The following is a 60,948-nucleotide window of genomic DNA, read 5'->3' as shown; positions in this document are numbered from 1 at the left end:
ACGGACAAAGTCTGCAAACGGACAAAGTGTGCTTCCTTTGAAAGTTTGTCATGTTCCCTGTGTCCAATCGTGTCAGACTTTCATTAGGGCACAATGAGAGGATGAGGGGGGAAGTAGGAGAAGAAAGAAGGGAGCGGGAGGATGAGGCTTTGAATTAAGTGTTCATCTCCTGAAAGATCCAATCCGTGGTTTTCTGAGTAATACGGTCCTACTGAGTCCTATTAATAGTCCCTGGCTAATGTGACTCATCATCCTACCATCCTGCAAGGTGCTTCTTATTTAAAACAAGCTGCAGTAACCTCTGCACAGCACACAACTTTGCCCCACGCCCAAGACAGTTCCAGGACTAGACACTTGCCCTTTTTGAAGAGTCACCAAAACCTTGCATACACAAGCTGGTCACTAGACCCTCTCTGCTGTTCCCCTTTCAAAGTTGACCATGGAGAAATAGTGAGGATATGTGGCTCAAAACGGACACAGAATCTTTTTTTTTTTTTTAAGTAGTCAATTGGTGGCCCTCATTGGTCAAACCCAAGTTCCATTGGTTCAAAATGGAGTCAAAATAAGCCTTTGCATAATGCCCGTCTTTCTGGCTAGGGTCAAAGGTCGGTCTTGGTGCATCATGACGTTGTCATCGTCCACCATAGTGATCTGAGCCACTGTGGAGATCTTCTTCACGGCCTTCTGGAGGAGCCGCTTGAAGTCCTTGTTGATCTCCTGGGCAGACCTGAAAGACAAGAGAAGAGTTTTACATAAATGTTCCCAACACAAGAACAGAGTCTAGTAAGAGTGCTTTTAGTTTGCTGCTCCATCATCTTGGAACGTTTTGTAGAAGGACCTGAAATAATAAATAATGCTATGCAACTGAATGTCTAGAATTAGAACAAGATTCAACATTCTACAACTTCTAAATAACTCTAGAAATACATGGCTCTACTAGGGGCTATTCAAATCTAAGCCTGGAGGTCTGACTGGCAGCAACACTGCTGCTGGTTTTCATTCAGGGATGGAACTTAACCTCTCTTGGGTAGGGGGCAGTATTATTTTCACGTCCGGATGAAAAGCGTGCCCAAAGTAAACTGCCTGTTACTCAGGCCCAGAAGCTAGGATATGTAGATTGGTAGATTTGGATAGAAAACACTCTAACGTTTCTAAAAACTGTTAAAATGATGTCTGAGTATAACAGAACTGATATGGCAGGCGAAACCCAGAGGACAAACCATCCAAAATAATAATAATTTTCAGCCTCCCACTGTTTCCGATGGCTTTCATGTTTATTATGAGGCGAAGTCCTCCCAGATTGCAGTTCCTAGGGCTTCCACTAGATGTCAACAGTCTTTAGAAAGAGTATCAGGCTGGTTTTTGGAAAAATGAGCTAGAAGTTGTAGTTTTTCTCAGTGGCTCCCATTTTGGCTGTAGTGTTTCCATGCATGTGGGTGAAGGCGCGTTCTTTGTTATTTATCTCCGGTAATGAACATACTATTCTCCGTCTTAAATTGTATCGTTTATTTACGTATTAGGGTACCTGAGGTTTGATTATAAACATTGTTTGACTTGTTTGGATAAGTTTATTGGTAGCGTTTGGGATTCATTTTGTATGCATTTTGAAGGAGGGAAACCGGTGGATTATTGAATGAAGCGCACCACCAAACCTTAGTTTTTATCGATATAAAGGACTTTATCGAACAAAAGGACCATTTGTGATGTAACTGGGACCTTTTGGAGTGCCAACAGAAGAAGATCTTCAAAGGTAAGGCATTTATTATATTGCTATTTCTGACTTTTGTGTCGCACCTGCCTGGTTGAAAAATGTTTTTCATGTTTTTGTATGCAGGGCGCTGTCCTCAGATAATCGCATGGTGTGCTTTCGCCGTAAAGCCTTTTTGAAATCTGACACAGAGGCTGGATTAACAAGAAGTTAAGCTTTATTTTGATGTATAATACTTGTATTTTCATGAATGTTAAATATTTATATTTCTGTAATTTGAAATTCGCGCTCTGCAATTTCTCCGGATGTTGGGCAGGTGGGACGGTAAGAAGTTAAGGATTTTGGGCACTGCTCAGTCGGACTTATAGACCACAAGTTTTACAAGTCCGGGTCCTAAATCTGTGCCCTGCGATATTTGAAAAGACAATTTTCTACTAGCCTCGGGCTAGTGGGGTAGCTTAATTTCCATCCCTGTCTTCATCCTTCCCCAACCAGGGGAGTGGACACAATGGTCAATCCATGACAATTAATCAACGAACTACCAGGGAGAATCAACTCTGCTGAAGAGACATGGTATTGGCAGCAAGACAAAGGAGCTGATCGTGAACTACAGTGAAAGGCGGGCCGAACAGGCCCCCATTCTCATCGACGGGGCTGTAGTGGAGCAGTTCGAGAGTTTCAAGTTCCTTGGTGTCCACATCACCAACAAACTATCATGGTCCAAACATACCAAGACAGTCTTGAAGAGGGCACGACAAAACCTTTTCCCCCTCAGGAGACGGAAAATATTTGGCATGGCCCCCCATTTTCTCAAAAGGTTCTACAGCTGCACCATCGAGAGCATCCTGACCGGTTGCATCACCGCCTGTTATGGCAACTGCTCGGCATCTGACCGTAAGGCGCTTCAGAGGGTAGTACGAATGGCCCAGTACATCACTGGGGCCAAGCTTCCTGCCATCCAGGACCTATATAATAGGTGGTGTCAAAGGAAAGCCCATAAAATTGTCAGAGACTCCAGTCACCCAGGTTATAGACTTTTCTCTGCTACCGCACAGCAAGCGGAACCAGAACGCCAAGTCTAGGACCTAAAGGCTCCTCAACAGCTTCTACCCCCAAGCCATTAGACTGCTGAACAATTCATAAAAATCTCCCCTAGACAATTGACATCCCCCCCTACACTGCTGCTATTCGCTGTTTGTTTGTTACCTATGCATAGTCACTTCACCCCCACCTACATGTACAGATTACCTCAACTAGCCTGTACACCCGCACACTGACATGGTACTGGTGTACAGTCGTGGCCAAAAGTTTTGAGAATGACACAAATATTAATTTTCCCAAAGTCTGCTGCCTCAGTTTGTATGATGGCAATTTGCATATACTCCAGAATGTAATGAAGAGTGATCAGATGAATTGCAATTAACTGCAAAGTCCCCCTTTGCCATGCAAATGAACTGAATCCCCCAAAAAACCTTTCCACTGCATTTCAGGCCTGCCACAAAAGGACAAGCTGACATCATGTCAGTGATTCTCTCGTTAACACAGGTGTGAGTGTTGACGAGGACAAGGCTGGAGATCACTCTGTCATGCTGATTGAGTTTGAATAACAGACTGGAAGCTTCAAAAGGAGGATGGTGCTTGGAATCATTGTTCTTCCTCTGTCAACCATGGTTACCTGCAAGGAAACACGTGCCGTCATCATTGCTTTTCACAAAAAGGGCTTCACAGGCAAGGATATTGCTGCCAGTAAGATAGCACCTAAATCAACCATTTATTGGATCATCAAGAACTTCAAGGAGAGCGGTTCAATTGTTGTGAAGAAGGCTTCAGGGCGCCCAAGAAAGTCCAGCAAGCGCCAGGACCGTCTCCTAAAGTTGATTCAGCTGCGGGATCGGGGCACCACCAGTACAGAGCTTGCTCAGGAATGGCAGCAGGCAGGTGTGAGTGCATCTGCACGCACAGTGAGGCGAAGACTTTGAGGATGGCCTGGTGTCAAGAAGGGCAGCAAAGAAGCCTCTTCTCTCCAGGAAAAACATCAGGGACAGACTGATATTCTGCAAAAGGTACATGGATTGGACTGCTGAGGACTGGGGTAAATCCCCTTTCCGATTGTTTGGGGCATCCGGAAAAAAGCTTGTCCGGAGAAGACAAGGTGAGCGCTACCATCAGTCCTGTGTCATGCCAACAGTAAAGCATCCTGAGACCATTCATGTGTGGGGTTGCTTCTCAGCCAAGGGAGAATGGTACCAACACATCCTCCGAGAGCAACTTCTCCCAACCATCCAGGAACAGTTTGGTGACGAACAATGCCTTTTCCAGCCTGATGGAGCACCTTGCTATAAGGCAAAAGTGATAACTAAGTGGCTCGGGAAACAAAACACCGATATTTTGGGTCCATGGCCAGGAAACTCCCCAGACCTTAATCCCATTGAGAACTTGTGGTCAATCCTCAAGAGGCGGGTGGACAAACAAAAACCCACAAATTCTGACAAACTCCAAACATTGATTATGCAAGAATGGGCTGCCATCAGTCAGGATGTGGCCCAGAAGTTAATTGACAGCATGCCAGGGCGGATTGCAGAGGTCTTGAAAAAGAAGGTTCAACACTGCAAATATTGACTCTTGCATCAACTTCATGTAATTGTCAATAAAAGCCTTTGACACTTATGAAATGCTTGTAATTATACTTCAGTATTCCATAGTAACATCTGACAAAAATATCTAAAGGCACTGAGGCAGCAGACTTTGTGAAAAAATTTTGGGGGTCATTCTCAAAACTTTTGGCCACGACTGTACAGTACAAACAACATATGTAGGATTCCACACATACAGTAGGGAGCATTATTGGCAGCTGATATAAAATGCTATAAGAACCTATAGTGCGTGCTTCATATTAGGGCCTGGACGATACCAGTATCGCAATATTTTTTCCATGGCAAAAATGAACACGAAGCAGATCTAACTCTTTTGTCCTTTAAAAACCTGTTCTATGTCAAATATTGTTTGCTATAGCTTGGAAAATAAATCAAATGTGACTCGGGATGACAACATCCCGAGGTCTTTTGGTAGGTCGTCATTTTGTTCTTAACTGACTTGCCTAGTTAAATAAAAGGTTACACACACACACACCACACTGACCAAAAAGTTATTTTGTTGGCATTTACTTGTGTCCCCATTACCAGTAAAACATCATCAAATCCTCTCTTTCACTTATTGCTGTGCTGTTTCGTTGTTCATTTGTTTAGTCGTTTCATTCTGAACCAGGATTTTTATGGAACACCGTTTGGGTCTTTGCGTGTCAAATAACACTATTTGACGTTTCAAATAAGTTTGTTGACCAATCAGGGCCTGAATATGACAGCACGTCACATAATAATTTAACGCGTTCATACTTTTTTTAACACATTGATTACACTATCACTCGTGTTTCATATGTCACTACGATTCATCGATACGTATGCTATGATGCTGGTAACGTTGTCTCGCGCACCTACAGTGCTGGTCATAAAAAAAGCTAGCTAGCTCATGGATGCAAACAATGCTCTTCCCCAAAAACATAGCAAAACGACATTCTGTTTCAGTAGCTATAGTTAGCTAGCTAAAAATATAGCTAGGTGTCATCATCTAAAATAACCCTAATTTATAAGACAGTTCTTATTTGATTAATGGTGGTCGGATCCATCTATATGAAGCTAGCCACAATACTGGACTTTACGGTTAGCCTTCAAATTAAAAGTATGGCATGATTCTACTATTTGTATTCATTTGCATCACTCAATGACATACTTTTATTTTGAAGGCAAACAGCAAATTCCACTATTGGGCCTAATCCTTATTGTGGCTAGCTTCACAACACAACCCGGTCTGATCGAACCTCACTAGTCAGATGAAGCTAGCTGGCTGCTTATAACGTTAGCTTTGGGCAACAGGGTTAAGTAGCTGGCTAGCTATTTATTTTCATGAACTGAAGTTCAATTTCAATAGGCAAACAATAAGTGGCTACCTAGCTAATACTTACTCACAAGGATTTCTATATCATTGCTAAGAATAATGAAAATGACTGCAGTTTCTACTGGTCATTGTTTTCAGGCTGGTTGTATTGGCGTTAGCTTGGTACCAAGCTAAAGCTAGCTACCCCAGAAGTTCCGGTCGAGCAAATTATGCTTTATCACCAACGCGGTATTGTAAACACATCGTTCGTGTCCAGGGTTTGCTTGTTTGCATACTTTTTTGTACAGCTTTGACAGTGCTACTGTATCTTTTTTGACGCGCAAAGACCCAAATGGCGTTCCACAGTATGTATGTCATGAAGCTAATAGCAGTGACGCATTTACAGTGTAATTCCGGTAGGGCAACATCTGAAAAATAGTGCACGTGGTAGTGTGTACGAGTGCTCGACCAGTCGACGAAGCCAACATCACCCACGACAGAGAACGGTTGATTGTCAAGGGCAATGAATTCCATTATCTTGGCTTTAATAGATTTCGCCTTTGAGTTGTCTCACTGAAATCCACACAGCAGACATTGTGTGGGCTAGGTTATGAATGCTGTGTTGCACGTGTAGCGCAACATTTTACGTGGCGTCATTAGGTCATGTACCTACGTTATATAGGTATGCACGGTAGCTTTGACATCGGTTTTTAACATCGGCGTTAAACTAGACATCAGCCAATACCGATGTTGCCATTTTTAGCTAATATCGTCCGATTCCGATATGTTCACCAATATATCGTGCATCCCTAGTGACTACCTCAAGCTCTAAACCCTCAGAGGTAGTAATCACACCTGTGGGGAGAGGGGCATTCTTCTTAACAAACCACATGACCTTTGTTTTGGAGGTGTTCAGAACAAGGTTAAGGTAGAGAAACCTTGTTGGACACTAAGAAGGCTTTGTTGTAGAGCATTTAACACAAAATCAGGGGAGGGGCCAGCTGAGTATAAGACTATCATCTGTATATAAATGGATGAGAGAGTTTCCTACTGCCTGAGCTTTGTTGTTGATGTAAATTGAGAGGAGCGTGGGGCCTAGGATTGAGCCTTGGGGTACTCCCTTGGCAACAGGCAGTGGCTGAGACAGCAGTTTCTGACTTTATACACGGCACTCTGAGGTAGTTAGCAAACCAGCCCAAAGACCCCTCAGGAGACACCAATTCTCCTTAGCCGGCCCACAAGAATGGAATGTCTACCATATCAAAAGCTTTGGCCAAGTCAATAAAAATAGCAGCACAACATTGCTTAGAATCAACGGCAATGGTGACATCATTGAGGACATTCAAGGTCGCAGTGACACATCCATAACCTGAGCGGAAACCTGACTGCATACCAGAGAGAATACTATAGACACCAAGAAAGTCAGTCAGTTGATTATTTTACAAGTTTTTCACACTTTTGATAAACAGGGCAAAATAGAACTGGGCCTATAACTGTTAGGATCAGCTTGATCTCCCCCTTTAAATAAAGGACGAACCAGGTCTGCCTTCCAAGCAATGGGAACCTCCCCAGAAAGGAGAGAGAGGTTAAAAAGGTTGGAGATGGGCTTGGCGATTGATAGGGGCAGCAACCTTAAAGGGTCTAAACCATCTGACTCATGTTTTTTGGGGGGTAAAGTTTAAGGAGCTTCTTTAGCACCTTGGACTCAGTGACTGCCTGAAACTTTGTAGCGGGGCAGGGGGAAAAAAGAGGGAGAAGCATCGGGGATAGTAGCATTAGAAGGGGTGGGAGATGAGGAAATGTTGGATGGGCAAGGAGGCATAGCTGAGTCAAATAGGAATCCTGACTTAATGAAGCGGTGATTGAAGAGCTCAGCCATGTGCTTCTTGTCAGTAACAAACAAATCATCAACATTAAGGTACATGAGCAGCTGTGAGGAGGGTTTATTCTCCAGGTCTTTGACTGTTTTCTAGAACTTCTTGGGGATAGATCCACAGAGAGAGAATTGCTCCTTAAAGTAACTAACTTTGGCCTTCCGGATAGCCTGAGTGCACTTATTTCTCATTTGCCTGAACGAGAGACAGTAAGCCGGAGCATGCGCGCGCCGAGCCTGAGCATGTGCACGCCGAGCCTGAGCATGCGCGAGCCGAGCCTGAGCATGTGCACGCCGAGCCTGAGCATGCGCGAGCCGAGCCTGAGCATGCGCACGCCGAGCCTTTGACCAAATGCAATTCTTGAGGTGGAGTAACTCTGCAAGATCACAGTCGAACCAGGGGCTGAACCTGTTATTAATTCTCTTTTTTTTAATGAGGGGGGTGTACCACTGAAAATATCAAAAAGAATGTCCAAGCGTCTTCAACAAAGGGGATCAAGCTGATTCTATACCATTTTACAGAGGCCAGTTCATGAAGGAAGGCGTGCTCATACTTTTTTTTTTAGCAAGCGTCTATGACAAATCAGGACAGGTCGTTTCACTAAGCAGCCATTACAAACACAGGCTGTAAAACAGTGATCACTAAAGTCATTACAGAAAACACCAGAATGATACCTTATCAGGATTATTTGCGAGGATAACATCAGGAAGAGTAGCCTTTTCTGGGTGTTTGGAGTCATACCTTGTGGGATTGGTAATAATCTGAGAAAGATTTATGGAGTCCCATTGCTTTAGGACTTGGTAAGGGGGTTTAAGCATGTCCCAGTTTAGGTCACCTAGCAGAACAAATTCAGACTTAGTGTAAGGGGCCAGGAGAGAGCTTAGGGAAGGTAGGGTACAGGCCGGTGCTGATGGAGGACGATAGCACCCAGCAACAGTCAACAAAGAGCTATTTGAAAGTTTAATACTTAAAACCAGCAAATCAAATTGTTTGGGGACAGACTTGGTGGAGACAACAGAGCACTGAAGGTGATCCTTGGTAAAGATTGCCACTCCCACCTTTGGAAGATCTGTCTTGACGAAAAAGGTTATAACCAGAAAGGTTAACATCAGTATGTGTCTGGACATTTTGTAAGTTTTATTTTCTTCTGGTTTGCTCCATCAAATTTGCAATAGTGCTTCCATACCTTTCATACTAACTTAGAATCAAATCTACACATACAGTATCATAACACTAAGTTTACAAGTGAAACTTAGGCTGAGATTCAATCAAAGGCGCATTGTCAACAACGTACCTTTGACCGAATTACGGCCTCAAACTTGTAAAGTAGAAGAACCGAGTCATCAGTGACCAACAAATTAATATAAATGGCAGTGGTGTGACGCCAAACAAAACATTTCATAAGGATCACAACTAGCCCCAAGTCCTAAACTACAGTAAGTAAAAACATAGCCAAACAAGTAATGTTATACATTTTTCATGCATAACATTACCTTATGTAAATGCAGTTATTTTTCTTTGCAAGCTGTTGCAATTGAGCAGCTTTTTTCATCTTCTATCTCGCCATCTCCTCCATCTGCAGGCCGTGAGCCATTTGCCTGTGGAAAACGAACCGTACACAGAGGCAGGATCAACAAGGAAAGACACACAGACATTAGAGGAGAGACAGGAGAGGGAAGGGAGGAGGGCGTTCCTTACCCTTTCTTGAATTCGGGAGGGACGGGGAGAGGTTTCTCAAAGTTGCCCTTCCCTATAAGCCAGTAGGTCTCCTCTGTTCCTCCTTTTCCCTGTGAAGAGGAGAGGGGGAGAGGACAGAGAGACAGAGGGCAGGGAAAGACGAGAGAGAAAGAGTTTAGTAGGGAGATCTAGGTGAGTTCTAGAGAGTTCTAGACAGTTCTATGAAGTTTTAGGGTGTTGTAGGGAGTTTGAAGTATTCTTGAACTTACTGTATGTAACATGATGGTGGTACCAAGTAGTCGGTCCTACCTGTGACTTTTACCTTGAGGCCTGTCCTGCCTCAGTTGCACCTTGTAACCTGCCTTGAGATCCAGGAGGATTTTAACTGTGCTGTTATGGATGTGGGATTCTGGACGCTGCAAATACAGGCGGCATGACACTCAAAACTCTAATTTATACACACTTTATAAAGAAGCTTCCTGGCTCAGTCAACCACGTACCCACGACAAGTCCCTCACTTTTAAGCAACGTCACATATCTATTATACATGCATATGTAATTTACGCATCCCAGTAGACTCCATACGAGAGACGGTTACCGAATAAACGGTATCTGGGCATAGTCAGTTCTACTACCCCTGCTACAAACGGACCTATTCGATAGACACAGATAGGTGAGGTAAGGTATGTCCCCCCACTCTCTCACCTGAATGTAGTCCTATGCTAATGCGTACAGGGACATCAAGCATGTGTCTCATCTTGAAGGTGCCCACAGCATTGAGGTTTTTCTTGATTTTTACTATGTTCTACATTATAGAATAATAGTGAAGACATGAAAACTATGAAATAATAAATCTAATTTATTATGAAATAATAAATCAAATCTAAATTTTAGAAAGTAGCCACCCTTTGCCTTGATGACAGCTTTGAACACTCTTGGCATTCTCTAAACCAGCTTCACCTGGAATGCTTTTCCAACAGTCTTAAAACACGTTCCCACATACACTGAGCACTAGTTGGCTGCTTTTCCTTCACTCTGCGGTCCCACTCTTCCCAAACCATCTCAATTAGGTTGAGGTCAGGTGATAGTGGAGGCCAGGTTATCTGATGCAGCCGTCCATCACTCTTCTTCTTGGTCAAATAGCCCTTACAAAGCATGGAAGTGTGTTTTGGGTCATTGTCCTGTTGAAAAACACATGATAGTCCCACTAAGCGCAAACTAGATGAGATGGTGTATCGCTGAAGAATGCTGTGGTAGCCATGCTGGTTAAGTGTGCCTTGAATTCTAAATAAAATCACAGACAGTGTCACCAACAAAGTACCCCCACACCACCACATCTCCTCCTCCATGCTTCACGGTGGGAAGCACACATGCGGAGATCCTCCGTTCACCTACTTCGCGTCACAAAGACACAAATTTGGACTCAAAAGGACAGATATCCACCGGTCTAATGTCCATTGCTTGTGTTTCTTGGCCCAAGCAAGTCTCTTATTATTATTATTGGTGTCTTTAGTAGTGATTTCATTGCAGAAATTCGAACATGAAGGCCTGATTCACGCAGTCTCCTCTGAACAGTTGATGTTGAGATGTGTCTGTTAATTGAACTGTGTGAAGCATTTATTTGGGCTGCAATTTCTGAGGTGCAGTTAACTCCAATGAAATCCCCTGCAGCAGAGGTAACTCTATCTTCCTTTCCTATGGCGGTCCTCATGAGAGCCAGTTTCATCATGACGCTTCATGGTTTTTGCGACTGCACTTGAAGAAACGTTCAAAATTCGTAATATTCTCCAGATTGACTGACCTTCATGTCTTAAAGTATTGATGGACTGTCATTTCTCTTTGCTTATTTGAGCTGTCATCAAAGCAAAGGGTGGCTATTTGAAGAATCTCAAATAGAAAATATATTTTGACCCTTGAATGAGTAGGTGTGTCCAAACTTTTGACTTGTGGGTGTACGTGTATATATACAGTATGTATATATATATATATATATATATATATATATATATATATATATATATATATATATCAGTGGATGCTGGTGACTTGAAAAATTGATGATGGGAGACCCACGGTATAAGTGCTGAACGCACGGAGATGTCAGTGTGTTTCAAAAATCGTCAAAAGAGTAACTATTTTAACCTAAAGCATTTAATAAAAGACATTTATAGTACAATATTATGGGGAATGGGAATAAGAGGGTTCCTTACAGTGTTTATCACAGCAGTGATTGAATGAGTGTGTGAGGCATGAGTTGAGGTGTTCAGAGGCTTGACTTCAGTGCAGGACAGAATGTCTGGGAAGACAAAAAAAACAATAACACAACACAGTTAGACCAAGCACGGAGCAAAATCATTGATGTGTAATAATGTGATTGTGTATGTGATTGACTCTACATAGAGTAATGAGAGAAAATGATAGGGGTACACAGGGCTTGGAGAGGAAACATTCAATGTTTGAGTTCATTGAGTTTATTTTATTTTTACAGGGACAGTGCACATTAATCAACGTTTCAGTAAAAGTGCCGGTTTTAGCCAGCCGGCTAATTTTCAACCGCAGTCCCTGGGCAGGTTATTAAAAACAATTACAATATAGACAATCATTGAGCAGTGAGCACACGCAGAGCAACATAGGACAAGCAAGACATAGCATAAAGACAGAGCAACATAGGACAAGCAAGACGTAGCATACAGACAGAGCAACATAGAACAAAAAGCAACAAGACAAAATTCATAAAAGCAACAAAGTGTTTCCACACCTCACAAGCTACAGACAACAGACACCATGGAAAGCGGCAACACACAGCTAGGGATTATATTCACAAATCTGATTGACCTTTAACCATGTCTTCATGCATTTTGTGAAAGTGTGATATGTGGTGCAGTTATGTGTGTCTGATGGCAGTGTATTCCAGACATGGGAAGCTCTCACAGAGAAAGCGGATTTACTAAAGGTGCTTTTCCTTAAGGGATCTATACAGTCACCTCTCATGGCAGACCTTGTGGATCTGCTGCCATATGTTTGGGTTTTCTGTTTAACAAAAATACTGAGTGGAGGGGGAGCCAGGCCATTTAGGATCTTGAATACAAGTCATGCGTCGGTGTATTGCACAAGATTTGCCCAACTCAGGAGCTCATGCTTTCTGAGGATGTAATAGTGATGATGGCTATTGGGCTTCCTATCAAGCACTTTGAGAGCCTGTTTGTAGACAGACTGAATAGGTTTTAATGTTGTACAGCAAGCTTGGGCCCAACTAGTCAAGCAGTATGTTAAGTGGGGGAGTATCATAGATTTGAAGTACAGTTTTGCTAGTCTCCAGTCAAACAATTTCGTATAAATTGGAAATTAGCTAGGTTTAATTTGAAAGTGGATGAGCGGGCACATGCGACATGGCTTCAGTTCATGTCAGGACAGAGTTGACAATGGTAGCAGAGTGGACTGGTCATCACCTCTTAAAATCAGGGAACAGGAGGGGACTTTGCTGGAAATACAAATAGCAGATACATTCAATTACAGCTGCGCCATCGTAGGTTTGAAGAAGCTTCTCCGTGAAGTTAAACACAGAGTTGGCATCTCGCCCACGTGACACATCCAAGTAGCCCAAGAAACGTTCCTGAATAAAGCCCTGATCATCCACATACCTGACCATAACAGACAACTGCAAGCAGACTGGTGGCACCATAGGTCCCAGAGCGGGGGGCCATTTTTACCCCCTGGGGCCCAGAGTTTTTCATGATCTGTTAACCTAACCAGGAAAACTCTGGATCCTATAAGGTATGACAGTGATTAATCAGTTGTAAAACGTTTTTATAAGGTGTCACGCCCTGACCTTAGTTTTCTATGTTTTCTGTATTATTTTGGTCAGGTCAGGTTGTGACGAGGGTGGGTATGTGTGTTTTTGTCTTGTCTAGGGTTTTTGTTTATCTATGGGGATTTTGTATGTCTAGGTCATGTAGGTCTATGGTGGCCTGAATTGGTTCCCAATCAGAGGCAGCTGTTTATCGTTGTCTCTGATTGGGGATCCTATTTAGGTTGCCATTTTCCTTTTTGGGTTTGTGGGTAGTTGTCTATGTTTAGTTGCATGTCAGCACTAGTTGTTTATAGCGTCACGTTCGTTTTGTTAGTTGGTTTAAAGTGTTCTTCGTTTATTAAAAGGAGAATGTATTCCAATCACGCTGCGCCTTGGTCTCTTCACTACGACGACCGTGACATAGGGGTTATGATGGGACCAGTTTTTCCCAATCAAGTCCAATGTTTTTAAAAACGGAAGAAAAAAAAAACTCCTGGCCCTGGGCGGATGAAAACCCTGTCAAACTGCATCAACCTTACACTTGTTCATTTGAATTATATTTATACTAGATTAGGAAGGGGATTTCCTCTATCCAGACAACAACTGGTAGACAATAGAACTCACAGGGCTGAGCTTGCTTTATGTTTACATCATGCAGTTCTATGCAACTATAGGCCTTGTAAAATATTTACTCACATTGGTCATCACTATGTTGATTGATTAATTCCAGTTAATAATTTTTGATTGAAAACGTATTGGCAGCCTAGCCAGCCCAATGTTGAATATAAACCAAATTTGATCACATTTTCTCCTGACACACAAATGGACTATAAATACATAAAGTTACCAATGAGTTTACCCTGACCAAATGGACAGCGCACATAGGCTGTATGCATCTCCATGAGGTTGAAGAAATTGTCCGTAGAGCTCAGAGACATGATTGTGTCGAGGCACTGATCTGGGGAAGGGTAACAAAAAAATTCTGCAGCATTGAAGATCCCCAGTTTGGAACCACAAACTCTTCCTAGAGCCGGCCGCCCGGCCAAACTGAGCAATCAGGCGAGAAGGGCCTTGGTCAGGGAGGTGACCAAGAACCCGATGGTCACTCTGACAGAGCTCTACAGTTCCTCTGTGAAGATGGGAGAATGTTCCAGAAGGACAACCATCTCTGCAGCACTCCACCAATCAGGCTGTAGAAACATCTCATGGATGATCTCTGGAAACAGGATGCACCTGAACTCAATTTTGAGTCTCATAGCAAAGGGTCTGAATACGTATGTAAATAAGGTGTTTCTGTTTTTAATCTTTAATAAATTTAATAAATTTGCAACCATTATAAAAACTATCTTCGCTTTGTCATTATGGGGTATTGTGTGTAGATTGCTGAGGATTTTTAAAATGTAATCTATTAGAATAAGGCTGTAACTTGTGTGTGTATTGATAGGCAGCGAGAGTCTTCCTGGATGACTCAGTATTGTCTGCCTCGAAGCGAGCATAGAATGTGTTAAGCTTGTCTGGGTGTGAGGCTTCGGTTGGCACCTAACAGCTTTGAATTCCAATCAGTATTCTCAAAAAGGTCCCGCAGTATTAGAGTCTGCCTCTTCTGTCCAGCGCCTCAATATTCTGTGTTGGCTCTCTTGAGTTGCTGCTTGTGGGCAGGGAATAGGAACTGAGAGACCTGATCTGATTGGCTGAAGTGGGGGCGGGAATGGCTTTGTATGCATCACAGATGTTTGTATATAGATGGTCCAGCACGTTGTTTCCTCTCATGGATACATGGTGATATTTTGGAAAAATGTATTTTAAACGTGCTTGGTTAAAAATCACCCGAGACAATAAAGACTGCCTCCGGGTGTTTGCTTGTGACAGTATGTAAACAGCTGTAATAACACACATGAATTCCCTCGGCAACAGCAGAGGGAGCACCCTCCTATCCACGGGACAGTAGCGGAGAAGGTGGAAAGTTTTGTTCCTCTGCGTTCACATCACGGACAAACTGAAATGGTCCACCCACACAGACAGTGTGGTGAAGGCAGTGTAACAGCGCCTCTTCAACCTCATGAGGCTGAAGAAATTTCTCTTGTCACCAAAATCACTCAAACTTTTACAGATGCACAATCGAGAGCATCCTGTCGGGCTGTATCACTGCCTGGTACCACCGCCTACAACCCACCTTTAGGGCATCCGCCACGGACCTAGGAGTGAGAGGGAGACATTACAGGTGTGTTTGTATGTGTATGTGTGTGTACCGGTGTCTTTATATGGCTTACGAAGGCAGCATCTGAGTGAGTAGTTTCTCAGGTCTTCTGTTTCTCTATATCTAGCTCCTCTGTCCTCCAGTTTAAAGGAATACTACTCCAGCATCCGCAACATAGATTCTATGATGTTGGTCTTCCTGCCCTTGTTGATTTTTCTTAAACTGGAGACAGAAAGAGTATATAGTGTGTGAATGATGAGACTGAGTGAGGGAAAGAGTGAGAGAATGAGAGCATTTAAGGAATACAGTACAGGTTCAGTCAGTGACCCTAAGTTTATGAGTGAATAACAGAGACAGACTTGAAGGTAAGAAGTTCACCCTGATAAACGTATGTCATGGAAATACCAGTAGGGTTAAATCATATTGGTCAATATCAAGCCACGGATATACAGTGGAAAGAAAAAGTATGTGAACCCTTTGGAATTACCTGGATTTATGCAGAAATTGGTCATAACATTTGATCTGCTCTTCGTCTAAGTCACACAATAGACAAACAGTCTGCTTACACTAATAACACATAAAAAGTATACATTTTCATGTCTTTGTTGAACACACTGTGTAGGCTTGGAAAAGTTTGTGAACCCTTGGATTTAATAACTGGTTGACCCTCCTTTGGCAGCAATAACCTCAACCAAATGTTTTCTGTAGTCGCGGATCAGACCTGCACAATGAGGACAGGAGGAATTTTGGACCAACCATTCCTCTTTACGAAACTGTTTCAGTTCAGCAATATTCTTGGGATGTCTGGTGTGAACCACTCTCGAGGTCATGCCACAGCATCTCAATCAGGTTGAGGTCAGGACTGACTGGGCCACTCCAGAAGGCGTATTTTCTTCTGTTGAAGCCATTCTGTTGCTGATTTACTTCTGTGTTTTGGGTTGTTGTCCTGTTGCATCACCAAACTTCTGTTGAGCTTCAATTAGCAGTCAGCCTTACATTCTCCTGCAAAATGTCTTGATGAACTTGGGAATTCCTTCTTCCGATGATGGCAAGCTGTACAGGCCCTGAGGCAGTAAAGCAGCCCCAAACTATGATGCTCCCTCCACCATACTTAACAGTTGGGATGAGGTTGATGTTGCTGTGCTGTGACTCAACCTTAGTTTCATCTGTCCACATAATATTTTGCCCTGTAGCGCTGTGGAACATCCAGGTACTCTTTTGCGAACTTCAGACGTGCGGCAATGTTTTTTCGGAAAGCAGTGGCTTCTTCCGTGGTGTCCTCCCATGAACACCATTCTTGTTTAGTGTTTTACGGATTGTAAACTCGTCAACAAAGATGTTAGCATGTTCCAGAGATTTACGTAAGTCTTTAGCTGACACTCTAGGATTCTTCTTAACCTCATTGAGCATTATGCGCTGTGCTCTTGCAGTCATCTTTGCAGGACGGCTACTCCTAGGGAGAGTAGCAACACGCTGAACTTTCTCCATTTTATAGACAATTTGTCTTACCGTGGACTGATGAACATCAAGGCTTTTAGAGATACTTTTGTAACCCTTATCAGCTTTATGCAAGTCAACAATTCTTAATCTTGGGTCTTCTGAGATCTCTTTTGTTCGAGGCATGGTTCACATCAGGCAATGCATCTTGTGAATAGCAAACTCAAATGTTGTGAGTGTTTATAGGGCAGCTGTAACTGTAATCTCCAATCTCATCTCATTGATTGGACTCCACGTTAGCTGACTTCTCACTCCAATTAGCTTTTGGAGAAGTCATTAGTCTAGGGGTTCACATACTTTTTCCAACCTACACTGTAGTGTAGTGATATATTCAATATAGACAAGAAAAATACAATAATTTGTGTGTTATTAGTTTAAGCACACTGTTTGTCTATTGTTGTGAATTAGATGAAGATCAGATCAAATTTTATGACAAATTTATGCAGAAATCCCAGTAATTCCAAAGGATTCACATACTTTTTCTTGCCACTGTACATTCATCATACAAAACATTAAGAACACCACCTTTTCCCCCCTCGGAACAGCCTCAATTCGTTGGGGCATGACACTACAAGGTGTCGAAAGCATTCCACGGGGAAGCTGGCCCATGTTGACTTCAATGCTTCCCTGGCATGTTGACTCCAATGCTTCCCACAGTTGTGTCAAGTTGGCTGGATGTCCTTTGGGTGGTGGACCATCCTTGATGCATATGGGAAACTGCATATGGGAAATCCGGCAGTGTTGTCGTTTTTGAAACAAACCGGTACGCCTAGCACATACAGCAGGTAGCCTAGTGGTTAGAGCATTGAGCCAGTAACTGGAAGGTTGCTGGATCGAATCCCCGAGCTGACAAAGTAAAAACCTGTTGTTCTGCCCCTGAGCAAGACAGTTAACCCACTGATCCCTGGGTGCTGATGTAACGGTTTTCGTCGTCTGAAGAAGAGTAGTCGGACCAAAGCGCAGCGTGGTAAGTGTTCATGTTTTTTATTTACACTGAACACTAAACAAAATAACAAGAGAATAAATGAAACCGAAACAGTCCTGTAAGGTGCAAAACACCTAACCTAACTACCTACAAAAACCATGTGGGAAAAAACTACCTAAGTATGGTTCCCAATCAGAGACAACGATAGACAGCTGTCCCTGATTGAGAACCATACCCGGCCAAAACAAAGAAAAACAAAAACATAGAAAAAAGAACATAGAATGCCCACCCAAATCACACCCTGACCAAACCAAAATAGAGACATAAAAAGCTCTCTACGGTCAGGGCGTGACAGCCGAAGACGTGGCTGTTGATTACGGCAGCCCCCCGCACCTCTGATTCAGAGGTGTTGGGTTAAATGCGGAAGACACATTTCAGTTGAATACATTCAGTTGGACAACTGACAAGGTATCCCCCGTTCAAAAGCACCTAAATCTTTTGACTTGGCCACATTGATTTGATTCACCCTCTGAATGGCACACATACACAATCCATGTCTCAATTCTCTCAAGGCTTAAAAATCCTCCTTTAACCCGTCTCATCCAGTACACTGATTGAAGTGGATTTAACAAGAGACATCAATAAGGGATCATAGCTTTTCACCTGGATTCACCTGGTCAGTCAATGTCATGGAAAGAACAATGTTGAGTTCGCTCAGTGTATAACTTGTATCGTTGCCTTATCTTGAAAACATGTTCATTTGATTCTGATTCATCTCTACATCTAATAAAGTACACATACATACCCAAGTCAAAGATCTCGTCGAAGCATGGCCATCTGTCTGGCTGTTCCTTCCGTCACTGTTTCATCAGCTGGATACACTCCATGGGGCGTAGTCAGGGTAGATCACTAGATGACACAGCGGAGGGGGCTTACGGATCTTCTGGATCAACTCTGGAGGGGCAGGGGGTAAAGATCAAAAGGACAACAGCCTGTATATTAAAGAAAAATACAGTAGCAACATGACTCTCGAGCACTGTTTCTTAATCCTGGTCCTGGGGACCTATAGGGGTGCACATTTATGTTTGTCTCAATGCCACACACCTAACTCCACTCAGACCAAGTTCCAAAGGATTGATGATGTGTTGAATATTTCAATCAGGTGTGTAGGATTAGGGCAAAAACTAAAATGTACACCTCTTCAGGGGAACACTTCCTGTTACCTGTACTGGGGTACTCTGGGTAATGTACTTTTATCTGCAGCAGACTGCTCCAGCATGCAGAAGGTCGGCCCACTTATGACCACTTCCTGTTCCTTGTACAGGTGTACTCTGCGTAATGTAGTCTCTTACCTGCAGCAGACTGCCCCATGCATGCAGAAGGGCGGGCCCCTCATAACCCCTTCCTGGATGATGATGGCGAAGCTGCAGATGTCACCATGGAGACCGCCATAGAGACCGGGGAGGGGCCATCCACAACAGGTCTAGGAGGGGCATGCACGCAGACACACACAAGCATAGAGTTAGCACACACACGTGGCGGATGGTGGGAGGAGCTATAGGAGGACGGGCTCATTGTAATGTTATCAAACATATGGAAACCACATTGACTCTTTTCCATTAACTCCATTCCAGCGATTACAATGAGCCCGTCCTCCTATAGCCCCTCCCACCAGCCTCCTCTGACACACACACACACATATGCATAGAGAAACAAACTACAAGTTACTGTATATTAACTTTTAAAAATACAGAATCAGTCCACTCTGACCAGATGGAACTTAAGGCACTCAAGGTAAAACTCTCTACACCTCTCCAGACCTACTCACCCTCTGCAGGCGGTTCTGGGTAGGGGAACCTTGCTGCCTCGTTGTATCTGTAGTCAGTGCTCTTCAGGACAAAACGTCCGTCCACCACACAGTTCCTGCTCTTCAGACGACCATGAAACAAGTTCCTGTGGTGCGGGTACTTCATACCCTGGGGGAGAACATGGAGCATAGAACTCAGAGAACATAGAATATAGAGAACACTGGTACTTAGGATGGAACCCAGGCGTGCCCTCCCACCTTCCCCTTTGCACTTTAGACTCCTGCTCCTCCCGCTTTCCTTTTGGCTGAGCCACTTTCATATCTCTTGCCCTGCCTCCATCCCCTCTTACTTCTTCCTTTCCTCCTAATGCCTCCATCCCCCCTCCCTCTCCACCTCTCCTCACCTTAATAAGGTCCAGCAGTAGAGATGACTTGAACATCCAGTCCACCCTCCCCCATCTTCTTTTCCTCCCTCCCTCCTATCTTAAGGTCTAGCAGTAGTGATGACATCCAGTCCAGTTTTACATCATTGTTGAGCAATAGGTCTTCCATGCTTCCCCTGGTGCAGAACTCTGTCACGATGGCAAACACTCCACAGTTGTGGTAAAAACCCAGAAAAAGGTTAATGTTCTCATGACATCTGGAGAGATTAGAGGTAGGTATTGTATTATGGTGTCATATTTCAACAGCATTTATGACAGTGTAAAGTACAGCTAGCCTGTTCCCAGATCTGTTTGTGCCAAACAATGACTAACAAGGAGTGGCATGGTAGCACAAAACAGACTGGCACTAGAGTACAGTGTTGGGTTCACCTTGGGGTCATGATAAGGGCTGTACCAAATGTTTGATGTATTATAATAATTGATTATGCTTATGTTGTATTAATAGAAGGGGAAGGGTTATAAGACCCCTCCCCCTTACACGTATAGGGTCCTAGACTACAGATTAACAATATGTATTTGCATTATAAGGTTTAATATTGTTCCACAGTTATTTTCTAGTCTCTGCCTCTTATAAAGAAACGGTCTGAGAGATGTGTGACTGAGAAAGAGCCTCAAAGATAAGAGATGCAGAGACACAGAACTCTGCAGGGGAGTGAAAGAGATGAGACTAGTCAGACCTTCCACTATAAATCAACTTGGGGAGTGGACAATTACTGCTGAGCCTTTAGATAACACTGAAACTCTTCTTTGTATAGCTGTGTAGGCATGGGTTTGGTCTCATGAGTAGAAGGTAATGACATAGGCAGTGACATCACTAAGATATATGACTGCAGGCATAATAAAACAACTCAGACCCTTTTCTATTATGCAGAACTTACTCGGAAACATGCGTGCTATGTTCCTGTTGTCAACTTCTGTCTGCAACTGCATTAATAAATGAATGATTGATTTACTTAAAGATACTGTCTGAATGCTAATTTCACCAATGAGCCAATGATTGACAAGGAACAAGGAACGAACCCCAACAACAGCAAGGACAGAAAACATCACTAATCACCAACTTGATGTGAAAATATACTTAGAAAACTATAGCCAAGGATATGAATAAACATTCATTTAAAAAAAATCTTAAGGAAACCCACCAGTTCAAACACGTCATAGACTGTTCTCCGGAGTGCCAAGTCTAGGTCCAAGAGACTTCTAAACAGCTTCAACCCCCAAGCCATAAGACTCCTGAACATCTAATCTAATGGCTACACAGACTATTTGCACCCCCCCCCCCCCCCCCCCACCGCTGCTACTCTCTGTTATCATTTATGTATCATTTATGCATTTATGTATAACTCTACCTACATGTACATATTACCTCAACAGGTGCCCCCGCACATTTACTCTGTACCGGTACCCCCCTGTATATAGTCTCGCTATTGTTATTTTACTGCTGCTCTTTAATTACTTGTTACTTTTATTTCTTATTCTTATACGTATTTTTTAAACTGCATTGTTGGTTAGGGGCTCGTATGTCACTGTAAGGTCTACACCTGTTGTATTCGGCGCATGTGACGAATACAATTTGATTTTGGTATTAATGCTCCTGAATGTTCCATGAGGTAGTCTCATAAGCCACGCCCAGTCTAAACCAACATTAAATTGGGCCATAAGAGTCAAGAATTTCCCCACTCAGATGTTCATCACGAACATGTTTTTAACTAACGCAGTTCATTATAACAAATCCAATCAATCATTTTAACAATCAAACAACCATTCTGCTCTTTCTTACCTCATAGAGGACGCAGTTATTGTAGGTGGCAGGTGATTGTCCAGAGAAGGGGACATGAAGCATGCGCTGTGACAGGCTCCTCAGAGAGACTCCACTGGTCTTACTCTTACTGTCGTCTATACTCAGCTTCTGGAGCACAGCAGAAATAGGTTCAATCATGACTGCTAATACACCAGGGTCTTTCCACAAAAAGAATGCAATTTGATATTTTAAGTAGAAATTGTACACCAATATTGAATTTTTAAAAGCCTGTTATATTAAATGAAGTGCCCTTTAATATAGATGTAACGGATGTGAAATGGCTAGCTAGTTAGCGGGTACGCGCTACTAGCATTTCAATCAGTTACGTCACTTGCTCTGAGACTTAAGTAGGGTTTCCCCTTGCTCTGCAAGGGCCGTGGCCTTTGTGGAGCGATGGGTAACGACGCTTCGTGGGCGACCGTTGTTGATGTGTGCAGAGGGTCCCTGGTTCGCGCCCGTGTCGGGGCGAGGGGACGACGTAAAGTTATACTGTTACATTGATGCTGTTGACCCGGATCACTGGTTGCTGCGGAAAAGGAGGAGGTTGAAAGGGGGGTGAGTGTAACGGATGTGAAATGGCTAGCTAGTTAGCGGGTACGCGCTACTAGCATTTCAATCAGTTACGTCACTTGCTCTGAGACTTAAGTAGGGTTTCCCCTTGCTCTGCAAGGGCCGTGGCCTTTGTGGAGCGATGGGTAACGACGCTTCGTGGGCGACCGTTGTTGATGTGTGCAGAGGGTCCCTGGTTCGCGCCCGTGTCGGGGCGAGGGGACGACGTAAAGTTATACTGTTACATAGACCACATGGAGAATTCAATAAATCTGATTTATAGATTTTTTAAAATGTAAATGAAGGCTTGCTAAAGTGCAAAGATTCTGCATTTTGACATGTCCATCCATCAACCCTGTGTCACTTCTAGGAAGACCCAATTAATCCAAAAATTTCTCCAAGTTTCACCATCATTGTAAAGCCATAGTTACTTTGTTGCTTTGACAAACTCATTTTGGAAGATCATTGTTTTACGTAGTTAGTGATAAATGTAGGTCTGTTCCTCATTTTTAAGTCAACCCTGTTACGTGAACTGATTTCTGGTTTTATATTGTGAAACAAGTCCTTTTTAAATAGATTTCCAAAAGAAGATTTGAATATATAATATTCAAATCATAGCGCAAAAGCCGGTGAGCTGGCTCTACTATTTTTGGCCATTTTCTGGTGTTTTGTGGTAGAAAACTGAGCTGGTTGAGCATAACACGTCAACCCTCAGACATCCTAGAAATGTTTGAGCAATTACATATTGTTGTTGCTTGCATTCAATTACCACTTCCTGTTGCACACAACAAGCTTCCATTCGCTCTGTCACAAGGGGTTGTATTGCTGATTTAAGATGAAATCGTCAACCCTGTAATTTTATTTGTCACTTAATAGGCGCTTACTATAGTAATTATTTAATTTAACCTGTTGAGATGGGAAAATGTGTTTATGAAGTTGAACATATGCTCTTTGACAGAATGTTAAAATGAAGTGAAATCAAAAGTTTGTCGACCAAGATACACTTCACAAAAAGGCACTGAATCGGTGGAACGATCCACCAGTATTCATCATTTCCCAACCGTGAGTGAATCGTCATAGACGCCCAGTAAAATAAGCCTATATGTTGTTTATGAGAGCATTTCACAATACTTTTTGGTTTGAGTTGGAGTCGAGTTGCTTGGCTGACCTTGTTGGTAAGCGACAGTTTGATGAAAGTGATGTCGTTGAGGGTGACCAGGATCTTGTTGGGACCCCGAAACAACCGGATATGGTTAATGCGTCGCCTAAGAAACAAGAGACCTGGAACGTGTTCGTAGTTCGTAAATTCAATCTGGAGTGCCAGAGTGTGCTCAGAGTGCGCTCTGGGCATTTGTAAATTCAGAGCGTTGTCAGATTGTCCCTTCGTAAATTCACAGCGCACACTAGACGCTCTGGCCAAGGAGTTCGGTTGATCCGAGCGTTCTGACCTCCGACCTACCTTGCAGTGGTGGGAAAAGTACCCAACTGTCAAAAGTAAAGATACCTTCATAGAAAATGACTCAAGTTAAAGTGAAAGTCCCCCAGAAAATACTAAGGTTACTTGAGTAAGTCTAAAACTATTTGGTTTTAAATATACTTAAGTGTCAAAAGTATAAATCATTTCAAATTGCTTATAATAAGACTGCACAATTCTCTTGTTTAAAAAAATATGCTATTTACGGATAGCCAGGGGCACACTACAACACGCATACATCATTTACAAATGAAGCATTTGTGTTTAGTGAGTCCTCCAGATCAGAGGCAGTAGGGATAACCATGGATGTTCTCTTGATAATTGTGTGAATTGGACCACTTTCCTGTCCTGCTAAGCATTAAAAATGTAACAAGTACTTTTGGTTGTCAGGGAAAATGTATGGAGCAAAAAGTACATCATTTTCTTTAGGAATGTATTGAAGTAAAAGTAGTCAAAAATATAAATAGTAAAGTATAGATACCTAAAAAAATACTTACAGTTGAAGTCGGAAGTTTACATACACTTATGTTGGAGTCATTAACCCATTTAATCCCAAATTTTTCCCAGACATGAAAATATCCAAATCAAGTGCCATTAGTAACCCTTTGAAGTAATCAATCATTATTTTTTGAAATTTTAATGGAAAAGTAGGTGAAAAAGTGTGTTTTATGGTCGGTCACAATTGTGACCGGTGGGATAATGTTACGTATACTGAATTAACATATTTCTCCTATGCAGTTATCAAAGTTCTTATATATCCCAACACAGTTATTAACACATTTAAAACTCTGTCACTAGCAGTCCCCAGCATTGCCACTAGAATGCCCCGTCACATTCTAGTGTGACTATTTTACACATCAAAAACCCTTTTACAACACCGATATGAATACTGAGAGCAAAGACAAAAAAACAACAACCATCAACGTATTTCAACATTGTTAATTTATTGTAACATTGTTACTTTAGTGCAACATGTATTGAAACATTATTATTATAACTTTATTGTAACATTTGAACTTGTACTTTAGTGCAATATTCATTGTAACATTGTCATTGTGACATTTTAGTGCAACATTCACTAACAACTGTATAGCAGTCGTGTGATTCATTCCCACTGAACATAAAGGTAACATTTAGGATAGAGGTAGCCTGTAGAATATGCATTCAAGTAGAGGCCTACACTGAACAAAATACAATTATATGTATATATATATATATATTTAAAAAGCACCACTGCACAATGAGTGCTTATATATATATACAGTATATTGTAGAGTTAGGCTTCAGAACCAAGAGCAAAATTAGTTTGTGCATCACTATTTTGAACTGTGATCAGTCAGTCCTACTGTCATACAGTATGTCTTGAATCAATTGACCTTTTCCAAAAACATTTCAGTCATTTTGATTGTCTTTTTCGTCGACTTTTCTTTTCTTCCTAGAGTCCGTTGTACTGCTTCTCCTCACCCTTTATCGACTTTTCTATTTTTCTTTTATTGTCTTTTTCAGCCCTTTTTCATTCGATCTTATCTCCTTTTCTACTGTCCATGGTATATCTTGAAGCACTCAATGTGCAGTGGCGCTTTGCATTTCTCACATGCATAGGTAGTACGTTTGTCACAATGACGACTTCTCTGGAACTGGTGCATCGTCTTGATTGGCCAGTGAGAAGTTTTGTCATATCTTGCCTGATCTTCAACAGTAGCAGTCAGTAAAGATCTCCTTCCGTGGCTCAGTGGTTTCGTGCCAAACTTTTGCATATTTGGGCTGTATACTATGTGTTTTGGAATCACATCAGTGGCAGGCCTCTTCGATTGTTTGAACACTCAATCTTTATTTTTGACCACCTGCAGCTTTTCCCTTGGCTCTTCTGGCTGACCCCTATGGCTTGTAGAGGCCCTTGGCTCTTCTGACTGGACCCTCTGGTGGGTAGAGGCCCTTGGCTCTTCATTATCAACAATGGAGGGGGGTGGGGGAGTTTGTGGATGGGGGGGATGAGGGGTAGGTCATCATCACTGATAACGTTGTTCCTGTCATGATCTGTTTGCATATGTTCAGCATATGCATTCAACAGCCTGGCTGGCAAATGGCCTGTCCATAGTCCATATCTGACCCATCGCTATCACAATCACTCAGGACAGCATCTTTCTCATTTTGAGGGATAACTGCAATGTTGCATGCCTTGTCTGGGCAGTCACCTAGATCCAACATATCCAGAACTTGACTCAAAGTGAAACTAAAAGAAAGAACAGAGTAGAAAGTTAGGTAAAACAATAACTATGTATGTGTATAACTATGTGTATACCTAGACGCACTGTGTTATCCCGCCGGTCACTATTGTTGCCGTCAACATGTTTACACATTCTATGACCACACTGAACAAAGTTGAGTAATTGCAAATTAATGTATCAATACTAGACACCTTAAAGATGATGTGTACCAAAAATCTTTGTCCTAACTTTATGTTAACATACTTTACTAACCTTTTGTTTGGGAGCTTTGATGCAGTCATCCTCTTCTCATGGTGCAACCAGGAAGTAAACAGCTTTGGTCATGTGACAATTCACACTAAACATGTGACACTGCACATCTTTCATTGAGACCCTTTATTATTTCAATATTTGCTGGAAATACATTGATAGATCATTCAGTAACATTTTTAGAGCCTTATAACTGAAAACGTTTTTTACGGTCACTATTGTGACCGATGGGATTAAATAGGTTAAAACTCGTTTTTCAACCACTCCACAAATTTCTTGTTAAAAACTATAGTTTTTGCATGTCGGTTAGGACATCCACTGTGTGCATGACAAGTAATTTTTCCAACAATTGTTTACAGACAGATTATTTCACTTATAATTCACTGTATCACAATTCCAGTGGGTCAGAAGTTTACATACACTAAGTTGACTGTGCTTTTAAACAGGTCTAGGAGGGAAAATTCCAGCTTGGAAAATTGGAAAATTCCAGAAAATTTGGTCATAGCTTCAGAAGCTTCTGATAGGCTAATTTACAAAATTTTAGTCAATTGGAGGTGTACCTGTGGATGTATTTCAAGGCCTACTGTCAAACTCAGTGCCTCCTTGCTTGACATCATGGGAAAATCAGAAGAAATCAGCCAAGACCTGAGAAAAAATTGTAGACCTCCACAAGTCTGGTTCATCCTTGGGAGCAATTTCCAAACGCCTGAAGGTACCAAGTTCATCTGTACAAACAATAGTACGCCAGTATAAACACCATGGGACCACGCAGCCGTCATACCGCTCAGGAAGGAGACGCGTTCTGTCTCCTAGAGATGAACATACTTTGGTGCGAAAAGTGCAAATCAATCCCAGAACAACAGCAAAGGACCTTGTGAAGATGCTGGAGGAAACAGGTATAAAGTATCTATATCCACAGTAAAACGAGTCCTATATCGACATAACCTGAAATGCCGCTCAGCAAGGAAGAAGCCACTGCTCCAAAACCGCCATAAAAAAGCCAGACTATGGTTTGCAACTGCACATGTGGACAAAGATTGTACTTTTTAGAGAAATGTCCTCTGGCCTGATGAAACAAATATAAAACTGTTTGGCCATAATGACCATTGTTATGTTTGGGGGGGAAAGGGGGACGCTTGCAAGCCGAAGAACACCATCCCAACTGTGAAGCACGGGGGTGGCAGCATCATGTTGTGGGGGTGCTTTGCTGCAGGAGGGACTGGTGCACTTCACAAAATAGATGGCATCCTGAGGTAGGAAAATTGTGGATATATTGAAGCAACGTCTCAAGACATCAGTCAGGAAGTTAAAGCTTGGTCGCAAATGGGTCTTCCAAATGGATAATGACCCCAAGCATACTTCCAAAGTTGGGGCAAAATGGCTTAAGGACAACAAAGTCAAGGTACTGGAGGGCCATCACAAAGTCCTGACCTCAATCCCATAGAAAATTTGTGGGCAGGACTGATAAAGCATGTGCGAGCAAGGAGGCCTACAAACCTGACTCAGTTACACCAGCTCTGTCAGGAGGAATGGGCCAAAATTCACCTAACTTATTGTGGGAAGCTTGTGGAAGGCTACCCGAAACGTTTGACCCAAGTTAAACAATTTAAAGGCAATGCTGCCAAATACTAATTGAGTGTATGTAAAATTCTGACCCACTGGGAATGTCATGAAAAAAATAAAAGCTGAAATAAATAATTCTCTCTGATATTATTCTGACATTTCACATTCTTAAAATTAAGTGGTGATCCTAACTGACCTAAGACAGGTCAACTTTTTACCAGGATTAAATGTCAGGATTTGTGAAAAACTGAGTTTAAATGTATTTGGCTAAGGTGTATGTAAACTTCTGACTTCAACTGGTTAGAACTGTCACACCCTGACCAGATTTTGCTTTGTATGTTTTATGTTTTGGTTGGTCAGGGTGGGATCTGTGTGGGCATTCTATGTGTTTTGTTTGGTTTGTCTATTTCTGTGTTTGGCCTGATATGGTTCTCAATCAGAGACAGGTGTTTTGCGTTGTCTCTGATTGGGAACCATATTTAGGTAGCCTGTTTTGTATTGTGGGTTGTGGGTTATTGTCTATGTGTAGTGTTTGTGTCAGCACTAGTTTTCATTAGCTTCACGTTCGTCGTTTATTGTTTTGTATTAGTTTGTCAAGTGTTCTTCATTTTCCTCTTCGTTAAATAAATCAAGAATGTATTCATTTCACGCTGCGCCTTGGTTCTCCTCTCTTCAACGTTACGACGAGCGTGACAAGAACACCTACTCATTCAAGGGTTTTTCTTTGTATTTACTATAGTGAATAATAGTGAAGACATCAAAACTATGAAATAGAACATATGGAATCATGTAGTAACCCAAAAAAGTGTTAAACAAATCAAAATATATTTTCTATTTGAAATTCATCAAATAGCGACCCTTTGCCTTGATGATAGCCTTGCACACTCTTGGCATTCTCTCAACCAGCTTCTTGAGGTAGTCACCTGGAATGCATTTCAATTAACAGGTTTGCCTTGTTAAAAGTATATTTGTGGGATTTCTTTCCTTCTTGGAGCCAATCAGTTGAGCCAATCAGTTATTTTTTGACAAGGTAGGGTAGGTAAACAGAATATCGACCTATTTGGTAAAAGACCAAGTCCATATTATGGCAAAAACAGCTCAAATAAGCAAAGAGAAATGACAGTCCATCAATACTTTAAGACATGAAGGTCACTCAAAACGGAAAATTTCATGAACTTTGAAAGTTTCTTCAAGTGCAGTTTCAAAAAACCATCAAGCACTATGATGAAACTGGCTCTCATGAGACTGGATCTCCTGAGGACCGCCACAGGAATGGAAGACCCAGAGTTACCTCTGCTACAGAGGAAAAGTTCATTAGAGTTACCAGCCTCAGATATTGCAGCCTAAATAAATGCTTCACAGAGTTCAAGTAACAGACACATCTCAACATCTGTTCAGAGCAGACTGTGTGAATCAGGCCTTCATGGTCGACTTGCTGGAAAGACACCACTACTAAAGGACATCAATAAGAAGAAGAGACTTGCTTGGGCCAAGAGACACGAGCAATGGACATTAGACCGGTGGAGATTTGTCCTTCGGTCTGGAGTCCAAATTTGACATTTTTGGTTCCAACCGCCGTGTCTTTGTGAGACGCGGTGTGGGTGAACGGATGATCTCCGCGTGTATATTTCCCACCGTAAAGCATGGAGGAGGTGTTATGGTGTGGGGTTGCTTTGCTGGTGGCACTGTTGGTGATTTATTTAGAATTCAAGGCACACTTAACCAGCATGGCTACTACAGCATTCTGCAGCGATACGCCATCCCATCTGGTTTGCGCTTAGTGGGACTATCATTTGTTTTTCAACAGGACAATGACCCAACACACCTCCAGGCTGTGTAAGGTCTATTTTACTAAGAAGGAGAGTAATGGAGTGCTGCATCAGATGACCTGGCCTCCACAATCCCCCGACCTCAACCTAATTGAGATGGTTTGGGATGAGTCGGACCGCAGAGTGAAGGAAAAGCAGCCAACAAGTGCTCAGCATATGTGGGAACTAGTTCAAGACTGTTGGAAAAGCATTCCAGGGTGAAGCTGGTTGAGAGAATGCCAAGGGTGTGCAGAGCTGTCATCAAGGCAAAGGGTGGCTATTTGAAGAACCTCAAATATAAAATATTTTTAGATTTGTTTAACCCTGTTATGGTTACTATGTGATTCCATATGTGTTATTTTCATATTTTTGATGTCTTCACTATTATTCTACAATGACATTTCCTGTTTTTATACACTACCGGTCAAAAGTTTTAGAACACCTACTCATTCAAGGGTTTTTCTTTATTTTTACTAGAAAATAGTAAAAATAAAGAAAAACCCTTGAATGAGTAGGTGTTCTAAAACTTTTGACCGGTAGTGTATAAAAACAGGAAATGTTTTTACATTAGGCCTACCTATAACCTTTATCTTCAACCTTATTTTGCTCTTTGTAGGTAGGTCTACTCCCGCTGACCAGACACATCTGCCCAAGTAGTGTGGGGCCGAAGTTACTTTGTAGACTACAATAGTGGGACAAATCATGTATCTCAATCTCAACATAATAACCCTATTGTTCTACTGCTGGACTTTCTGGGACAGAGCACAGCCCCAAGCACATGATACGCAGGCTCTAACCTAACATTCCATCTTGATTTTCCATGTCCAGCCTGTCCATGGAGACATTCTGATTTATTCTGTATTTTACAACTCTGGAACTCTGTCTTTGAAACGGATAGAAAAGAGGAAACTGTCTGTACTCGGTTGCAACACTCACTGCTGAGTTCCAAACTGCCTCTGGGAGTAACATCAGCACAAGAACTGTTCTTCGGGAGCTTCATGAAATGGGTTTTCATGGCCGAGCAGCCGCACACAAGCCTAAGATCACCATGCACAGTGCCAAGCGTAGGCTGGAGTGGTGTAAAGCTCGCCGCCATTGGACTCTGGAGCAGTGGAAATACGTTCTCTGGAGTGATGAATCACGTCTCACCATCTGGCAGTTCGACAGATGAATCTGGGTTTGGCGGATGCCAGGAGAACGCTACCTGCCTGAACCCATAGTGCCAACTGTCTTGTTTGGTAGAAGAGGAATATTGGTCTGTGGCTGTTTTTAGTGGTTTGGGCTGGGCCCCTTAGTTCCAGTGAAGGGAAATCTTAACGCTACAGCATACACTGACATTCCAGACCCTTTCTGTGGTTACAACTTAGTGGCAACAGTTTGGGGAAGGCCCTTTCCTGTCCAGCATGGCAATGCCCCCATGCACAAAATGAGGTCCATACAGAAATGGTTTGTCAAGATCTGTGTGGAAAAACTTTACTGGCCAGCACAGATCCCTGACCTCAACCCCATCGAACACCTTTGTGATGAATTGAAATGCCGACAGTGATGTTCCAACATCTAATGGAAAACGTTCCCAGAAGAGTGGAGGCTGTTCTAACTCCATATTAATACCCATGATTTTGGAATGATATTTTGGAACGAGCAGGTGTCCACATACCTTTGGTCATGTAGTGTATCTTCTAGCCATATTAAGGGAAAGGGAAAGGGGGATTACCTAGTCAGTTCAACTGAAAGCCTTCAACTGAAATGTGTCTTCCGCATTTTACCCAACCCCTCTGATTGGAATGGTGTGTGTGTGTCAGTCAGTATAGCAGAATTAGGCTACAAAACATTGTAGGACACCAGGATGCGCTTAAACACTGACCTAAGGTCAGTGTTGTGTTTTCCTTTGTAATTTACACCTTCAGATATGTTGATCCTAGACCTGTTGATCCTAGACCTGCTCCTATCTTTGGGCAACTTCTACCAACAGCATCCGGATTTTCAGTTATTCTTCTTGAAGCTAGAGGGCAGCACAAGATAGCAACTTCAGGGGTTCATTCTCATTGGGTAACAGTTCTACAATGGAGTTCCCATGTGGAACTCTGAGTATAGAGTTACATTCTGGAACTCTATAATGATAGAAAACAGATTCTGATTTTGCATGCGCTTTCCTCATTCACCCAGACTTACTTAACCAATTCACTGTGATAAGCTAGCTTGTACTATTTGGTGTTGGGAACAAACAACAAGATTTAAGTGAGTTTTGGGCTTGGCAAGCACTGTTTAACATAATCTGTAGCATCGGTTTCCTTATTCCCCTATCTCTTTCTTTGTCCCACCCCTCACTCACTCTCTCTCTTCTTCACCTCCTCTCTCTTACCAGTTCTCTCGTTCTGAAAATGGCATCATCATGAATCTGTCACGTGACAGAGAGAATAAACTGTGTGAAAGACCAGTAGAGAGGGAAACAGATTGGCAGAAAAGAGTGATAAGAGTGAGTGAGTGTGGGAGAGGGAGAGAAAGAGAATGAAAGACAGAAAGCCGAACACCCGAGAAGTTGTATCCAAGTCCTTATTAAGGATGGTTGTGACATGCTCTCTTTTTCTCTCTCTCTCCCCCCTTCCCCTGACATTAGTAACAGCAGTAGTCTGCCAATACTAACAGGTCCAGATGTTAGTAGGGAGACTGACAACCAAGGTCCTGCGTCCCAAATGGCACCCTATTCCCTACGTATATAGTGCAGAACTTTTGACCAGGGCCCATAGGACTAATGTCAAAAGTAGTGCACGACACTCTTAGAACAAATAGTTTGAAAAGAGTTATTTGACTGTCCCCATAGGATAACCCTTTTTGATTCCAGGTAGAACCCCTTTTTGGTTCCAGGTAGAACCATTTTGGGTTCAATGTAGAACCCAAAACAGTAGAACCCAAAACAGTTCTACTTGGAACCAAAAGGGTTCTACCTAGAACCAACAAGGATTCTGATTTGCTTCTTCCAAAAATTAGAACAGGTCATGGTAGAAATAGTTTTAGTTACTTAGCACCATGGTCCTGGAATTCTCTCCTGAACATTTTAAAATGTGATGATCTAGTTTCGTTGGTTGAGTTTAAACACTTGATCGATGATATATCATAGAAGAGTGTAATTGTTTTTAGGCCAGCTGTTTTTAGTCAAGATGTTTGTGTTTTTAATGTAATATATAATTGTTGTACTGTATGTGTGTTTATAGTTTTGTTTAATTTTGTGTTAGTGTATATAATTTGTTTTGTCTGAAACGTTGTTCCCCCTGCTGCTATTGGACCAGGTCTCTCTTGGAAAATACATATTATCTCAATGAGAAAAAACCTGTATAAATAAAGTTTTTATTTTTATTTTTTTAAAGGATTCTTCAAAGGGTTCTCCTATGGGGACAGCCGAAGATCCCTCTTAGGTTCTTGATAGCACCTTTTTTTCTAAGAGTGTTACTATTTTTATTCTTTATCTGCATCGTTGGGAAGGGCTCGTAAAACAAGCATTTCACTGTGAAGTCTACACCCGTTGTGTTCGGCACATGTGACAAATAGCATCTTATTTGATAACATTTTCGGTCAAAGGTTGTTCCCTACATAGGGAATAGGGAGCTATTTTGGAAGCAGACACAGGCTTATGCCCAGGTGATGACAGGTGGTCAGATAGTGATGCTGTAACTGGTCAAAAGTAGTGTGTTATATAGGGAATAGGGTGCCATTTGGGACGATATATTGATCCACGTACTGTCAGTGATGGGTGGTTCCCAAAGACTAGCTATCTCCTAGTGAGACCACATTGAGACATCATCGCCCATTGTCCCCTGAGTCTTGTCTGATGCTGTCCACAACAGTCTGGCTCTCTTCTTAGGGAGGATGAACAATAATAATAATAATGGCAATGACAGTCTGGACCTCAAAGATTGTAGATCAGAGAGTTATTTTTGAGGATATTGTTTTATTGTAATGTGGGTTTATTGTAATGATTTTGATGAGCCAGGCCACACTTCCAAGACTTTGAGCTTGAACCACAGAGTTTAAAGGGGCAATCTGCGCTTTGTACATCCATTTTTTACTTTTAAATGAATGATACATACATACCCATTGATTCTTAAAGAATATAGCTTATAAATGCCTCAGGAGCTTAGTTCAACTGTCATACTCCATCCAAACCCAAAATATAAGCTTGTTTTACTTATTGTTTACAACAAAATTGTAAACAAACACTGTATAGCCTCAAAACATGGTTAAAACTATCATTTTGATATCATGGATGGTCGGTCCTTGCATCCATAGCTCTGTCTGTGAATTTTAGTGGTTACATTTCTCCAGTCCCATGCCTCAGCCTTTCATCAAAACAGTGGTGGGGTAGCCACTTTGTTATTGTGTGAACTGCAGATTGCATTCAGAATAGCCTACAGGCTCAGGAAAACACATTAAAACAATTTTTGTGCTGTATGAATGGTTATAGTGATGTTTCGGTGCTAGACTTCTGAAGAAGTTTCTCGGTCAAAGAAGGATCTATTCTTCCCCCTCAAGGAAAACATTTTGGAGAGGATGAACGGGTAAACAAGTGCCCCTCCCTCTTTCTTTTTTTCTTCCTCTCTCTGTTTGTTTTACTTGGGGATGAGGGATGTGGGGGAGGGAGGAGAGGATCGGGTCAGTTGGAGTTGGTGATTACAAAACACTCTCGAAGGAAAGAAAACATGACATTGGCCTCAGCTGCAAAATAGCAAATGACATCACTGATATTTCATAAAGGCTTCTTTCTGCAGAATGTGTAATAAAATGCTAAAAACAATATTACGTGTGAATTGAATTTGAAGTATCCTTGAATTCACAGAAATTGCAAATAAAAATGCAGTCATCTTTCTTGGGTGGTAAGTGTAATATCTCTCTCTCCCTCAACCATATTGGCTATTATGTTAATGCGTTTGGATGTCCAGTGAACCCTTCTAATAGGCCTATACGTGGATAGATAATCACTGAAGCCTGTAAGTTTGAGTTTCCATAGCTGACAGATGTATTAGATTAAATATGTTTTATACACCAGATAGGTGCAGTGAAATGTGCTGTATTACAAGGTCAGCCATTGTAGTTCAGCGGCCCTGGAGCAAATTAGGGTTAAGTGCCTTGCTCAAGGGTACATCGGCAGCTTGTTGACGCGCTAACCGCCAGACTAGCTGCTGCCCTGATAGGACTTCTGTCAAGACCGAACAAGGTTCTCGTATATGTGTGCTTAAAACACATTGCTTGCATCCCAAATGGCACTCTTTTCCCTAAATAGGGCACTACTTTTGACCAGAGCCCTATGGGCCCTGACCATTGGCCTACACGTATGTTCCCTGGCCAAAAGTTGTGCACTCTAAAGGGAAAAGGGACCCATTTGAGACACATCCATTGACTCTTTCTATTTGTTGTGGTAGCAACCAACAGACCATCCCTATTCCCTAACTCATTTTGGCACTCAGAACCAAATGTGTCATCAGAGACTGTGGCTACATCCCAAATGCCACGATATTCCTTATGTAGTGCACTTCTTTTGACCAGGCCCCATAAGACTCTGGTCAAAAGTGGTGCGCTATAAAGGGAATAGGGTGCCATTTGGAATGCTGACTATCCCCTAACAACACAGTCATACATCACAGAGGTATTGCAGAGTTGAGTGTTGTTGAGTTCTCTTGAATACAATTTAGAGAGACAATCTCAAATCAAATCAAATCAGATTTGCGCCGAATACAATAGGTGTAGACCTTACCATGAAATGCTTACTTACAAGCCCTTAACCAACAATGCAGTTCAAGAAATAGAGTTAAGAAAATATTTACTAAATAAACTAAAGAAAATGACATAACAATAAAGAGGCTATATACAGGGGGTACCAGTACCGAGTCAATGTGCGGGGGTACAGGTTAGTCGAGGTCATTTGTAAAGTGACTATGCATAGATAATACACAGCGAGTAGCAGCAGTGTAAAAACAAAGGGGGAGGGGGTAGATAGTCATGGGGGGGTAGATAGTCAGGGTGGCCATTTGATTAATTGTTCAGCAGTCTTATGGCTTGGGGGTAGAAGCTGTTAAGGAGCCTTTTGGTCCTAGACTTGGCACTCCGGTACCGCTTGCTGTGCGATGTGCAGAGAGAACAGTCTATGACTTGGATGACTAGAGTTTTGACAGTTTTTGGGTCTTCCTCTGACACCGCTTAGTATATAGGTCCTGGATGTCAGGAAGCTCTGCCCCAGTGATGTACTGGGCCGTACGCATTACCCTCTGTAGCGCCTTACGGTCAGATGCCGAGCAATTACCATACCAGGCGGTGAACCGGTCAGGATGCTCTCATTGGTTTAGCTGTAGGATCTGGGGACCCATGCCAAATCTTTTCAGTCTCCAGAGGGGGAAAAGGTGTTGTTGTGCCCTCTTCACAACTGTCTTGGTGTGGATGATAGTTCGTTGGTGATGTGGACACCAAATAACTTGAAACTCTCAACCCGCTCCACTTCAGCACTGTTGATGTTAATGGGGGCCTGTTCGGGCCTCCTTTTCCTATAGTCCACGATCAGCTCCTTTGTCTTACTCACATTGAGGGAGAGGTTGTTGTCAGCAAACTTAATGATGGTGTTGGAGTCATGCTTGGCCAGGCAGTCGTGGGTGAACAGGGAGTACAGGAGGGGACTAAGCACGCACCCCTGAGGGGTCCCAGCGTTGAGGATCAGCGTGGCGGATGTGTTGATGCCTACCCTTGAAAATAAAGGAGAGCCGCACACTCTAAGAGCTCAGATGCAAAAATGTAATATCCAACGTTTCGACAGGCAAGCTGTCTTCATCAGGGTGCCTACCCTTACCACCTGGGGGTGGCCTGTCATGAAGTCCAGGATCCAGTTGCAGAGGGAGGTGTTTAGTCCCAGGGTCCTTAGCTTAGTGATGATCTTTGTGGGCACTACGGTGTTGAAGTTGTAGTCAATGAACAGCATTCTCACATAGGTGTTCATTTTGTCTAGGTGGGAAAGGGAGTGCAATTGAGATTGCATCATCTGTGGATCTGTTGGGGCGGTATGCAAATTGGAGTGGGTCTAGGGTTTCTGGCATTATGGTATTGATGTGAGACATGACCAGCCTTTCAAAGCACTTCATGGCTACCGATGTGAGTGCTACAGGGCAGTAATAATTTAGGCAGGTTACCTTCACTTTCTTGGCCACATGGGCTATGGTGGTCTGTTTGAAACATATAAGCATTCAGACTTGGTAAGGGAGAGGCTGAAAATGTCAGTGAAGAGACTTGCCAGTTGGTCCAGGCATGCTTTGAGTACACGTCTTGGTAATCCATCTGGCCCCGCGGCTTTGTGAATGTTGACCTGTTTAAAGGTCTTGCTCAGCTACGGAGAGCGTGATCACACATTTGTCCAGAACAGCTGGTGCTCTCAAGCATGCTTCAGTGTTGCTTGCTTCGAAGCAAGCATAAAAGGCATTTAGCTCATCTGGTAGTCTCGTGTCACTGGGCAGCTCGCGGCTGGATTTCCCTTTGTAGTCCGTAATATTTTTCAAGCCCTGCCACATCCGACGAGCATCAGGGGCGGTGTAGTAGGATTCAGTCTTAGTCCTGTATTGATGCTTCGCTTGTTTGATGGTTCGTCTGAAGGCATAGCGGGATTTCTTATAAACGTCCGAATTTTGTGTCCTGCTCCTTGAAAGCGGCAGCTCTAGCCTTTAGCTTGGTGCGGATGTTGCCTGTAATCCTTGGCTTCTGGTTGGGAAATGTACATACGGTCACTGTGGGGACGACGTCGTCAATACACTTATTGATGAAACCTGTGACTGAGGTAGTATACTCCTCAATGCCATTGGATGAATCCTGGATCATATTCCACTCTGTGCTAGCAAAACAAATCTGGGGTTCAAAAAACAACATGGCTAAATATCATTCATTCAAAAGTCCAAAAATCAAACAACACTGTTTCACGACACATCAGTGACATGGCAGTGTCACGAGTCCCGCCGAAGATGGTGCCTCTTCCTGTTCGGGCGGCGCTCGGCGGTCGTCGTCACCGGCCTACTAGCTGCCATCGATTTATTTTATTTTTGTTTCTGTTAGTTTGGGCTGATTGGGTGCACCTGTTTTGAGTTTAGTTTTGTGGGTTGGTTATTTAAGGGAAGTAAGCCCGCTGGGTTTTGTGCGGGCTTGTTATTCTGTTGTATGGTGGTGATTTTCCTATGTAGTGGATTTCAGTCTTTTTATGTTGGACTGTATTTTTGACGCGCCCTGTGTTGTGTGGCGTAGCCTTCTCATTAGAGTATTTCTGGGTGAAATAAATATTTCCACTTGCAAAGGAACTACCCTGCTCTCTGCACTTGACTCCTTCATTTCACCATTGAAGTTTGTAACAGAAGCCCGCACCACCTATGGAGTCAGCAGAAGCAGCAACCACCCCTCTTCCATCGATGGAGGAGCGTGTCCTCCATCACACCGCCGTTCTCCATAGGATTGGGTCGGCAATGGACATGATGATGGAGAGAATGGAGCGATGGGAGAGGAGTGGTTTCCCGACGTCTACCCCAGCTCCTTCACGGACGTCGCAACCTACTCCTTCCACGTCGGCGTCTGGTTCCGGCGCGTTGCGTCTCGCGCTCCCGAGGGAGTACGACGGAGCGATGGCTGGGTGCCAGGGGTTTTTGCTCCAGTTGGAGCTTTACTTGGCTACTGTTCATCCGACTCCCTCTGGAGAGGAGAGTGTTAGCCTCCTCATCTCCTGTCTGACGGGTAGAGCCCTGGAATGGGCTAACGCGGTCTGGAACGGTCCAGACTCGGTTCGAGACCACTACCCAGAGTTCACCCGCCGTTTTCGGGCCGTATTTGACCATCCTCAGGAGGGCCGTGCGGTGGGTGAGCGACTGTTCCACCTCAGACAGGAGACGAGGAGTGCGCAAGACTTCGCGTTGGAGTTTCGGACCTTGGCTGCTGGTGCGGGGTGGAATGACAGGGCACTGATGGACCATTACCGATGTAGCCTTCGGGAGGACGTCCGTCGGGAGCTAGCTTGTCGGGACAATACACTCTCCCTCGATGAGCTGATTGACATGTCAATACGACTGGACAACCTGCTAGCTGCCCGCGGGCGTTCAGAGGGGGTCCTGTCAGTTCCACCTCCCAGCCCTCCCGCTCCAACTCCGATGGAGTTGGGAGGAGCTGCATCTAGGGGGACCGGAGGAGGTGGCTTCTCTTGCACCTACTGTGGCCGGAGAGGACACACTTCGGATCGGTGCTGGAGGAGTCCATCTGGGAGTCGGGATGGCAGGCGGAATACTCCTCGGCCACCCCAGGTGAGTAGGCACAAGACTCACCCAGAGCTCCCTGTTGGTCACATGTTTTTTTTTTTTTTTTTTCCTGCGTTTTTCCCCTCTCTTCAGCACGCGCCGCGCATGTCTCCCTGGTGCGCAGGGTGCTTGGGCGACTGCTGGAGCATGACCTATACGTCAAGGCTGAGAAATGTGTGTTCTCCAAACCAGCCGTTTCCTTCCTGGGATATCGTATTTCCACCTCGGGGGTGGTGATGGAGTGTGACCGCGTTAACGCCGTGCGTAATTGGCCGACTCCGACCACGGTAAAGGAGGTGCAGCGGTTTTTAGGGTTTGCCAATTACTACCGGAGGTTTATCCGGGGTTTTGGTCAAGTGGCGGCGCCCATTACCTCACTGCTGAAGGGGGGGCCGGTGCGTCTGCGGTGGTCGGCCGAGGCAGATGGAGCCTTCAACCAGTTGAAGGTAAGGTTTACTGAGGCTCCCGTATTGGCGCATCCGGACCCTTCGTTAGCGTTCATAGTGGAGGTGGATGCGTCCAAGGCTGGTGTTGGAGCCGTGCTATCACAGCGCTCGGGCACGCCACCGAAGCTCCGTCCCTGTGCTTTCTTTCCTAAGAAGCTGGGTCCGGCGGAGCGGAACTATGATGTGGGGGACCGGGAGTTGCTAGCTATGGTAAAAGCCCTGAAGGTGTGGAGACACTGGCTTGAGGGGGCTAAATACCCTTTTCTCATCTGGACTGACCACCGCAATCTGGAGTATATCCGAGAGGCGAAGAGACTGAATCCGCGTCAGGCTAGGTGGGCCATGTGTTTTACTCGCTTTCGATTTACAATCTCTTACCGACCAGGTTCCCTCAACACTAAGGCCGACGCTCTGTCTCGTCTTTATGACACGGATGACCGGCCCATCGATCCGACTCCCATCCTTCCAGCCTCTTGTCTGGTGGCCCCGGTGGTATGGGAGGTGGACGCGGACATCGAGCGGGCGTTAAGGGTAGAACCTGTGCCGTCCCAGTGTCCGACTGGCCTGAGGTACGTACCGCTTGGTGTTCGTGATCGATTGATTCCGTGGGCTCACACACTACCTTCTTCGGGTCATCCGGGGATTGAGAGGACATTGCGGGGTCTTAGGGGGAAATACTGGTGGCCCACCTTGGCTAAGGACGTGAGATCCTATGTCTCTTCCTGCTCGGTATGCGCACAGAGTAAGGCTCCTAGGCACCTGCCGAGAGGGAAGTTACAACCCCTCCCGGTTCCACAACGGCCATGGTCTCATCTATCGGTAGATTTTCTGACTGATCTTCCCCCTTCACAGGGGAACACTACCGTTCTGGTAGTTTTTCTAAGTCCTGTCGTCTCCTTCCATTGCCTGGTCTTCCTTACGGCCCTACAGACTGCGGAGGCTCTATTTACCCACGTCTTCTGGCACTACGGGGTGCCGGAGGACATCGTATCTGATCGAGGTCCCCAGTTCACGTCCCGGGTGTGGAGGGCGTTTATGGAGCGTCTGGGGGTCTCGGTCAGCCTTACCTCTGGGTATCACCCCGAAAGTAATGGGCAGGTGGAAAGAGTGAACCAGGAGGTGGGTAGGTTTCTGAGGTCGTATTGCCAGGACCGGCCAGGAGAATGGGCGAGGTACGTCCCGTGGGCAGAGTTGGCCCAGAACTCGCTCCGCCACTCCTCTACTGACATGTCGCCATTTGAATGCGTACTGGGGTACCAGCCGGTCCTGGCTCCGTGGCATCAGAGCCAGACCGAAGCTGCCCGCCAGACCGGAGACCTGGCGGGCAGTCCAGGACTCTCTCAGGAAGGCCAGTGAACGGCAGAAGAAGAGCGCTGACCGCCACCGCAGTGAGGCCCCTGTGTTCGCACCAGGGGACAGGGTCTGGCTCTCGACCCGAAAACTGCCCCTCCGCCTGCCCTGCCGGAAGCTGGGGCCGCAGTGTGTGGGGCCATTTAAAGTCCTGAGGAGGATAAACGAGGTGTGTTATAGATTGCAACTCCCTTCTTACTATCGTATTAACCCCTCGTTTCATGTGTCTCTCCTCAGGCCGGTGGTAGCTGGTCCCCTTCAGGAAGGTGAGGTGCCGGAGGTCCCTCCGGCCCCTCTGGATATCGAGGGGTCCCCGGCGTACACAGTACGAGCGATTCTGGACTCGAGACGCCGGGTGAGGGGCCTGCAGTACCTCGTTGACTGGGAGGAGAGGTGCTGGGTACCGGGGAGAGACATTTTAGATCCTTCCCTCTTGGTTGATTTCCACCGTCGCCACCCGGATTGTCCTGCGCCTCGCCCTCCGGGTCGTCCTCGAGGCCGGGGTCGGCGCGCTGCGGGAGCCGCGCGTCAGAGGGGGGGTACTGTCACGAGTCCCGCCGAAGATGGTGCCTCTTCCTGTTCGTGCGGCGCTCGGCGGTCGTCGTCACCGGCCTACTAGCTGCCATCGATTTCTTTTATTTTTGTTTCTGTTAGTTTGGGCTGATTGGGTGCACCTGTTTTGAGTTTAGTTTTGTGGGTTGGTTATTTAAGGGAAGTAAGCCCGCTGGGTTTTGTGCGGGCTTGTTATTCTGTTGTATGGTGGTGATTTTCCTATGTAGTGGATTTCAGTCTTTTTATGTTGGACTGTATTTTTGACGCGCCCTGTGTTGTGTGGCGTAGCCTTCTCATTAGAGTATTTCTGGGTGAAATAAATATTTCCACTTGCAAAGGAACTACCCTGCTCTCTGCACTTGACTCCTTCATTTCACCATTGAAGTTTGTAACAGGCAGGAGATGTTTTGAAACAATTACTGCTTCGCATACAAGCCAGTGAATTCTATGCGCTACAGCTGGATGAGTCAACAGACGTGGCGGCCTGGCACAGCTCCTGGTATATGTCCGTTACGTTTATGGGTGATCAATTAAGGAAGACATCCTCTTCTGCAAACAACTGGAAACCAGGACAACTGGAGAGGAAATGTTTAAAGTACTGGACAGCTTTGTGACATCAAATGGACTTTGGTGGTCAAGATGTGTTGGTATCTGTACTGATGGCACAAACGCCATGACAGGGAGACATGGTAACGCACGTGCAAGCAGTTGCTCCCGACACCACTTGGGTACACTGCAGCATCCACTGAGGGCTCTTGCTGCCAAATAGATGCCTGACAGCTTGAAAGACGTTTTGAACACTCCGCTGACAATGGTTCACTTTGTTAAAGCAAGGCCCCTGAACTCTTGTGTATTTTCTGCACTATGCAATGATATGGGCAGCGACCATGTAACGCTTTTACAACATACAGAAGTGCGCTGGTTGTCAAGGGGCAAAGCATTTACAATTTTTTTTTAAATTGAGAGACAAGCTTAAAGTTTTCTTTACTGACCATCATTTTCACTTGTCTGACCACTTGCATGATGACTAGTTTCTCACACGGCTGGGTGATGTTTTTTCTCACCTGAATGATCTGAATCTAGGATTACAGGGACTCTCCGCAACTATATTCAATGTACGGGCCAAAGTTGAGGCTATGATTAAGAAGTTGGAGCTCTTCTCTGTCTGCATTAAGAAGGACAACACACAGGTCTTTCCATCATTGTATGATTTTTTTGTGTGCAAATGAACTCAAGCTTACGGACAATGTCAAATGTGATATAGCGAAGCACCTGAGTGAGTTGGGTGCGCAATTACGCAGGTACTTTCCCAAAACGGATGACACAAACAACTGGATTCGTTATCCCTTTCATGCCCTGCCTCCAGTCCACTTACCGATATCTGAACAAGAGAGCCTCATTGAAATTGCAACAAGCGGTTCTGTGAAAATTTTATTTAATCAGAAGCTACTGCCAGATTTTTGGATTGGGCTGTGTAACGGATGTGAAATGGCTAGCTAGTTAGCGGTGGTGCGCGCTAATAGCGTTTCAATCGGTGACGTCACTTGCTCTGAGACCTTGAAGTAGTGGTTCCCCTTGCTCTGCAAGGGCCGCGGCTTTTGTGGAGCGATGGGTAACGATGCTTCGTGGGTGACTGTTGTTGATGTGTGCAGAGGGTCCCTGGTTCGCGCCCGGGTCGGGGCGAGGTGACGGACTAAAGTTAAACTGTTACAGCTGCGCTCAGAGTATCCTGCCTTGGCAAATTGCGCTGTTAAAACACTGATGCCCTTTGCAAACAGGTACCTATGTGAGAGTGAATTCTCCACCCTCACTAGCATGAAAACTAAATACAGGCACAAACTGTGTGGAAAATGATTTAAGACTGAGACTCTCTCCAATACAACCCAACATTGCAAGTTATGTGCATCCTTTCAAGCAAACCCTTCTCATTAACCTGTGGTGAGTTATTCATAATTTACAATTAACAAATAACGTTTTATATGTAAGATGGCTAAATAAAGAGCAAAATTATTGATTATTATATTATTATTTGTGCCCTGGTCCTATAAGAGCTCTTTGTCACTTCAAACGAGCCGGGCTGTGACAAAAACTCACACTCATTCTTATGTTTAATAAATGTATCGTATAGTGTGTGTGTGGCAGGCTTACAATGATGGCAAAAAACATTTGAGAGTGCGCTGACCCTGGTGCTAGAGGGGGTACGCAGCTGGAGGTTGAATGTTTGAAGGGGTACGGGACTATCAAAGTTTGGGAACCACTGATCTAGGTTAAGTTTTGTGGTGATCCGTGTATGGTTAAGGTAAGGCTTTAGGAGACTGAGCTGATCATAGACCTGTGCATATCCTGACATCTTTGATATTGTGGTATGAGATAAATCGGTCAACTGACGAAACGCGCACACACACACCACACAGAGGAACGGCCCACATTCAGTTAAAAGCAGCTAGTCTCTGAACTACAAATGATTGCACATAGAAGCAAATATGTCCACGTTTCTTGATATTTATCAAACAGACCGTGCTCAGTGATCAGACTCAATTCACACAGTAGGTAAGGAAGCAAACCAGTCCCGTTTTTTTATGTCACAAGTAGTATGTGGTACATTTCACAACTCTTAGTACAAAACTCCAAACTAGTCACACTTGTAAGACAGTCTTTTATTCAAAACATGTCATTGTGCATTCATTTGGATTTTAAACATCTCTCACCACATAACCCTTGATTCAAAATATATTTATAGTGAAATGTAAATGAGAACATGGCTTTAATCACCAAAACACAATATAAGGATATATTTTCAATTGAGTCGTTTTAACTACCAGTTAATCCAATAGCAAACAATGCAAGATACTCGTTTCAAATCACCCTTAGAAGAAGTGATGAAAGTAATATGCTCCACTACTGTAAATTACACAGTTCACATTAGGCAATACACTTACATTACCCAACAAAATTGACAGAACATCTATAATTTCCATAATATCTATCAAAGGTGTGATCAATGAATCATGAATACAATTTTTTTTCTACTTTTCAGATATAATTGCAACATAGATGTACTGTCTGTAATCAAATGTCACAAAATTCAATGCAACAAATGAAAGGAATGAAAATAAAACATAACGTTTAGCACACATTAATTTGCATGCAAGTGTTTCTTGAGCATTTGGCCATCAATTCTCATCCACATCACGGTGAATGTCCTCATTGTTCACGCACCGTGGGAAAAACATCTTGGCATGGCGAATCCAAGCTTGACATTGGTCTGCATTGATGTTGTCGTATGACTCATCCTTGGCCAGAAGGAGGGTGGCATGTTCATGGGGATGGCGATCATACACCTTCCACCTCCATGCTGAACATTTTTATTCAATAGCTTTGAAGAAAGGAGAGTATGTGGGCAGGTATAGGGTCACGAATCGGGGATGGGCCTGAAACCGTGCCTGAACCAACTCTGCATGGTGGAACCTGACATTGTCCCACACAATGACATAGGGGACCCTTTCACCTTGACAGGCCTGCTCATTTTAATTGGGAAACACAATGAGGTGTGCAGCGTTGCAGTCTCCAAGAAATGGCCTAGATCCTACCACACCATCTTCAGAGATAGCTGTTCACATGGAGATGTTTCCCCCACGTTATCCAGGCACTTGGGCGGTCGCCCATTGGCTGATGATGCTCTGCCCACGATGCTGAGTTTGAAGCCTGCTTCACTCACAAAGATATACTTGTGATGGTTCACAACAACATCAATCACCCTCTTTTTACAGTATAGTTCCAATATGATATTGTGAAGTAGCATGTGCATCAAATAGTAACGGCAATACAGTATATATTGCTGTACCTGAACATACTCGGCCCGCAGTTGTTTCACCCGGTCGTTGTTTCTTTTAAAAGGCACCAGGTAAATGTGTTTCATAGATACCTGGTGCCTCTTCAAAAGACAGGCGATTGTTGGTAGGTTGATGGATGCCACATTGGCAAAGATGTCATCGTTCTCCATCAATCAATCAGTCAAATGTATTTATGAAACCCTTTTTACATCAGCCGATGTCACAAAGTGCTATACAGAAACCAAGCCTAAAACCCCAAACAGCAAGTAATGCAGATGTAGAAGCACGGTGGCTAGGAAAAACTCCCTAGAAAGGCAGGAACTTAGGAAGAAACCTAGAGAGGAAGCATGCTCTGAGGGGTGGCCAGTCCTCTTCTGGTTGTGCCGGGTGGAGATTATAACTGTCACGCCATGATCTGTTTCACCTGTTCCTGTGATTGTCTCCACCCCCTCCAGGTGTCGCTTATTTTCCCCAGTGTATTTATCCCTGTGTTTCCTGTCTCTCTGTGCCAGTTTGTCTTGTATGTTAGTCAAGTCAACCCGTGTGGTTTTTCCCATAATCCTTTTGCTATTCTCTTTTTGTTAGTCTTCCTGGTTTTGACCCCTGCCTGACTCTGGACTACTTTCCCGCCTGCCTGATCATCCTGCCTGTCCTGACCTTCGGTACCTTTTGGACTCTGAACTGGTTTTGACCTTTTTGCCTGTCCACGACCATTCTCTCTCCTTACCCCTTTGGATTAATAAATATTGTAAGACTCCAACCATCTGCCTCCTGTGTCTGCATTTGGGTCTCGCCTTGTGTCATGATAACAGTACATGGCCAAGATGTTCAAATGTTCATAGATGACCAGCAATGGCCTGCTTCATTTCGGACAGCTGTATGTCATTCCTGGGCCTCACCATTTCCACCCCTGCCCACTCCTGTTGGTCGGTCAACACACGGCTGCATGCATTTACAATATGTAATTTACTGTAAATGTAATGGTAAAGCATAGTGCATGTCCTGCAGAGTTACCGGTTATCTTGGCGAAATGTTCTAATGATCGTATTGACAGTTGATATCTTCAGATTTGGGTGAACTAATCTGGTAGCCTCTGCCATGGTAAGGCCTCTGTTTACTACACGGTCAACAATTTTGGCACAGACTTCATTAGACACAACAGTTCCCTGCTGTCTGCCTCCCCCGCTCTGATGTCCACCTATTTGACGGGGCCCATGCCCACCTCTTTGACCTCTTTGACGGGGTCCATGCCCACCTCTTTGAACTCTTTGACGGGGCCTATGCCCACCTCTTTGAACTCTTTGACTGGGCCCATGCCCACCTCTTTGAACTCTTTGATGGGGCCCATGCCCACCTCTTTGAACTCTTTGACTGGGCCCATGCCCACCTCTTTGAACTCTTTGACGGGGCCCATGCCCACCTCTTTGAACTCTTTGACGGGGCCCATGCCCACCTCTTTGAACTCTTTGACGGGGCCCATGCCCACCTCTTTGAACTTTTTGACGGGGCCCATGCCCACCTCTTTGACCTCTTTAACGGGGCCCATGCCCACCTCTTTGAACTCTTTGACGGGGCCCATGCCCACCTCTTTGACCTCTTTGACGGGGCCCATGCCCACCTCTGAACTCTTTGACGGGGCCCATGCCCACCTCTTTGACGGGCCTCTTGTCCACTTCATCTCCCTTGCTGTCTATCCTGCTCCATGATGAAAGAAATTGCAAGTGTTCACACACTGCCCTTTATTGACGACCAATTATGTTAACCACTATGTGAAATCAATTAGCAATAACCTGTAGTTACTATGCATGGTTATCATGTACCATATATGTCATTTAGATGATTATACTTTACAAACACACATTTTATTTATATTTCTCCAAATCCATATATAGTAGAGAACCCAGTTTAAAATCTATAGGTTTACCAAACGGTTAAGTGATTAACCGTTAAGCACAGTTGGATTAAGTGATGGTCAAATGTATTTAAACAAATGACAAGAGAATCATATGAAAAGTATTGTGAGCATTGCATTGTGAAAGGCAATTACTTTAATTGAAAGGTATTTCTAGATTAAACACTGATAAGGTTTGGTGAAAAAGTTACTGTGTGATTTTCTGTGTTGTACTTAGTCAATTGAAAATGTGCTTAAAGTTTTGAAAAAACAGCTTTTTTGATTATCTGTTTTGATTTTTGTACTAAGAGTTGTGACATTTGACCACATACTTGTGAAAATAGTAACAAAGCGATAAACAACTGTAGTAACTCAACATCAGCAAGTTGTTTTTCAAATCAAATCAAATTGTATTTGTCACATGCTGAATACAACAGATGTAGACCTTACCGTGAAATGCTTACTTACAAGTCCTTAATCAACAATGCAGTTCAATAAATAGAGTTGAGATAATATTTACTGAATAAAAAATACAATAAAAAGTAACATAAAAATAACAATAACGTGGCTATATACAGGGGGTACCGGGGCAATGTGCGGGGGTACAGGTTAGTCGAGGTAATTTGTACATGAAGGTAGGGGTAAAATGACTATGCATAGATAACAGACAGCGAGTAGCAGCAGCAGCATGCCCATGCCAGCAGCAGCATGCCAGCAGCAGCAAACCACCCTGCATCCCACTGCTGGCTTTTTTCTGAAGCTAAGCAGGGTTGGTCCTAGATGGGAGACCAGAGGCTGCTGGAAGTGGTGTTGGAGGGCCAGTAGGAGGCACCCTTTCCTCTGGTCTAAAAAATATATATAAATATCCCAGGGCAGATTGGGGACATTGCCCTGTGTAGGGTGCTGTCTTTAGGAATGGAAGTTAAATGGGTGTCCTGGCTCTCTGTGGTCACTAAAGATCCCATGGCACTTGTTGTAAGAGTAGGGGTGTTAACCCTGGTGTCCTAGCTAAATTCCCAATCTGGCCCTCATACCCTCACAGTCACCTAATCATCCCCAGGTTACAATTGTCTCATTCATCCCTGTAACTATTCCCCGGGTTGTTGCTGAAAATGAGAATGTGTTCTCAGTCAACTTACCTGGTTAAATAAGTAAAAAGCAGTGTAAAAACAAAGGGGTGGGGGGGTGTCAATGTATATAGTCTGGGTTGCCATTTGACTAATTGTTCAGCAGTCTTTTTGCTTGCGGGTAGAAGCTGTTAAGGAGCCTTTCGGACCTAGATTTGATGCTTCTTTCTGCTACCGCTTGCCGTGCGGTTGCAGAAAGAACACTTGGGTGACTGGAGTCAATTTTTTGGACCTTCCTCTGACAAAGCCTGGTATATAGGGCCTGGATGGCAGGAAGCTTGGCCCCAGTGATGTACTGGGCCATATGCACTACCGTCTGTAGCGCCTTATGGTCAGATGCCGAGCAGATGCCATGCCAGGCTGTGATGCAACCGGTCAGGATGCTCTCAATGGTGTAGCTGTAGAACATTTTGAGGATCTGAGGACCCATGACAAATCTTTTTAGTCTCATGAGGGGGGAAAGGTGTTGTCGTGCCCTCTTCACGACTGTCTTGGTGTGTTTGGACCATGATAGTTTGTTGGTGATGTGGACACCAAGGCGCTTGAAACTATATATTCAATACATATTGTATGTGTGAGTGCTATTGCATTCTTATACGTTTCATTTCAAACAATTGTTTTAACATTTAATAGACGGGTTGGGTGTTCACCAACAAAACCGATGTGTGCGCAACTTCGAGGCAAAACAGACAGGTTTGGCTTACAATCAAAGGATTATTGACAATCTGTAAACTATATTTTGTACGCAAATGTTTATTGAAAACATAAATACATTTGAAAAAAGGGTTCCAAAAGGATTCTCCAGCTGTCTCCATATGAGAACCCTTTTTGGTTCCATATAGAACCCTCTGTGGAAAGGGTTCTACCTAGTAGCAAAAAGGGTTCTACAAATGGTTTTCCTATGGGGAATGCCAAAGAACCCTTTTTTGTTCTAGATAGCACCTTTCTTTCTAAGAGTGTAATATGGCCAACCATTCCACAGAGGGCTCTACATGAAACCAAAAACCAAAAAGTGTTCCACCTGGAACCAAAAACAGTTCTCCTATGGGGACAGCCAAAGAACCATTTTGGAACCCTTTTTACTAGAGTGTAGCAAAAATATGGCATAGGTCAAAAGACTTCAAGACAAGAGATGATTTCAAGAACAAGATACACAGCAGCTTCTTATCATTGTTGCTAGCTATCTGATCGCTCAGAATCATAACACACGGCCTTTAGCCTCTGAGTTGCGCGTGCATCGTTGTTGTGTCGTTGTCAACCTACCATTCTATAGACAGTGGTTGAAAGTGGACAGTTATCTGATGAGACACTCTTATTGACTAAGTTGTGTTCCCTTATTCCTTATCTAAAACCCAGATACAGATGTAAGCCCAAAGTCTAGTGTAGGGAAAAGTGGTGTGTGTGTCTGTGTGTGCATGTGTGCGTGCGTGTGTGTTGGGTGCTGCAGAGCGTTCATACATCAGTCAGTTTGACTGATGGACTCACAGGTAATTCCAGACCAGCACACTGACATGAGTTCTACTCCAGGCCCATCTATCTCTCTCACTTTCTTTCTTTCTTTTCTGCTGCCCTGCCCTTTCACTCCCTTTTGCTCCCCACATCTCAATCGCCCTCTGTCTCTGCTTGTCCCCCTCTGCTCTGGCCTCTCTCTCTCTCATTCTCTCCCAACCCTCCTCCCCTGCCCCCTGCTCTCTATCCCTCTAACCCCCTCTCCCTTGGCCTTTCTCTTCCTCCCTCCTCTCCCCCCCTCATCCATCCCCCTCTCTCATCCTAGGAGATTAGTGTCTCTCTCTTTCGCTCTCTCTCTCTCTCTCTCTCTCGCTCTCTTTCTCTCTCCTCCTCCCCCTCTCCTCTCATCCCAGGCGGTAAGTAGCCTAGTGGTTGGAGAGTTGGACTTGTAACCGAAAGGTTGCATAATCGAATCCCTGAGCTGACAAGGTGAAAATCTGTCATTCTGCCCCCCAGTTAACCCACTGTTCCTAGGCTGTCATTGAAAATATGAATTTGTTCTAAACTGACTTGCCTAGTTAAAAATAAAGGTAAAAAAATAAATCCCAGGCAGTGAGTGTTCTCCTGGCCTCCGAACCCGCACATCCTGCCTCGTCTGATAACGAGGCAAAGCGTTAACAACCTCGCCCACTCTAACACGGACACACACACTAATAAGACCAACAGCTGTTCCATGTCCAGCAACACATTTTCTTAGAAGACGTTCCACGTTCCATGTTCTAATCCCTCTCATAACGATCCCTCTCCCACCATCTATCATGCTTTCACAGACTGATAGAGGCACACTATAAATGCTAGTTTACATGCTTTATTTTTGAGTTAGCTGATAACGCCCTTTACAGTTAAAAGAGTTTGTTTTCTTTATTTACATTTTTTTAAATATTTGTTTCGTCTCTTTAAGGGTCGGGAGGAGTAGGAGGAAGTTGCCACAAGAAAGATCGAAGACTAATCTACGGTTAGATTTCAGAGAGGGTAAACTGATCCTAGATCTGCGGGGAAGTTTCTGCCCCAAGCAAGAGCGAGGCCCATCATCAGAAGACAGGAAGTGATCCATTTTAATCTGTCAAAGGGAGTGATCTCATTGTTTATGTTGTTGTCAGCGGTGTCAGTGGGACGTGAGGGACAGGAGAGAGCTGGCCAGTGAAGGATGAAGGAGGAGACCATCAACAACTGCTTATTAGGGTATAGGGAAGGAGAGGGTCATCATCACATGCATCTCTCTGAGACCCTTGAGCGCAAATGGCTTTTCTGTGTCATGTTTTGACTTTCTTTGTAGTAATTTCTGGGTATATACTGGTAAATTATCTTTATTGAATACTTTAGTCAGTGAAAGCATTGGCAATGTATCGTTTTGGATAAGATGTACCTTATTGTTGTACCATTTCAGTAATCTTTTATTTGTATGATGTATAAACGCTATCTATCTAGATTAAACGTATATCAAAATATATGCAATGTAACTACTGTAAAAAAAGAAGTGCCAAAATGTGTGTAGAATTGGGTTGAGGTCATGGCTCTGTGCAGGCAAATCATGTTCTTCCACACCAATCTCGACAAACCATTTCTGTACGGACCTCGCTTTGTGCACGGAGGTATTGTCATGCTGAAACAGGAAATGACCTTCCCCAAACTGTTGCCACAAAGTTGGAAGCAAAGAATCATCTAGAATTTTGTTGTATCCTGTAGTGTTAAGATTTCCCTTCACTGGAACTAAGGGGCCTAGCCTGAACCATGAAAAACAGTCCGACCATTATTCCTCTTCCACCAAACTTTATAGTTGGCACTATGCATTCGGGTAGCATTCTCCTGGCATCCGCCAAATACAGATTCGGCCATAGGACAGCCAGATGGTGAAGCGTGATTCATCACTCCAGAGAAAGCGTTTCTACTGCTCCACAGTCCAGTGGCGGCGAGCTTTACACCACTCCAGCCGACGCTTGGAATTGTGCATGGTGATCTTAGGCTTGTGTGCGGCTGCTTGACCATGGAAACCCATTTCATGAAGCTCCCGATGAACAGTTATTGTGCTGATGTTGCTTCCAGAGAAAGGTTGGTAATCTGTAGAGAGTGTTGCAACCGAGGACAGACGATTTTTACACGCTACGTGCTTCAGCACTCTGCGGTCCCGTTCTGTGAACTTGTGTGGCCTACCACTTGACGGCTGACCGTTGTTGCTCCTAGATGTTTCCACTTCACAATAACAGCATTTACAGCTGACTGGGGCAGACATTTTAGGGCAGACATTTTACGGGCAGACATTATCAGGGCAGACATTTTACGAACTGACTTGTTGGAATTGTGGCATCCTATGACGGTGCCACGTTGAAAGTCACTGAGCTCCAATATTTGTCTATGGAGATTGCATGGCTGTGTGCTCGATTTTATACACCTGTAAGCAACGGGTGTGGCTGAAATAGCCACTTATTTGAAGGGGTGCCCACATCATTTTTAAATCGAACTTTTCTATTATTGAATATTAAAAAGTTAAATCTACTTGTAGTGAAGCCGCTCAACATTTACATTACATTCAGTCATCTAACAGAAGCAACCAGGGTCAATGCCCTGCTCAAGGGCACGTTGACAGATTTCCCACAAGGTCAAAAACGGGTAGCCAAACCAGCGACCTGCCAGCCACCGGCCCAAGCTCCCAAACGCCAGGCCATCAGCCCTCCACAGTTCCCCGAGAGCTGCTCCTCAACCATCTGAGACCCCCCCTACAGTCCCCACCCTCCCGGGTGTGAGCACGTGTGTGAGTTTGAATGCAAGTGCATCCATTCCTGAACCTGAGACCCAGAAACAGGCTACCTGAAGGCAATACCAAAACAAATGGTCTATTGATTCTGTGACTCACAACAAAATCTGCAGAGCTGCGATGATTGTATGCCCCAAATATCCTGTTGGTGGCAAGAATTCTGTACAATAATTTTAGCTGAAAGGCACAAAGTCTTGAATCTTGTGTCATTTTAACTACTTTGCAATCTGAATGGCACAGCTGTCAACATCCTGGTCCTCAAATGAAACTGGTGTAGTTTCCTATTTATGCTATTTTTATTCCTCTGCCAGTTTTTCTCCTTTATATTGGGAAGACAGACTAGTTCCCTACCTCCTCCCGCTGCCCCCTGCCTCCTCCATTTTTGGGGTAATGCTGTAATCAATTGGTTGTAATCTTGGATTGAGCAGACCTTCCCATACCATTCTGATAACTCCATGAAAGACATAACTCTACCATTTCAATTTCAAATATAACTTAAAAACAAAATACCCTTTTAAACACGTTTTCCATAAATACAGGTATTTTATCACCCAGCACATTTGAGTTCAACCATAATATTTGTTCTATGTTTTCAGGGGGATGAAATTTAAATACATATGAACCAGCTCTGTAATGCTTGTTTGAAAAAGAGAGATAAGAAAAAGGTTTGATTTTCAATTAAATAAAAAATTAGACATGTCAATATGCACAAAGGCAAAAAGGCAATTTTTAAACTGAAATTGTCCCCCCCAGTTTTATCATTGGAATGTGATACAAAATGAGGCACCAGAGTGCTTTAGGACCATGTGGACTCCTCCGAGCGGTTGGGTAGGCTGTTTGTCCGACTGGATAATAATTATGTCCCCCCCACTTCTAAAACCAAAGTTGCGCCTCTGGGTTCAAGTAAAACATTTGTATAAGTGAAGCTTTTAGAGAGAGGTTTACTGCTTTTATATTTAATCATCTCAACCCACCCAGTTCATATTCATTATATATATAGGCACGTTATATTTTGTCTGGTTTAGCATCCCAGACAAAGCGAAATATTTTTTGCTCATATGATTTGAGAAACAAATCATTAGGAGTAGGCAGCGCCATAAGTAAGTGAGTAAATTGAGATATGACTAAGGAGTTAATCAGTGCAATTTTTTTACCTCTCCCTGGTTGCTATTTTTTACTAGTTTTCTATTGAAATTAATTGTGGAGAGCTCATATCTGTTGTGATATGAATACCAAGTATGTCTACTTCACAGTCAGCCAATTTTACAGGTAAACTGCAGGGTAATGTAAAAGTTGTATTTTTTAAAGATCCAATACGTAATACTGTACACTTTGGCTTTAGTCCAGAGAGTCCAGAAAAGTTACCTAGATCTTCAATGAGACATTGCGGGGATCTAGCTTGCGGACTATAAAACTTGAGTCATCAGCATACATGGACACCTTTGTTTTTAAGCCTTGAATTTCTAATCCTTTAATGTTGTCATTTGATCTGATTTTAATAGCTAGCATTTCGATGGCCATAACGAATAGATATGGTGACAGCAGACACCCTTGTTTAACTCCTTTTGACAATTCAAAACTCTGAGAATTAGCCACTATTTACTATTTTACACCTGGGGTTGCTATATATTACTTTTACCCATTTTATAAGAGACTCATCAAAATTGAAAAAATCCAGGCATTTATAAATCTAATCCAGTCTTACTTTATCGAAGACCTGGCATCATAGATGTTTAATGTTGTTCTATTATTTCTAGTAGTTGTCGTATTTTATCTCCAATGTATCGTCCATGTAAAAAACCTCGCTGATCAGGATGAACAATATCTGGTAAAACCTTTTTATTTCTGAGTGCTATGCATTTCGTTAGTATTTTTGCATCACAACATTGAAGTGTAAGGGGCCTCCAGTTTTTTTAGATCTTTATATTTGCCGTCCGGGTCTTCTTTTAATAACAGAGAAATCAGACCTTCCTGCTGAGTACCTGAAAGACCAAAATTTCTATAGGAGTAGTTAAAACAAGCCCAAACATGGAGCTTTGAGTATATAAAAAAAGGTATGCCATCAAGCCTGGGTGTTTTTACAGACTGAAAGGATTCAATAGCCTCAAAAAGTTAATAAAAGGTTAATACTTTGTCATTTGGCCTTCGCACTGATCCTTTTGTATGTTTGTTACTTTTCAATTTTTTTTATTATTTGGAAAGAATTCCTTACAGTAATCGTCATTCAGAGGGGGAGGGGGAGACGGAAAAGAAAACATCTGCTTAAAATATTTAGCTTCCTGTTTTAAAATATAATTCAGAGAATCATAGATGACTCCGTCTTTAGTAACTAGTTTTTGCTAATTATTTTTGGTAGCGTTACTGAGTTGGAGATTCAGGGAGAATTTGGTGCATTGTTCTCCATATTACATCCAGTTTGCTTTATGTTTGTAATAGATTGCGTTAGATCATTCTTGAATAAGTTACTCAATTTTTTTTGTTTTTCCTCTAACTTATTTTGTGTCTTTGTAGTACCGTTTTTATTGCTATCTACATGTAGTATTTGTCACATCTGCTCCTGCAACGCCCTCTACTGCTCATCCTGTGTATCCTTGATCTGCCGCCACTCCCCCAGTACTCTCTCCCTCTCTCTGTATGTGTGTGTGTGATTGTGTGGGCGGAGACAGGTGTGCTGGAGTCAGAGCAGATCCCCACCAGCTGCAACCTGTTCCATAATCAAGAACTCTACAAATACTCAGCCCTGCCACTTCCACACTGCCAGATCGTAATCTCTGCTCATTCTGCCCGCTCTGACTCTGGTCCCTGTCTCCTGTCCCACGTCTCGTCATCCTGCTACTCTGTCCTGGATTCCCCACTCTACTACTCCCTTGGATTCCCCTCTGGACCTGCTTACCTTGTCTCAACCCCTCTCGCTCCAGCCTCAGCCTCCGCACCTGGTTTTCAGCAACCCGCCCGAGCTTCCCCTGACCTGTACTCCATCTCCCACCTGTGTTCCCCTGTTCCACTCCGTGTAACACTATTTGTTCATGTATTTCCCTTGTTAGTCTTGTCTCATTAGACAGAAACTGCTTTCTTATTATTATTATTGATGAATATTGAATGATCTCTGAAGGTATATTTAAAGGTATCCCAAACAACAAGGTGATTTGTTGAACCTATATTGTTCTGGAAAAATTCAGTTATAAATTATTTTGTCTTGTCCACATTCTTTTGTATATATAGTGTGTATACAGTGTATTCTTTGTGGCACTATTGAAACCAAGCAACTCAGATAAGGCCCTAGGCAGCCAGCCTGTTCACTAGGAATAAACTTCGATTTCAGACGTTTGAAAAGGTCCTGAGAACGTTGATATGTGCCTTGCTCGGTGCTCACCAAATTTTGTAAAAAAATACTTGTGATGCTCGGAGCCTGAAGCACGCTGCTCAGACCACTGTGCCATCACACTTCACAATGCTCTAGCAAGCCGTGAGAATACTGATGATACCTGATGGTAATAGCGTATAGTTTTTGATTATTATTCTGTTTTAAGCCTTCCCCAAACCATAGCCCTAACCCCAACATCAGGCCATGCCAGAGACCATTACACACACACACACACAGTCTTGTACAGCTAACCTTGTGGGGACACACAATTCAGTCCCATTTAAAATCCTATTTACCCTAACCCGCAGGTAGCCTAGTGGTTAGAGCATTGGACTAGTAACTGAAAGGTTGCAAGATTGAATCCCTGAGCTGACAAGGTAAAAATAAGAATTTGTTCTTAACTGACTTGCCTAGTTAAATAAAGATAAAAATAAATAACCTGTATGCTTACCCTAACACAAATTCTAACCCTCAACCCCCTAAAAATAGCATTTCACCAGTGTAGACTTACAACATTTCTCCAGTTGGTCATATTGTGGTTTGTTTACTATTCTTGTGGGGACTTCTGGTCCTCACAAGAATAGTTAAACACAACCACACACACACACACAGAACAGTTAGTCCTAGCTAGTGATATCCATGACAGATTTGACCCTGTTGTACAAGCCCGCTATTCTGAAGACAGGAAGATGCACTGAGCTAGAAGAAGAGGCTTGCAGAGAGCTGCTGGGTTCAAAGGTCAGAGCTCTTTTTCTATGGTGGGCTGGGGACATGTTACTACTGTCAGGCTCTTCTTCTATAGTGGGCTGGGGCCATGTTGCTACTGTCTGCTCCTCTTCTATGGTGGTTTGGAGCCATGTTGCTACTATCTGCTCTTCTTCTATGGTGGGCTGGAATGTCATGTTCATCGTAAGAGTGAGACCAAGGCGCAGTGTGGTATGCGTACATTCTCTTTTAATGAATGAACACTTAACAAAACAACAAAATCAACGACCGAAACGTGAAGCTATACAAATAGTGCAGACAGGCAACTAAACATAGACAAGATCCCACAAACACAAAAGGGAACTGGCTGCCTAAATATGATCCCCAATCAGAGACAACGATAAACAGCTGCCTCTGATTGGGAACCATATCAGGCCACCATAGACATACAAATACACCTAGATAACCCACCCAAGTCACCATCACGCCCCAACCAACACAGCGAAAAAACAGCTTACTATGTTCAGGGCGTGCCACCCTAACACAAGTTCTAACCCTAAACCCCCTAAAAATAGCATTTCACCTTGTGTAGACTAATAACATTTCTCCAGTTGGTCATATTGTGGTTTGTTTACTATTCTTGTGGGGACTTCTGGTCCCCACAAGAATAGTTAAACACGTCCACACACACACACAGAACAGTTAGTCCTAGCTAGTGATATCCATGACAGATTTGACCCTGTTGTACAAGCCCGCTATTATGAAGACAGGAAGATGCACTGAGCTAGAAGAAGAGGCTTGCAGAGAGCTGCTGGGTTCAAAGGTCAGAGCTCTTTTTCTATGGTGGGCTGGGGACATGTTACTACTGTCAGGCTCTTCTTCTATAGTGGGCTGGGGCCATGTTGCTACTGTCTGCTCTTCTTCTATAGTGGTTTGGGGTCATGTTGCTACTATCTGCTCTTCTTCTATGGTGAGCTGGAGCCATGTTACTGCTGTCTGCTCTTCTATGGTGGGCTGGGGCGATGTTGCTACTGTTTGGCTCATCTGGTAGACTGGGTGGACTAAAGGCATTCAGGCACACTTGGAGGGAAATAAGAGTACGGTTGCCTCCCAAATGGCACCCTATTTCCCACATAGTGCACTTCTTGTGACCATAGCCTATTCTCCATGTAGTGCAATACTTCTGACAACCAGGGTCCATAAGGTTATGTAGGGAATAAGGTTCCATTTGTGAGAAAACCTAAAATATAACGTATCAGATTGTGCTGTTAAAAACAAATATATAGGTTTTTGTTGTTTCTCTGTAATACTACTAGCCACCTAGCAATTTTATGAAGTTGGCTTTAGCTAGCTCAGATAGGTTACCAATCTCTCAACCTCTAATGCCGTGTGTGTAGGTGGCAGGGAAGTCAGGCGCAGGAGAATCGAACTTATATCATAGACTTGACAAAACTCCATAATCAAAAATACAAGATAAATAAAAGTGGGTACAAGAACCCGTCGCGCACCAATACATAATACACGAACATACAAAACAAACAGTCTCTGACAAGGACATGAGGGGAAACAGAGGGTTAAATACACAACATGTAATGAATGGGATTGGAACCAGGTGTGTAGGAAGACAAGACAAAACCAATGGAAAATGAAAAATGGATCAATGATGGCTAGAAGACCGGTGACGTCGACCGCCGAGCACCGCCCGAACAAGGAGAGGCATCGACTTCGGCAGAAGTTGTGACAACCTCATAACTAGCTATCAAGAAGCCATTGCAGGCTATCAATTTAGAGTAGCTAGCTTGTCTAACTATCTTAGCTGGGATGCCTGCTGGCAAGATTGGTAAACTTTAGAAAAGCATGCAATAACTAAATGTACTGAATAAGACTCACATTCCTTTCAATCCTTGACCAAGATTTTAGCAGAGAAGCATATTTAGTTTATTTAAAAAAAAGACAGACAGCTCAAGAGGTATGCTTAGATATGCTGAAAATAAACATATGCTTGTCATAGAATTAAGCATAATGATTATGGCTCTATATTGCAGGAAAAGGCTGTTTAAGGTGTTTGACAACCCCCTACAGACCACCCACCAGCCATCCTCATGTACTTCATGCCCCCTCAGATTTTTGGCCGGTGTGTGTGTGTGTGTGTGTGTGTGTGTGTGTGTGTGTGTGTGTGTGTGTGTGTGTGTGTGTGTGTGTGTGTGTGTGTGTGTGTGTGTGTGTGTGTGTGTGTGTGTGTGTGTAAGTAGTCAGGGAGTTTAAATACTCAGGAAGAGAAGGACATTAAAATGTAAAGAATACAGTCAATTACTTCTCTCTCATTTTTTCTTTATTTGCATTTCTAAACCACATGTCAAACATCCGGGTCTTGTTTAATAGGGCACTCAGCGGAAAACTGAAAATAAAAAGCACTGTTTCAGTCTGTTTGGTCCCTAATGGGCATGACCCAGTATAGCGATACTCGGTCAGCCACCACTGTGAGATGAATCCTTGTACTGCCACATATTGAGACTGATTAATTTGATTGGTTAAAGGTCAGGGCTCAAGGGGTTAAAAGGTTTTGAAGTGTGTGTGCGTGTGTGTGTGTGTGTGTGTGTGTGTGTGTGTGTGTGTGTGTGTGTGTGTGTGTGTGTGTGTGTGTGTGTGTGTGTGTGTGTGTGTGTGTGTGTGTGTGTGTGTGTGTGTGTGTGTGTGTGTGCGTGCGTGCGTGCGTGCGTGCGTGCGTGCGTGCGTGCGTGCGTGTGTTTAGGCTTGGGGAGTTACTGCTTCACGGAAACATGGCTAACTCAAGGGACGCTAACGTGCAGCCAGCTGGTTTCTTCATGCATCGCGCCGACAGAAACAAACATCTTTCCGGTAAGAAGAGGGGCGGGGGGGTATGCCTTATGATTAACGAGAAGTGGTGTGATCATCATAACAACACACAGGAACTCAAGTCATTCTGTTCACCTGATCTAGAACTCCTCACAATCAAATGTCGACCGCATTATCTACCAAGGGAATTCTCTTCAATCATAATCACAGCCGTATATATTCCCCCCCAAGCAGACACATCGATGGCCCTGAACGAACTTTATCTGACTCTTTGTAAACTGGAAACCACACACCCTGAGGCTGCATTCATCGTAGCTGGGGATTTTAACAAGGCTAATCTAAAAACAAAACTCCCTAAATTCTATCAGCATATCGATTGTGCTACCAGGGCTGGAAAAACCCTAGATCATTGTTATACTAATTTCCGCGACGCATATAAGGCCCTCCCCCGCCCCCCTTTCGGAAAAGCTGACCACGACTCCATTTTGTTGATTCCAGCCTACAAACAGAAACTCAAACAACAAGCTCCCGCGCTCAGGTTTGTTCAACGCTGGTCCGACCAATCTGAATCCACGCTTCAAGACTGCTTCGATCACGCGGATTGGAATATGTTCCGCATCGCGTCCAACAACAATATTGACGAATATGCTGATTCGGTGAGCGAGTTCATTAGGAAGTGCATTGACGATGTCGTACCCACAGCAACGATTAAAACATTCCCAAACCAGAAACCGTGGATTGACGGCAGCATTCGCGTGAAACTGAAAGCGCGAACCACTGCTTTTAACCAGGGCAAGGTGACCGGAAGCATGACCGAATACAAACAGTGTAGCTATTCTCTCCGCAAGGCAATCAAACAGGCTAAGTCCCAGTACAGAGACAAAATCGAGTCGCAATTCAACAGCTCAGACACAAGAGGTATGTGGCAGGGTCTACAGTCAATCACGGATTACAAAAAGAAAACCAGCCCCGTCGCGGACCAGGATGTCTTGCTCCCAGACAGGCTAAACAACTTTTTTGCCCGCTTTGAGGACAATACAGTGCCACTGACACGGCCCCCTACCAAAACCTGCGGGCTCTCCTTCACTGCAGCCGAGGTGAGTAAAACATTTAAACGTGTTAACCCTCGCAAGGCTGCAGGCCCAGACGGCATTCCCAGCCGCGTCCTCAGAGCATGCGCAGACCAGCTGGCTGGTGTGTTTACGGACATATTCAATCAATCCTTATCCCAGTCTGCTGTTCCCACATGCTTCAAGAGGGCCACCATTGTTCCTGTTCCCAAGAAAGCTAAGGTAACTGAGCTAAACGACTACCGCCCCGTAGCACTCACTTCCGTCATCATGAAGTGCTTTGAGAGACTAGTCAAGGACCATATCACCTCCACCCTACCGGACACCCTAGACCCACTCCAATTTGCTTACCGACCCAATAGGTCCACAGACGACGCAATCGCAACCACACTGCACACTGCCCTAACCCATCTGGACAAGAGGAATACCCATGTGAGAATGCTGTTCATCGATTACAGCTCAGCATTCAACACCATAGTACCCTCCAAACTCGTCATCAAGCTCGAGACCCTGGGTCTCGACCCCGCCCTGTGCAACTGGGTCCTGGACTTCCTGACGGGCCGCCCCCAGGTGGTGAGGGTAGGTAACAACATCTCCACCCCGCTGATCCTCAAAACTGGGGCCCCACAAGGGTGCGTTCTGAGCCCTCTCCTGTACTCCCTGTTCACCCACGACTGCGTGGCCATGCACGCCTCCAACTCAATCATCAAGTTTGC

At 43.8% G+C, this 60,948-nt stretch overlaps 1 pseudogene; it reads right to left on the bottom strand.

The window, feature by feature from the left end:
• Nucleotides 1-546: 546 nt before the first annotated feature.
• LOC139533318 (retinal guanylyl cyclase 2-like) lies at nt 547-25,620 on the bottom strand (annotated as a pseudogene).
• Nucleotides 25,621-60,948: the final 35,328 nt, after the last annotated feature.

The sequence above is a fragment of the Salvelinus alpinus genome, chromosome 11, assembly GCF_045679555.1.
Source record: "Salvelinus alpinus chromosome 11, SLU_Salpinus.1, whole genome shotgun sequence".
Taxonomy (NCBI): domain Eukaryota; kingdom Metazoa; phylum Chordata; class Actinopteri; order Salmoniformes; family Salmonidae; genus Salvelinus; species Salvelinus alpinus.
Note: the sequence above shows the minus strand (reverse complement) of the source record. Positions and strands in the feature narration are given on the sequence as shown.